Source organism: Lissotriton helveticus, chromosome 2_2, assembly GCF_964261635.1.
Source record: "Lissotriton helveticus chromosome 2_2, aLisHel1.1, whole genome shotgun sequence".
Classification (NCBI taxonomy): domain Eukaryota; kingdom Metazoa; phylum Chordata; class Amphibia; order Caudata; family Salamandridae; genus Lissotriton; species Lissotriton helveticus.
In genome coordinates, this window is record NC_136060.1 from 20,799,361 (window position 1) to 20,871,449 (window position 72,089).

The window sequence follows — 72,089 nt, forward strand, 5'->3', positions numbered from 1 at the left end:
AACTATTGAGCCACAAACAGGGCAAAACCGGTCTAGGATTGGGTGTGTTTTCATTCAGGGAGGACCTGGCCTGGCACTTTGGGCTGGACTGCTCTTATATGAGCAGGGCTGAACCTGATTTGCATATGACTGGGTCCAAACTGAGGTAGTATGGACGGCAAAAGAACTATGGGTTGGAATGCTACCCCAAACGGCTGCAAGTGGTTAGGCAAATTGCAAAATACCTTTAATTCGAATTTGCTGAAGCTCTTTTGTGTATTAGTGCAATAGCAATGCACTCATGTGACATAAGCAAGATGGTTCCAGTGTCAGTTTTGTTTTATCATGTAAAAATGATACTAGTGTGTTAAAGTAGCCTTTTTAAATTTGTCTCAGGCCTGCCACTATAGCCTGAGTGTGCAGGTTTAAACTGCCATTTTGACCTGGCAAAAGATACCTTTTGCTAGGCCCTACTCTTCTTATTTTATGCTTTTATGTCAACCCTAATATAGGCCCTACGGAGCTCTTATGGTAGGGTGCGCTGCATTTAAAAAGTTGGATATGTAATTTTACGTTTTACATCATGATAGTTAAAAAAAACTAAATTTAGTTTTCACTGCTGCAATGCCTACTTCCCTCATAAGATATCATTGGGGTACCTTATTACATTTAATAAGTGATAATATTTGTGTAGGAGTAGGTAGGAATGTCATGTTTAGTGTTTTGGGAATAGTAATTTAAACCCCTCTTTAATGGTAAAGTCAGATTGTAGGTCACAATTCTGAAATTGCCACTTTTAGGAAGTTGGCACTTTCTTGTACTGGCTATTTGGTGCCTGCAGCCTGTTCATGGGTCACATGACTAATTGTAGTTGGCAGTTCACCTCTGTAAGTTCCTCCCAGACAGATTCACACTAGAGAGTTTGAGTGTTGGCAGGATGGGCCATCCCTCCTTAGTGTGAGGAAGACTGGACCTGCACCCTTTATTTCTGACTGAAGTGACTCCAAGGGTCAGCTGACTAACCTCAGTTTTTAGCTACAGGGACATGACAAGCGTCATAGGCCTCCCTGCATCTACCCAGTTGCCCTGTTGCCTGGACCTACAATTGGATTTGCCATAGCCCTGCTGGCATGTGCTGGGATGAGTCATCTCCCAGAGGTTCCCCTCATGTCGTGCTACAGTGATGACCAAGCCTGCTGTTCGTGCTACAACTACAGCCATTCAAGTGGTCTCCATGCTTGAGGTGGCCTCCTCTACCGCAGCTGAACAATCCGTGCTGGACTTGTACATTGTACATTGTAGACTAACATACTCCCTGTATCTGGCCCATACGCCATCGCATTTGGGCTTAATTTGTGACTGTCACACCATTTCACATGACTAAATAACTGTAAGTGGCACCCAGTGCTTTTAGGGCAGGACGGGAACAACATGGGTATGCACATGGGGGGATGCACCACAGAGGGTGCAGGGAGTGAAGCAAACTAACAAATAAGCAGTGGGCACGGAGGTGAAGAGAAAGAAAATGGCTACAGAGGGTGGGAGAATAGGCAAAAAGTAAAGAACAGAGGATGGTAGGCAATGGGAGAGCAGAGCATGGGAGAGAAAACAATGTATCATGCTTGGGATAGGTAGAAAAGCACACCAGGAGACATCTGGAAAACCCATGCACTCTCTTGGAGTGCTGTATGAAAATGAAAAAAAAGAGTTAATGAAAAACAGGCATTGTGGAAGAATAGAAGGAGCGGGATTGACAAAGACAAGATGGACAGGCTAAAACAAATAAAGCCAGTGTATATCCATCAAGGAAATGTGAGTGAAAAAACACAAAGCCAATAGTAAGCAATGGGTGAAATGCATTCCAAGGTAAGTTTTTTGCATGTCCCCAGTATGTCTTTACAACTAGGCACCAGTGTTTTCTGATAGGCTTCGACCTAATAAATGGGAATACATGGCTTATTGATTTAAAATCGATTACACTTCAAATAACGCTTAAAACCATCTGTTCAGGTCAACCAACGACTGCATATTGCTTTAAGCCAAACAAAAGAGGTGCCAAAAGGCAAACTGCTTTAAAATGGCATGACATCTGAAAGGCTAAAACAACACGTGTTTGGCCAAGAATGCTAATGAAATGTGAACCATGACGCTCTGCAATTTTATTCCAAAAGGAAGTGGATGCACTAGAAGAAAGACTCATTTATAAGGAATTAATATTTGAAAGGTAAGCTGCTGTCGCAAATTAGCAAACAAATTCAAGGCACTTTGTGTTCCTTAACAGCCATCCATCATTTCTGTCTGACCTTTCTCGTTTACTCCATACCTCCGAAGTCTTGTAATAAGAGCTGCCACAGAGTAAAAAAGACATTGGGAAAGCCAGCAGAGCTTGCCTTGAATTTCAAACATTGTAGATTGAGATAATAGAAGCGGAAGACCACACATGAGATAACCAGGCAAAAAGCAAGATGCCTTTGATTTATGGAAGTAGCCTGTGAAAGTTGAATGTAATATAGCAAAGAACTTCACATTTAAAGTGGATACAACACAATGTAGTATTTTATTATGAGCTGTCGGATATCAGTGTTCTTGTGTTTGGCACACAAAAGAAGAGGATAATTTTCAACAACTGAGGAAATGAGCATCTAGAGTAGGGTCACAACCGGTTAGAGTGAATGACTGAATGAGTGGGCAAATAAGAATGTAAAAATGAGTGACTACGTAAGTGGAAACTTGTAAGAGCAAAGGAAAAAGTTTAATAGTAAGTGAGAATGTGAGCGAATGAAGCAATGAGTACAATTGTAAGAGTGAGTCAGTAAGAGTGTAAAAATGAAAGAATGAGTGAGCACAAGTGCAATACTAAGTGAACGAGTGAGTGTAAAATGAGTGAGTTAAAGTGTAATTGTGAACTAGCGAATGAGCTAATGAGTCATGAATTGGAAAAAGTGTGCGATTGAGTGAAAGTCTAAGAATGTGGGTAAACTTGTAATAGTTCAGTGATTTGGAGAGTAGAAAAACGTGTAGCAGTGGCTGGGAGAGAGGGCAATCAAGTAAGTGAATAAGTGGAAGACTTGAAAGCCCTGCAGAATATTCCAAATTTATTAAGACGTGTAGGACTTGTTATTATGTTTGATTGCGATGGATTTTTCTTTGTTGCATTAATGGTCTATACTATGTAAAGCAGAATTTGACTAATGGCTCAATTCCGATGTTGTTCGGAAGGGCTCCCAATCGGATTTGTGTTTTCCGAATCCGATCCGGAACCCTTGTTTCCGACTGAATTGGCACACTTCCCAAACATGTGTATGTAAGCCAATGTTGAGTGCCTCTCTCAAACGTACTGCTACAAGCGTAAAATGGCTGGGGGAGACATCCCTTAAGGATAAGAACCCTCACTCACCCGAGGGTGACATGCTTCATCATATGGGTCCTCCTTACCAGTGTGGAAAACCTAGTCACCACTGGGAGCTACTACTTCGGTGTTTAAAGAAGGAGCTCAGAGATGTTTTATTAGGTAAGGGACAGGATGATAATCCCATATGTGAGATGATGGGTGTAGTGAGGTATGCAGCGCTGTGTGAAAGAGTGAATAGGTGAATTTAAAACTGCCTAAGTGGAATCATTTAATAACTTTATTAATGTGTTCAACTTGACAGGGTTAAAAAGAAACAGCACAGTGGTATGGATGTAGAACCACTGTCACTTGATGGTCAACAAGTTTCAGCCTGATGATCTAAACCATAGTATCAGCGGCTTTCTTCAGGACCAAATATACTACGTGCTAATGCTGCTGCAATTATGTGAAGAAAATATATATATAGTAATAAAGAAAAGTTTTATACAAAACCGGTATTCCTGCTTTTCATTTTCTCTGTCAGGTCATACCCAGGTATCTATGTATAAACACAAATAGCAAGAAAAGGAGAGAGAGAGACACAAAAACAATGTGCTAAGTTATCACATGTAACATGTTGTATAATATATGCATTTGTCACTGTATTGAAAATATATTGATGCTAGTACTAGTCATAAGTTGCAAGGACTTACCCTAAACGTGTTTGGGCAATTTGGTCTTTCTGTTTGACAGAGCAAAAGAGTTTTTAGAAGCTAAAATGGTGTACCTATTCAGACACCTGTATTCCTTTCCCGCAGAGCGGGGCCTCCTTCCAGAGCAGCCAGCCAGGTAGAGGTGAGGCAGGACTATCCTACAGTTGAGGGTAAGTCCTTGCAACTTATGACTAGTACTAGCATCAATATATTTTCAATACAGTGACAAATGCATATATTATACAACATGTTACACGTGATAACTTAGCACATTGTTTTTGTGTCTCTCTCTCTCCTTTTCTTGCTACTTGTGTTTATACATAGATACCTGGGTATGACCTGACAGAGAAAATGAAAAGCAGGAATACCTGTTTTGTATAAAACTTTTCTTTATTACTATATATATATTTTCTTCACATAATTGCAGCAGCATTAGCACGTAGTATATCTGGTCCTGAAAAAAGCCGCTGATACTATGGTTTAGATCATCAGGCTGAAACATGTTGACCATCAAGTGACAGTGGTTCACATCCATACTACTGTGCTGTTTCTTTTTAACCCTGTCAAGTTGAACACATTAATAAAGTTATTCAGTGATTCCACTTAGGCAGTTTTAAATTCACCTATTCACTCTTTCACACAGCGCTGCATACCTCACTACACCCATCATCTCACATATGGGATCATCATCCTGTCCCTTACCTAATAAAACATCTCTGAGCTCCTTCTTTAAACACCGAAGTAGTAGCTCCCAGTGGTGACTAGGTTTTCCACACTGGTAAGGAGGACCCATATGATGAAGCATTTCACCCTCGGGTGAGTGAGGGTTCTTATCCTTAAGGGATGTCTCCCCCAGCCATTTTACGCTTGTAGCAGTACGTTTGAGAGAGGCACTCAACATTGGCTTACATACACATGTTCTAGACTTCAGGTGTTCTATGTGTGTAGTTGGTTTGCATGAGGGAACGCACACCTATTAGTCTATAATCAATCATCCCTCTAGACCCCCAATCTACGGTAGTGTTATATACACTTCCCAAACAACCATTTCCGATGCCTGGAATCTGTTAGGGCTGACCGAATTGGTTCCGAAAGGCATTCTGGCAGGTCATGTCTTTTGGAGCTGAATAGTACCACTCTATCTACTCTGTTTTCCGAGGTAGCGAGTACGATGACCGATTTGGACAGCTGTTCCGAATCGGTTTCTCCGGAACCAAATGGCAACCGGAAACAGTCTTTGGGGGGCCATAGCAGGCCCCTCTTCACCCGGGGCCCTCCTAATCAGGTCCATTGGGGTACCCAAGCAACCCCCCTTGCACAGTGTGGCAGGCACCATGGGGTGCCCGCCACAGGTTGCAAGGTTTTCCCACCACCCCTTTCTCCAATGGGGACCTGCGTTCTCGTTCGGAACACATGCTCCCATCGAAGTCAATGAGAGTCCAAACGACTCTTATCCAGAAGCATCCGGATGCATCCAAATCGCTAGGTCGGACTCTCCTAGCCAAGTCGTTTGGAAAGCATTCCGGAATTGATTTGTTCAGAATGCTTTACGAACGACATTGGAATCAGGCCCTAAGTAGTAAAATGAATGCTCTTTTTCCCACGTCAGATAAGCAATAGTATATACCACACCAGATCTTGTTTGTGAGGAGCTGCAATTCATTCTGAAATTGAGATTAGTGTCTGCATTTAACATGAAAAGTAGCTTTCACAGTGTTATCAAATAAAGCTAACTGCCTCAGTCACTTGGCATACGTAGTCACACTTTGATAATGTTGCACACTGTGAATTTCTTTTATGAGATGTGTGAGATATGAAAAGTGGTATGTTGTGTAATGTGTCTTTCAAAAGAGACACAAATATGTTATATAATGGCAGAAAGAAATCAATGTATTAACCATACACATTTCTCATGTGGGTAGCCAATGTACTAAGCGTGTGCCAATGTCACAAAACGCACAAAAAGCCTCTTTCATTGTTGCATGAGAAAATACCAACTATGAAAATATTGTTGTACAAAAATATTGTTGTCAAAATATCTACTTCAAAAATATTGTCTTAACATATTATAGTGTAAAGTGCAAAAATATCAAGTAGCAAAATCTACTAGTCTAAAATATCAATAGAATATCCATAATATATGTGTGCATAATATAATTAAAACGAATGCAATGTAAAATACAAGTTTACAAATATTTCAATGATAACAAATATAAAAAAATTGATTTATCACTGATAAAAATATTATTAAAATACATATAATTAAAAAATAATGTTGCCAAAGCACATAAAAAAACAAGAAATTACAATAAATGTACTGTAAAAAATAACAACCCTTAAATGAAATAAAAATATGAATTCATATTTGAAGCACAATAGAAACGTGTAATTATTCATTCAAAACATAACAAAATACATTCATTAAACCATTGTATACAATTTTTGAAAATATGTTGCACTAATTAATATATATTTTCTTTGAAAAAAACCCATTTTAAATATTTTAAAATGCACTGCATAATAAATATTAGAACGTATCAAATAATGAAAAAATATAGTTGTACATTAAATAAGCTAAAAATATCCTTAAAAAATTCAAGTATGAAGTAACATGTTGTAACCAAATCAACACAAAAGGCAAATAAAATCAGTTTAAATTCACTATACTACATATATCAATAAAAAAACAACCCGCCCAAAATCCCAATATACTCGACATCCCGAAACGAAAAAGAGATATTTTAAAATTATACAACATGTAAAAAAATAAATATCAATGTCAAACATTACAAATTAAATATATTTACCCCTTTAGCTGCTGTGGATTTTACCACCAGACTGCTGAACCACTTTTTTGATGTTTGAGACACTTCACATTTATGCCGTTCTACCTGTTTTTGTATGAAGGGTTTTCCAGGACAAATTTCTGCCCCTTTTTTTGACAAATTATTTATTGTAAAGCAGTGGCAGCCGACACAGGTAAGAGCGATGCGGTGAAGTGGGGGATGAGCGGTATCCCATCGTATGTCGAGTTCCCTGATGCCCCCACGCCACCTGGTCCCCGCTCACCGCTCCTACCTGTGCCGGCTGCCACTGTTGTAAAGATATTCAAAGTTTGTGGATTCTCCTGGAAGGAGCAGACCAAAGTGTATCAACATGTTTGACTACTTTAAAAAACATGGGTTCTGCAAAAAAACATATGTTCTATTTTTCCTAAAAATGATAGCAACAAAAGGTTTGTCTTCTTTTGGAAGCACGCAGAGTTCTAAACAAAAACTAGTTTTACTACAGTATTTGCCTTTTGTATAGTTGGTAGTCTATTTTTCCATTCGTTTGTGATTTCTATCTACTTTTGCTGTATGTGAAGGAAACAGTTATGAAACCTTTGGTGAACACAAACAGCTATACTATGTAGACACAATTCTGAACTTTGCAAAGGGTCATTTGAATAGATTTTGCTTCAGGGTGAGTGGGGTTGGGGAGGGGGGAGTTGGGGGGTTCTCACGTGGGGTTTTCCTTTTCTCTGGTTATCCTTTTTCCCCTTGTGGGGTTGTTTTTGTATCAGTCGTAGCAAGGCATATAGTCAGTCTCTCTCTTAGATGTTTGTATGCCTCAGTGACTCACAACAGCTGCTGTATTGGCTTGGTATGATTGGAAATATCAATAAAAAGATTTAAACTATAAAAACAAATAATTGTTGAAATTAAAAATAATGAAAACAAGTAGGATAAAAGAAAGGTAATTTTCATTTGCATTTGTTTTGCCCCCATAGCTGATTTACAAAACTAGTGTATTGTGACATTCCATTAGATCCTTTTGCTCCTAGGGATATTTAGGGGCTGATTCTGACGCGGCCCGGAAAGGCTCTGACCATTAGTTGGAACCTTTCTGGACCGCATCTCGGTTTAATTTCCAACCACCGCATTACAATGCTGGTGGTCACAAATTAAACCGCCCGGTCATTCCAGCTGGCTTCTGACAGGCTCAAGGAGCCTGTTGGCCAGTCTCAGGCTGGGCCGTAATCAAAAAGGCAGCCTTTCCGCCCTTGGAATTATGATACTCGGTCTCCGGCAGGCTGTCCATGTCCGGCTTTCCGACATGGAAAGCCTGACAGAGAGCGAATATGGGGCCCCTAGCAGGGCCCCCTTGGTTCCGCGGCATCCGGTTGGAGGCCAAGGGGACACCTATGGTGCCCCCTGTTCATCCTTGCACCTCTGGGACCTCATATGTGTGGTCGCATTGTGTAATTGCAAATTCGGACAGCCGGCCTAAGATCAGTCGTTCTCGAGGCCAGCCTCAGGCCGGCCCGTAATCCGAAAGGCGGCCTTTCCGCCCCTTGGGATTATGATCCTCAGTCACCGGTAGGCTTTACATGTCCGGCTTTCCGCCATGGAAAGCCTGACAGAGAGCAAAAATGGGGCCCCTAGCAGGGCCCCCTTGCGTCCACGGCCTCTGGTTGGAGGCCAAGGCGGCCCCCTGTGCATCCCTGCACCTCTGAGACCTCACCATGTGTGGTCGCATTGTAACTGCAGATTCGGACAGCCGGCCCGAGATCAGTCGGTCTCGAGACACAGGGACGTAGGTCAAAGGAAACTCTGACCGACATTCTAAATAGGCCATAAGTCTTTAAACAATTACAACCACATCATTTTATAATTTAAAATAATTAAACATATAAAAACTATTTTAAATGTAATAATCTCCATAATTAATATGGTAGTCATTTAATGTCTACATATATATGTTTATCTTATTAAACCCACAACCCAGTCTGTCCCCCAATAAATACCACAACTCTAAATGTAATTTAGTTACATATTTACAACATTTAATAAATATGTAACAAATGAACAACAATTAAAAAATAAATAAAAAGCATATTTATCAATTTCAATTAAAATGTATGAGTTGGAAAGCACTATCAACCCAGCTATAAAATGCTATATTGTTCATAAAATAATTCAAACACATTTCACAATGACATAAATAATGAAAAAATCAATGAATTTAATACAATAAAACAATGTAATAAAAATGTGATTGTAAAAAGATTAAAACAATAATATACTTTACTTCATATATTTATCCATGATATTTTTATAGTCAAAATATTTTGACCGCAATTTTATGGTCAAGGGACATTTTCAAATCAATATGTATGTGAAATATCATCTGATCTTAAAGAGTGCAGTAACAAAAGCTCACTTGCCATCCAACCTCCTTTACACATAAAAAAAGAATGTAGGACTATAGTAAACACTGCCTTGCAATTCAACCTGCACTTCAATTTGCCAGACAGCAATGAATAGTTCAATATAGTCTTGCTTCTGTTTATGTGTGAACTTGCTATCTTCAAAGCTAGAGCCTTGTTTTGTTGATGGTGTCGGGCAGCATTGGTATATTGAAAGTCAATCACATAGAAAGAACATACTGTTCACAACAGAAACATTCCTCTTCACATAGGTGCTTAGTTCACTAGACAAAACCAAAGGGGATAATGGCAGTAGTGTTGAACATTGCACGCACTCACTCCCAGTCAACTGATCTGGGTTTAATCCATCATCATTCTTTAGCTCACTCCCCCACCCCAGTTCAGACATGGCCATATGCAAATTAGTCTGACCCTGTACCTCCTGGGAACAGTCCAGCCCAAACTGCCAAGCCATGTCTTCCTTGGACCTGAAACAAGCATCCTGGGACAGGTTTCTGGCTAGTAAGCCATCATCAGCCAGGCTAGTTTGAATCCAGTGCCAAAGTGACCAAGGGATCCACGTCTGGACATACCCTGCCATCTTAGGGCGAACAAAGTAGAACCAAAGGGGATGATGGACGGAGTGTTAAACATTGCAAACACTCACCCCAGTCAACTGATCTGGGTTTAATCCATCATCATTCTTTAGCTCACTCCGCCACCCCAGTTCAGACATGGCCATATGCAAATCAGTCTGACCCAGTGCCTCATGAGAACAGTCCAGCCCAAACTGCCAAGCCATGTCTTCCCTGGATCGGAAATAAGCATACTTGGGGTAACCTTGTCCGTGTTCTCTCCAAACATGTTTTATCATCGTTATCTCTCCCTTTCACTTGTCCATTTCTAACCACCGAGGTGTGTAGTGCCCTCTGGTTGCCGGCGCAGTCCGCTGTCACCCGATGCCACAAACAGACCTGTGAAAGCTAGAGATAATGATGATGAAAGAAGTTTGGAGAGAACACGGACAAGGTTGACCCAAGTTTGGGACTGTTTAGTGATAGATTGCGGAGAAAGTTACAAAAAGAGCAGGAAACTTGTTACAGAAGGTACGCTAGAATCACTCAATTGCTAGAAGACATGATTTCAAGATTTTGATAAAGGGTCACGAAGAGCTATTTGAAGTAATATTGAAGAGGCAAACTCCCACAAAAGCAGATAGATGTTGCCCTGAAGAAGTCCCATCAGAAAATAAAAAGGGACGAAACGCGTAGGCTGTTGCACATTTGACTGTTGCACATTTTTGGATTTGTCCATCTATAATGCTATGAAATTGAAAATTAAAAGAACATGAAAAAGAACATGTTTTAGAGATTGAATTGTGTGATGTATGGTGTCTTCTGCTGTCGTTCTAGAAGTTGTAAATTGTAAAAGGAACTCTTAAAATGATGTAAAAATCTTAGTGTTCCTCAAACCTTTGTTTTTCTATGTTTAAAGCTTGGGTTTTTTGGTTGACCCAAAGAGATGAGCACATCCTGTAACAATAGGGATAAACTGTGTGCAGGCAAAGTCTAGGCCAAAAGCGGAGTGTGTGTATTATTACTCCATTTTCAGCAGTGCAGCTGTGTTTTCGTGTTATGTCTAAGTGCGGGGGACTGACCAAAGCAGAGTAACAAGGGGCATTGTTTTTCGACCTTGAACATCATGTGCAGACGAAAACCACAGAGAACTGCAAGGAACGTGAAAAGCAGACAGTTCTCGTGTGAACAGGCACAAGTAGAGGTTTTGCGAAAACAAAGTCATTTGGTAACGTGCGCAACAGCAGCAACATGGCAGCCAAGCTTGTGCTAACCTATTCTAACTTAGCAATGTCCGCAGTGAATACAGCAGCCTCACTACACCCTCCCCTGGTAAGTCTACTGGATGTAGACATAGGATGAACACAGAGTTCAACAAGTCAGAGCAGAGTTCAAGAGCGTCCAGAATTTGAGAAAAAAAAAGAAAGAAATTGTCAATAGGGTCCTGGAAAAAAAATATTTTGAAAACAAATACAAAAAAATCTGGCACAGAAGTGTATGGTGAGCCAACCATCCTAATCCATCAGAGTGTATGCGCAATAAACCGCAACTGCCTCCAAAAGGAAATCATTGTCATCTGTAGCAAAAAGGGATGCCATCCAATTCAGCAAGCTGAATGAAAATTCATGTTCCTCACAATAGGGTGTGTCCAAGAGGATCGCAGGACAACTTGCGTGATATTCAATTAAGCTATGTTGGGGGAGATTCTGCCAGCCACACAGATATCCCATTGTGCCAACACTCCAAGTGCAGCCGCACACGCCATTTGGGCAACTACGGAACATTCTTGCTCATGGGCCATTAAGGGACCCGTTAACAAGTCGTAATCCGGGTCCGAACATGATGTATTGGAGAGGCAGACATCCAACGCCCATGAGAAGGGGCATCGTAGACATTAGAAGATGGGTTGCACACAAGTGTAGTACGCAAAGTGGAAAGACAATCCATAAGCCATGCTGAGTGTAGCCTGGAGCAGTGTGCTAAAGCATTCAAACACACGGTTATGGAGCATTTGCAGCCGGTCTGGGCTGAGTAGGGCCACAAGAGGTGCAGCCGACTGGTAGGAGCTCTGTGGAAGAGCTCCGGGCGCTTGGGATACTTTAATCGTAAAATCCCTATTAGTGCTGGCAGCGATCTGTACGGAACGGAACTAGGAAACGGGATGAAGTGACAAGGGTAACAGGAGCATTTTGAAACTATTCTGGAGACACTCACCGGCATCCATGGAAGCTCCAGATCTCCGCTCCCCACGCCGGGCAGTCTGACCGGAGGGATCAAAGCGCTGCAGTGAAGGTAGGTGACCATCGGGAGTTACACGCACAGATGCTTGCCTGACCCCCATGGTGGATGGATTGTGACCACCCTCGATCCTAGCGCGTGAGGGAAGACGGAGCGGTGGAGGCTGGACCAGCCGTCCCGTAATCTCCCTACAGCCGCAAGCCTAAGAGCTACAGAGACCGGCAGCTACAAAGACGCTGGTAGCTGCCTCCGCCTCGAGGGCTTCGCATTTCTCGCGTCTACCCTGATCCTCGCATGTGCTCACGCTGGCGGAAGGGTGTTGATGCACAGTGAGGGACAGCGACCATAGGAGCATTTTGAAACAGATCAGGTGATGTCCGGAGGACACTACCGGGTAGTCCCGCCCCCCGCCCGATGTGGATCAGCGCCGAGAGCGCACACCGTAACTAGACAACAATGAGCAGGGGCACCACATGCTGCTCAGGTCGGTCTAGGAAGGGAAGACACCCCATGCAGCGCACCATCAAAGGTCATCTAGCTCAGAATGGCTGTAATGGCATTTTACTGATCACAACTCACACACCAGCATCGCGCCCATTGTTCATTTGGAGTTTACCGATCTCCGGTACTTTTACCCTACTGCAATGGCACAATCAAAATGGCTGACAGGGATGGTGGGTGAAAAAAGAGCAAAACAACGAGGCTGAGAGGCACACCCCCGCTCCTTGGGTAAACAAAGTCGCAGTCCATCACCATCCCAAACCAAACATCTACCACTGCAAGGGAAATAGGACAAGTGCTTCATTGCAACTGAAATAGGACAAGTGAGGAGAAATAAAAACAAAAACAAGACTACAACCAGCAGCCCTCAAGCAATGGAAAAAGAAACAGGACTTTACTGCTGAATAGGAGGCTTGGTACAAATGTGGCGGCCATATTGGAAAAGCACCACCACAATTACATAATTCGCAGCCTGCATCAGCCGTTCATACTATTCAGTCAGAACAGGTCAGAATGTCCATATAACGCCGCTAACACCTAACCAACAGGCCTTAACACCTATGATTTTATCTCACTATCTGTCGGCCTGTGGATCCTTTTTGCCTACACTAACTTACGCCCGGCAGCGCTTTTAACTATCATTTTGCTAACAAACCCCTTACTTCATTACTTGATATCCCATTATTTTACCTTTATACCCACTACCACTATACCTCACGCCCTACCTCATAACCACTCACTCGCGTAAGCAGGATCGCCCACACCCCTCTCACACTTCCAGATTATTACCCCCCCTCACCCAGATTAGCACCCCCCTCATAGCCACCCCCACTATCTGTCGCCCTGCTGATCCCTCTTGCCTACATTATTTTCTCGCCCTTTAGATCGGTTATCACTCTTTTTGCCAATAGACCTTATGCTCCTTCACTCCACATTCCATTATTTTACCTTTATACCCACCACCGCTACACCTCACGCCCTACCTCATATCCACTCACCTCTTTAGGCCTGACCCCCCTCATCCCTCCCACACTCCCAGATTAATACCTCCCCCGCACCCAGATTAACACCTTCCCCAGAGCCACCCCCCACACAATATAATACAGACTGCTTACAGAAACCTGCACTATCTAATCGGTACTCATGATGGAGCTCACAGGTACACACACTTACACTATCACCTACTCCCCCAAACTCTCTAAAAGCGCAGCCAAACGCTTTAAACACAATCTTATAAAACATCATCCTGAAACACCCATAGCGGACCCTTATTTCTCAATACACAACGGACACACAACTAATGATATAATTTTCCATACGTAGCGAAGAGCGCAATGGAGAAATGAATTCCTAACCCTATTTACACTCTCCGCCACCAGGAAAATACCCCATGGTCTGGTTATATACATCGCCCCCTCCCAACAGTTCCAAGCGACTGCAACCATTCCCATCTATACTAATGGAACCATCCTCATGAAATCTACAGATCGTAATCTAAGCCTCTTAGACAACATCTTCCCAATCATCAAAGAGCAAGTATCTAAACCCCATACGGGCACTCAGGACACCCCTGCTGCTAACACTCATCATACCGCAAATACAATCCTTACCGACAACAACGCCACTCCACTCCGACCATTACCTGCCAACACACATCTTTACACCACCCCGAACACCCAACCCAACACTTCCGAACCCACCTACGCTCCCTCTGCAAACACCGATCACCACTTAACCACTACTACAACAGATGTCCCTCTGGATAACCCCCTGTTATCCCTCACTAACACTCATGCCTCTGCAACCTTCCCAAACACTGTCACCCATAGTAACCACCACCCTCATGCGAGACCACCACCCTTACTTCAGCGGTCAGACCACGGTAAAACATCCCACCTAGATGACACTGAGGACGCATGGCCCGATGCTGTCACCAGAACCCCAAGCATTCTTCCTAAACCCACATCCCAACCATCCACTCCCAGAACTTACTCACCATCAGTCGCAACTCCTCCCTCTCCAGCAGCCCACCTATCACCCCATACACTCCAGATAGCCACTCCCACAGTCCACCCACCATCACCCACAACGCTACCCGCACCATCAGTCCTGCCATCCTCCCCCACAGCCCACCTAACACACACTCTCATACCTGCAACACCCCTACCTGCCCCACACGCAGTGGGCTCAGACCACACACCAAGCCAGGCTACAGGCCCTACATCCAGACCCTCAACACAGACACATTCCCCATCCATAACCACCCCTACAGCCCACCCAACACGCACATCCTCACCAGCAGCACCTATCTCATCCACACTCACACATACTACAAACTCCACACACACACACACACTACAAATATTACGCCAGACCAGACCCCATGCCATGCATCCAAATCCACACCCACAATACAGCCACATATCACATGCCCACCTGCACAAAACCCCACACTTGATGAGAATGTATTAACTTTGAACCAAATCAAAGAAGAACTCCAAGCACTCAACGATCGCTTAGTGAAACAACCATGGGGTATTAGAGCAACTAGACACTCCAAAATGAGCTGGCCCAGAAATCAAACCACCACTAACTTGAATCCTTATTGTCCCAACTGGTCCTCAGTCCCCTCCTACAACAATTCATCTCGACCAATTGGAAGCACCAATCTGCTCTCAGAGAGCGATTTACTCTCCCTGGTGAGCTCATACGACCCCGCTTCCATGGAGCCTACCACTCCCACATCATCGTGATACCTACTATGCCCCCCAACCCCCATAGGACCACTAAACCAAACACTAGAGGCGTTACAAACAACAACCTTAGAAGAATCACTATCACTCGGGAACCCTCTACAACCATCAGTACGCCCAAACTCAAATGTATGCTCCTAAACTGCAGATCGGACGCTAGACATGCTGCGGACATAGCTGACCTCATCCTCACATATGAGCCAGACCTGATAATGCTAACGGAAACTTGGCTAAAGGAATCCTCTACGCCAATAATTGATATTTTAGTTCCACCTAATTACAACATCATCTGGCTAGATAGAGCTCGAGCTGATAAGTCGGGGGGAGGCATAGCGTGCATACATTGTACTAACATCTCTGTAAACAGAGCCATCGCCCAATTATTCCAGTCATGCGAATACATGTGCCTTAACATCACTAGCAAGGGCAAACCTGTCTACTCTCTGCACATCATCTATCACCCCCCAGGTGAGAACCTCGCCTTCACCGAACACTTCATGGACCCAGTTTCATCATACGCAGGGCGACAAAATACCCAAATATTACTCGGAGACTTCAATCTCTATTGGGCTGATTCTAAGGATACAACAGTGAACAGTTGTTACATTGAAGACAGTTCTTTGGAAGGTAAGCAAATCCAGTAGCCGTTGGTGTAATTAAGTAAATTTATTAGTCATAGGTTAGATAGTAAAGTAGGCCCCACCGGGAGCAGCACCCAGCTGCTCAGCCCCACTCACTCAAACTGACCACACATTCAAACCATGCATACACGAACATTCTGATGACATCACACACACACACAGGCTGAGCAGCAGGTAAGGAGAAGACCAGAATATAACACATCTCCCTCCTTTAAAACAATGAAAACAAAATAAAGCAAGAGAAAATAAATAATGGAATAATTAATAGCATTACACACGAAACCAATACAAAACATCACAATGACAATACAATCCAACAATGCAATGACAAAACATCACAATGATAATACAATCCAACAATGCAATGCAAAAACATCACATGTCAACTCAATCTGACAATGCCCAATGCAAAAACAACAAATGACCATTCAATCAGAAACTCAACCTCACATAACCACCATCCCTCATCACAAACCAAAAACCCTAAATATAACAAATCATGCCAGTTGGCCAGACTGTCACGAAAAGCAATAAAGAGGGAACCAACACTAAATAAAATGGCGCCCCAAAGAATAACAAAGACAGAACGCAGCAATTCTAAACTAAGCAACACACCGCACAACACAGTCAACAATAGAACACCACCAGGGTAGAACACACTACAAAGAGTACATGACACCCAACTTAATGTACTCAAATTACAACACTCTGCACGGGGTACATGACTCCCCAGCAGCTCTCTGTATAACTGAACACCTCTAACCGAATAGAACACTGACGTGGTTCAACAATATAAATCATGTACAAAACTGAGCATGAACAGAACTGAGAACTCTGCAGCCCCATATCATCAAACCTGAAACAGATGGAGCACCTCAAAAATGAGCACATATGTGGCTCCGCAAAGGTACACTCTAACAAGTCCAAACTGGAAAAACTAATCTTCAGAAAATTCCAAATGGAAATAAACACCTCAAATCATTTTGAGCACAAAAGTGGTTCAATACAATAAAAGAAAATTTAGTATCTGTACGACTCCTCACAGTAAAAAAATGTGAACCCCTCTATTGGAATAGAGCACTAAGAAAACGTGGTTCATCAAAAACGTGGAGCATCAACACATCTCATCACCTTAAGTATAAAAAAATATGGAGCATTACCAAAAGTTGTTCGAAAACATATGGCAGTATCAAAGGCTCCTACAAGAAATCACTAGAAATAAATTAAATCGAACACCCCAACACAAATTGCGCACTTATATGGCTTAAGCAATTAAAGCAAATACAAATAGGAATGAACACCTCAAATAAATTGAGCACATATGTGGTTCACTACAATAAAAGAAAAATCTAGCACTTCCACGACTCTGCACAGGTTACATGACTTCCATGACTACCCGAATCACACACCAAAATAAAACATGGTACAGATTATGTGACATCCATATCAACAAAATATAGGGGAATAAAAATTTGCAGCAAATAACTATAAATTTAGCAAAACATAGTAGGCACTACTATATGCATAAGATACGAGTCTGAAGGCAACAGAATAAATTAAAAAAAATAAAAGTAGACACCGTTGTTACGATAATGCTGTAAGACCTGAGCTTGGCAAAATAATAAATTGAAATAATAAATGTAGTCACCGTTGACTCAATGCGCAGCTCCACATCTCCAAATCTGTGTAATTACTTCTCCACAAAGCGTCGCTGCCATGCTGATACAGAGAGTGAGTTACGATGCTTACTCAGGACACTTCACAGTTCCGGGTAGGTGTCAGACAAACATAATCACGCAGTGCGTCTCTTCTGGTTTACGACTCTCCTGTCATCACTGCGTGATGACTCATCACTCACAACCTGCTCAAGCTACGTTCTGGAATGCGGGGACTATGACTCTGACGCAACAAAGCTGAAAGATTCCTTCAAAAAAGATGTCGGCTGGCACTCAGAAGATTAACTGTAGCAACGTCACAGGCAATCACTTTTAAATCAAAACAAAATGGAAATGTGCCGTTGCCTTTGCCGAGGATCACACATGGGCTGCACCAACAGTTTCAAATAAACAGGCTATTCTATAACTCACTAGACTCCTTTCCAGTGTAAGATAAGGCACCGCCTGAAACCGTTTGAAACACAGGCACTTGAGGCACAGTAAAAGTGAAATGAAAATGCGGTCCCAGAGAGTCCTACACATTCCGATTAAAATGTCCAGGTCTCTTCTTGCTTGACACCATCGATGCAGTACAAGTAGGCAGGTTTAAGCCATTCGTGCCACACACATGTCTTCTAGGCACGAACTTTACTGTTTTAAAAATCCAGAAACCGGAAACATGCACAGATGGTCACAGATAACGCTGAACATTTGCTACCACAGTGAAGAGGTTCAAAGCTACGTGAAAAACGAGTACGTAATATCATCAATCCATGTCCCTAAATTTGACACAGCATATTTATGCTGGTAAAAGCGTCAAAAGCAAGTTGCTCATCCACAATGAAAGCATATTTAACTGATGACAGAAGCAATGTTCAAAACATCCCAAAAATCGGTCGTAGTAGCAGGTTTCAGGTCTCAAACTCCATCTCACAAAATACTCAAAATAACCATTTGTAGACAGGTTGATTTAACGCAAAACGAGTCATACACTGTCCAACGGCCAAAACATACCTTTGTTGGCTGTCTGATGAAAAAGACACCGGTGGGGCATCGAGGTCGTTATCAAGCTTATTTTAAGGCTTCTCCGTCAAACTTCTTTGTAGTTTCTTGTCAAATTTCTTGTTTCTGCATGCGTAGTTCTTTCAGGATCGTCGCCACTGTTACATTGAAGAAAGTTCTTTGGAAGGTAAGCAAATCCAGTAGCCGTTGGTGTAATTAAGTAAATTTATTAGTCATAGGTTAGATAGTAAAGTAGCCCCCACTGGGAGCAGCACCCAGCTGCTCAGCCCCACTCACTCAAACTGACCACACATTCAAAGCATGCATACACAAACATTCTGATGACATCACACACACACAGGCTGAGCAGTAGGTAAGGAGAAGACCAGAATATAACAACAGTCTTAAGAATTTCCTTGCTGACCTAGACCTAACTCAATTCTGCACACCCCAACACACGACAAAGGATCGATTCTGGATCTATTAATATCTAAAACAGGCTCCATTCAGCTAGAGTCAATCCTACCCTAAGATTGGTCTGACCATCACATCATCACCTTCATCATTAAGGAAATAGTGAAATTGACCTCAGCTCAATCCACAAGACCTAAAGTATGGAAAAGAGACTTAAAAAATCTCAAGCCCAACACCTTGCCTTCTTCCTGTTCCAACCTTCTATTACCTCCCGCAGGATCTTCCACAGTTCACGATCTCACCAACCACTACCTCTCGACCATGACATCAATAATAGATGAGGTTGCACCTCTGCAACTAAAAAGAGTTTCTTTAAAAGATTCTAAACCTTGGTACAACGGTATACTCAACGAGGATAGGCGCTCACTCAGAACTTCAGAATGGGCCTGAAGAGTATTACCTTCCATCAACCACCTCAAGACCCTCAGGACAAAGAGAAACGCATATTTCCGGAAGATTAAGCGCGCCAAAGCTGACTTTTTCAGCCTTCAACTTGACCAGGCAAGAAATCGTCCCAAAAAACTCTTTGATCTGATCAAAACCCAATCTAAGGAGGCACCACATCACCTACTAGATAGAGAAGGCTCGCAGCCAAACTGTGAAGAATTCTCCACCTACTTCACCTTGAAGACCGACACCATCAAGAACGACCTCCTAAAGGATCTTACCTTATACGCGAGACCGAATACACTAACCTTGCCTGCTCCCAGAACAACTCCAGACCAACCCTCAGCAAAGTCCAAACCAAAAAATAATGCAGACTGGTCATCATTTACCTTCTACTCCGAAGATGGCGTAGGCAAAATTCTCAGTGCATTGAACCCAGCCAACCACTTCTCTGACCCACTCCCGGCGAACGCAGTCAAAGACCTTACTCCACTGCTTCTCCCTCTCTGGTCCAAGATCATAAACTGCTCACTTCAACAAGAATGCATCCCAGATTCTCTCAAAGTAGGCCAGGTTGCGCCCGTTCTAAAGAAGCCAACGGCAGATCCCAAGGACCTTAACAACTATCGACCTATCTCCAATATCCCCACCTTAGCCAAGTTGCTAATAAAATGTGTACATCTACAGCTATCGAAACATATTGATCACTTTGACCTTCTCAACAAACACCAATCAGGTTTCCGTGCTGGCCATAGCACAGAATCAGCCATAACACACATCATTGACGATGCGCTGCAAATACTTGACCAAAATAGATCCTGCCTACTCATCCTACTTGACCTCTCCTCTGCCTTTGATACGGTCAAGCATGAGAACTTGCTGGACCTACTGAAACACAGAATGGGCCTATCTGGGGCAGTGCTAAGCTGGTTCACTTCATTTCTCCAAAATCGGACACAACAATACAAAGTCAATAACACCTTGTCCAAGCCCGTTCCAGTATCCCTGGGTGTACCGCAAGGATCCACACTATCTCCAACACTGTTTAATCTCTTCCTGGAACACCTCACGGAAATTTTACAACCCTCTAACGTGCAATATCACATGTACGCAGATGACACGCAACTATACCTCAAGATACATACCCTAGAGGACATCAAACTACTTAATACAGCGCTTAGGAATACCCAAACTTGGCTGGCAGAAAATCATCTTAAACTGAATGCCCTAAAGACTTCATTCCTACTAATTGCTCCACCGGCTCAAATCCCGAAAATGCAAGACTGGATCAAACATATTACGGCGTTCAACGTTCAACCTATCATTGTGGACTCAGCAAAGTCACTAGGAATAACGTTAGACAGTAATCTTAACATGCAAAAACATATCAGTAGTGCTACAAAGTGAGCCAACTTCCAGATAAACACACTGAGGAAACTGAAACCCTTCCTACCACACAATGACTTCAAGCAGGCAGTCCATGCTCTACTTATACCCTGAGTGGAATACGGATGTGTCTCTCTCTGTGGTCTACCCAAGGCATCAACTGCACCTCTGAGAGCTTCAATCAATGCCGCAGCAAGACTCATGACTGAATCTAAACGCAGCTCTCACATCTCCCTGGACCTTCAATCCCTGAACTGGCTACCCCTAGAGGCGAGACTTCAGCTGAAAATTGCGTGCATGTCGCACAGAGCCATGCATCAAAAGACACACAGTTACCTGGCACAGAAATTGACGATATCGGGTGGGTCCAGACGCTCAAGAAATGCGGATAAACTACTACTGAAACCACAAAAATTCCATAAGAAAAAAACTTATAACAGATCCTTTTCGGGGATGGCACCTAGAATTTGGAACGCCCTGCCCCCAGAAACCAGACTCAACCCGTCCGCTACCTCTTTTAAAAAGGAAGTTAAAGCCATCCTCATGGCCAAATACGCATGAATAGGGTTTGCTGAAACCCTGTTACGAGATGCGTACACGCTCCCAACCACAAGACAATTCTTGATGGTAGATCTAGCTATGTTGTTTTTACTACATGCGTTATTCACTTGTGTGGTTTGGCTCTTATTTGATGTATAAAGTAACAATTATTGTTTGTATAGCGCTCTGATATCCGCCAGGATCTTGTTCGCGCTCTCTAAATCTTTCAAAATAAAATAAAATAAAAATAGGAGGCAAATCAATAGAAGTATTCCAGCAGATATGATGAGTATTAGAGGCAATCCACCAAACATGCTGGAAAAACGAGAATGAATAAAGGCCGGTATTACACCGAATGAAGCCTGAAAGGAGGTCACAAGGCCAGAGCCAGAAACCTTAAAAAATGTGCCAGGCCATGTGTATTAGACGCATTGAAAATGCGATGAATCATTTCACCGAAATGTAGTGGGAGGTTGGTATTTAGAAGGGCTTGAATCTCAGAATTGTTGCTGGCCACCTGCAGCACAAATGTCTCGCACGCAGAAGTAAGGGGGACTTCCTGTTGGAATAATAGTGCTCTTATTCTGCTCAACTTATTGAAGTCTGCTTTCAAAGTTGGTATAGAAGGCCAAATCAAGTTATGGAGTTTCCGATGCGGGGGAGGAAAAAGCACATTTTAACAACAAACTACACGCTGTGAAACTGTCACAATATACAGTACTTTTACATGGGCCCCCACTTAGTTTAGAAGTGCATCCATGTCGTCAGGTGTATGCCCGCCCTCTATCAAACCAAGTTTTTAGAGGGCGAGGACTAGTCAATGATGAAGCATGACACCAGGTGGGGTGTGAGACCAGTCCTTCACTTTCTTTGAGATGCCTGCACTCACGAACGGAGAAACATTTGCACTTAGATCCTTCACACTGGGAGCAGCTCTGTCGTGTTTTAACATTATTGTTGGAGGCCGCTAGCTCCTGGCACCCCGTGCCTCTAGTTCCCTCGTCCCAGATATATTCTGGCCTTTTGTGGTTACACAATGTACGGTATGCCAGCCAGCAAATGCAACATTCTTCGTTATTTAAAAGAAGTTAGCTACCGTTAGCAAGCAGGGTGTAAGTGGGTTTTATAGCTGGGACTGGAATACCTTTTAAAGCACATGCAAGGTTTAGGGCGGTAACACTGCACGCCCTGTGTAACTGTATGTTTTTGCAAACAAGGGAACGACCCATTGTAGAATCACAGAAATCCCCAGTAAGGTATACCTCATTGTCATGTCACAGGCATCTGTATGTGAAAGGCAAGGGCCACACTTCATGCCGGAAAGCGCTACCTAAGGGTTCATAGTGACCTAGCGGGTAATGCTTCATGCAGGAGCTAAATTTAAACAAAGAGAACGGTAAAGAGATAACCCCGTGTAAGAGCCAGACAGCAGAGTCAGTTTCAACCAAGGAGAAGGGTCTATCTTTTCAATATGTAAAAGAGTGTAAGTTCCATCTTTCATGGATATAAACTGCTGTTTGTCTGTCAAACTAAAAGGTAAAAACAAAGCAGATGTGCTTAAATAATCCCATGGTACTTTACCCAATTTTAGAGTCTGCAAAGTCCATGCAAACTGGATTACTGAATGCAATTGATTTTGATCAAGATATAACACAGACACATCATCTTGAACAATATCAACAACAGATTAAACAATATTATCTAAGGTGTAAATGCGGGAAGACAGCGTGTTAATACTATTGTCAACAAGAGCATGGACCTCTTCTAGATTTGTCTGATCTATTTCCCTTAAACGTGACGCAGCTTCAATTTGAGAGAGCTTCTATATTTCATTGTAAGCTGCATAAATAAATCTTTTTGTTCTAGGACCATGAGGTCCCTTGATAAAGTCGGCCAAATCAATGTTATTGGATAACAGCGATAAATGTTGTTTCATGGACGATAGGGATGAGTACTGTAACCAATTTTGGCATAATTTACGCACAGAATACGTGCTAACTGAATGTGTATTTGCAAAACGTGGATCAGGTCCATCCTGTTTGTAACCAGGGACTACGTTATGAAAACGTAATTGGCAGGCATCAGAAGTCGTCTGCCAAACCAACCATCCAACTGGATCTAAACCAGAGACATTAAATGTTATTTTTTTAAGCAAAACTTGCAGTTCCTCAATGGAATAATTGGTATGCAAGCTCCAGTTATGATATGGAGCCAGAGTAGGAATGGTAGGATCATTCATCTGTTTTGCAGTCGCCAAACCAAAACAAGTAGTTTGGTAAATCTAATCATTTAAAAGTAGAATTTGTGTTGGTATGAGGCACACGCAATGTAAAGCTCCAGTGCAGCGAACCTGCCAGGATCTAGAATCCCAAACAGATTTTAAATCAATGGTGGCGTTCCAAAGTTCATAGTCACCAACTGACAATTTATTAATAAACGAATTGGAATATAATAGTTTTGTGTGAGTTAACATTACCTTGGGAGTAGATAAAATGTTTAATTTAGAATAATAGGACTCCGAGTTGGGCATATCAAAAGCTGTAAAATATGTAAACTTCCTTATCAGAGTTGTTGAGCTGCCTTCTAATGGAGTTGGGCAATGTTCCCACTGTGTGTAATTAAAACATTTCTAAACGCATTAGCTTTATATAGGTAATGGTGTCCATAATGTTGGTAACAATATAAATCAGCATAATTAGCAGTTTTTAAATACAAATCTTCAGCATCAAAGGCAGCATAATACTTCAAATCAGAAAACAATGATTGTATTGCCTGCACATCCCAATCATCTGAACATATGTTCTGTTTCACTACATCTCCCATTGAAACACAAAGGACATTTGGTACATTGATTATCTCTGTTGGGCCATGAATTTGGAAATCCACTGCATCCCAGACTATGCCATCAGCGACTGGAAAGGCGGAAATGTTAACAAGAGCCTGGTCTCGTTTCATGATGTGAGAAGACGAGTGCGGAGCCAACGTTCCAGTAACCAACTGAACAGCAGAGCGTTCTGGCAAGTAGTGACCATTGATGAGTAAGAAAACAACTGTCACAAAACCAATGGACATGAACTTAAAAATCAGGATCAGCACCAACCAGATGTATGTTCACTGAGGGACCAAATAAATCTGTTTAAACCAGGAGACAAAAATACTGAATTTTGTAGGGCCAAATGATGAGGTGGAGTTTGAGTCAAAAGAAAAACGTGACTGGTTGAGGGTATTTGTTTGCAAACCAGGCAATGGCTCGCTTGTGGGATCAGCATATTCAGTTTTCTTGTTACAGGGGGAAGCTGGCAGGAGTCCATCTCGATGGTAGTGTCGTTTTGCATGGTGTCAGATGCACCAATCACAGGATTCCTTGAACTTGCTGGACATGACGCAGCAGGTGTTATACTATTCAGAATCTGCCTGATGTTGTAGCTTGACATTGTCCACTGAGATGTATCTATTGTCTTTGTGACCAGGAAGTGGTGGTAAAATGACTGTACGAGTACCCTTCACGCCAAGCACTGGAACCTGTGTACAAGATCTCCAACTTTGGGTAGCCAGCCAGCCACCGGAATCTGCAGTGCAGCGTCAGTGGCAGAGGGTAAATGTTCATTTGCAAGACTGTCACAGATCTCTTGTAAGTCCTGTAATATAGTAGAATGATTATCTACATCAAAGGTTGCGACTTCCGCCGCCATGTCTAGACCATCAAGGTCTGGCACAAACATTTGTATGCCAAAGAGCATCTCATATGGGGTCCGCCCACCCAGAGATCTTCTTGGGAGGTTATTAAGTGCACTTTACATGCTATACAAGTGGGCCAACCAGTTCCTTCCAGTACCTAAGACTCTAGCTGTCAAGGATTGCTTTAAGTCACGGTTCATTCTGTCCACAATTGAGTTGCCCTCAGGCCTGTATGGAGACGAATACTGCACCAGCAGCCCCAAAGACTTCATCACATCCTTGTACGCCTTAGAGGCGAACGCTAGACCTTGGTCAAATTGGAAGGTACTACAGGCAAAAATTCTCTCAAAGACACGCAAATCCCTGATGACACTTTGAGCGTCAGCACTGCGTTGTGGCCAAACCCAAATGAAACGTGTGCACGTCTCAACTGCAACTAAGATGTATTTATAAGCAGTATCTGAAGAAAATTGACTGCAGTGATCAAGATATACATAGCCAAAAGGCTTATTAGAAATGCACAGCTGTGTTTGTGGGGGACGTGTAACTGTAGAAGGTTTAATCTTCTGACAAACTTCACAAGATAGTACATAATTAGGAGCCTGTTTATATATAAGCCACACCACCAGTAAGGTTGCTGCAAGATAGAAACTGTTGCAGACACGCCAGCATGGGCCGAAGCCAAGCCTTCGTGTGCAGCTGTTATCAAGGAAAGTCTGCGGTCCGCGTTGGGAATCAGCCTATCTCCAACTTCATTAGTTCTTACATACAGAACTTTGTCGGGACTTAAATTATAAGAGCACTTTGAAGGGAACCCTTGTGGGTAATTACCACCCTTCTCAGTAGCAACAATAGCTGCCAAAATGTCATTATCAATCTGAGTCATGGTTCTTGTAACAGCTGCAACTAAACATGTGGCTACTGCTGAATTGGCTACTTCATCAACAAAACAGTCACCAAAAGCGTGTGCTCCCACACGCAGGTGGCCAAAAGTGTGAGTCACATGTGTGAGAGGCAGACATTCTTTAAGATCTGCCACTCAGACCCAAAGCATTTTATGCTTAATTGCGCTGCCTTTGGAATCACAGTAGTCATTCTGAGACCAAAGGAACAAGTTGTCATTGAAAGACTGAACACAGTAATAAGAATCACTTACAATGGGAGTAGTCACAGTAGGATCTGCAAACTCGTGAGCAAGCACCAAAGCGCGCAGCTCGGCCAATTGGGAGGTACAGTCACTTTGCGCCTGCGTATGAACACCACTGGACTTGAACTCACCGTTCACTATAGTACCTGCCACAATAGCATAAGCCGCCGAATAAGCATGCTTAGACCTGGTGGCCGGTTGCGCCGAACCATCGGTGTAAATGATACAATTGTACACCTCAAGCGGGCGCATTGACAGAGGAGGAGGATGAACAAATTCATACAGCAAGAACTCCTGAGTCACCAAAATGCGTTTGCCCTGTGCCAGTGCGCGTTCCTTCAGGATCGCCATCTGTACAGCTGTCAAGACTTTTTCAACTGTGGAAAACCTCAACTCTATCAAACTTGAAAGTGACCCCGGCGCAAGATGGCGGCCGTGCTCACGGTCGAGTAGGCTGGTGCTGCAACCTCCCATGCTCCATCTCCCCCTTGCGGGCCTCTATCCCGGCGTTTCTTAACATAATAGAGCTATCCTGCATGAGGTTTTTCTCCCGAATCAAAATTGCTCGGTCGGGTCTTACCGCCAAGCTGCTCTCCGTTTGGCATGCTCCTGTCAGCTCCCGCTATCGCCACCACGCTGCCCCGGCTCCAGATCCAGCTCCGCTCTGTTGCTCTCGCCGGAGCAATTCCTGGCCGGGTCACAGCTGTTTTACTACGCCCCCGATAATGCCTCCGAAGAAGCCACTGAAGGGAGCTGCGGTCGTTTCAAAAACCCGCGGCTCCTCAAGAAATGCTCCTGAACCCGAGTCGAGAGAACAAACAACCCCCTTCGGTGGAGGAGGTGAAAAGCTGAATGAAAAGCTTACTACGGTGAAGTCAGTCTCCACCGGCTCTTTAACATCAAGGAAAGGGCAGATTTTACCGCAGACTGTTCCGGATTTATTTAATTGGTGAAATCTAAAGGAACAGACTTCTGAGGCCAGTGGAAATCTTGGAATTCCTGGAAATCCTGAGAAGCCGCGGGACTCCCCGAAAAATGTAAAAGCAGCTGCCGGTAATGAGGCGCCATTGGCCCCTATTCTTTTACTATCACAATCGCTATCAGTATCACAGCCTTTACAACCATCAGCTGATGGCTCCAGCATAGTGGCTGCTTCTCCCTCCCAATGCAAGCTGGGCGATGTAGTCCCAGTTACTTCACAGTCAACTGCTGCTATCTCTCTCCATACTCCCGATCCTGGGGTCCCTTCTATAGATCCCGTGGTCTCCTCTATAGACTCTATAGACTCTGTTTTAGCTACAAGGGAGTTGGAGAGTACTGAAGCCACTGACAAATTCTATTCTATGTCAGACCATTCATCGGCTGAGGATGATGAAGTAGAGCTGGAATGGTCTGACTATGACAGCGAATCTGGGGATTGGCACCTTAATGATGCCTCTAAAGACGAGAGGACAGCTGGTGTCTCTAGTACTGTTCGTAAAGTCCCTAGGGCTACCGCTTTGTCTGCAGTTTTAACGGTGGTAGACCTACAGCCTACATTTTCAGATCAACCTACTGTTAATACTGAACATATACCATGTAACTCTCTGTCTACGGCAATCGAAAACCCGGCTGAAATGTCCCTTTCGACAATCTATCAAACTATGGTGATGCATAGGGAGCAAACACGGCAGGAAAATATACACACCCAAGGGGCTTGTCGCAGAATGCAGAATTCCCTACGAAGGGTGGTAAAAACTTGTACGGATATTGCTTCTAGGGTTGGGGAAGCTGAGGAGCGTATCTCTGCCCTTGAAGACGCAGCTGCTGTCCAGAAGGGGCTTACAATTGAGATCAAGGAGCAACGGGAGGATATCTTGTGGAAGCCTACGGATTTAGAAAATCGCGCAAGAGAGCCAACTTAAGAATTCTCGGTATTGACGAGGATAAAGAAGGTGATGATGTCCGACAGTTTATAGTTGAACTATTTTCTGAGGCCTTCCCGGAAGTAACACAGTGGGATTGGAGCTTGGAAATACAGCGCGCACACCGATTCCCGTTTAAGAAGCGCCAGTCCCCAACTCCGTCAAGTTCAAAAAACTACTTCCCACGTGCAATCTTGATATCCTTTAACAATTTCCTGGCTAGGGAGAAAATCTATGACTTGGCAAGACCTGACAAGAAATGGATGGGGAAAGGCTGTCAGTTCTTCGCACGACCCGATTTCTGTCCAGCGACTGTAGAACGCAGGTGGCATCTTCGCCAGCGGATCACGATGTTTCAGTCTAAGGGTGTTCAGGCATATTTGCTTTTCCCATCCAAGCTAAAAGTGATCTTTTGGGTGCTATCTAGTTAGAACTGTTAGATTTCTATTTATCAATCCGGGACTCGGTCCGCTATAATGATGTACTGAAGCAGAAGTCAACCCGAACACTGCCTTTTTCCTAGAAGTGTCTTGACTGTTATTTTTGCGTAAACAGGGTTGCCTTGAAGTTTGTACCTGGGGGAGTCTCTGGTTCCGGGAGGGTGGGGGGATCACCAACCTAAACCATCATAAGGACCACAGTCCTGCTGCGCCACAAGGGGGGAAAGGGGGGAGGGGTGCCGGTGGGTGGGCTCATGGGTAGGTGGGGGCTGGGGGAGGGTGTTTTGGTGGTGGGGGGTTTTCAGGAACTGTAGGAGGCACCATCTGCTTCAAGTATTATGTTTGAGTGGCGGATACTTACTCTTTGTTTCAATGCGAATATTTTCTGATCTTAGTGTTATTAAGCTGAATAATGTTTACATTATCAATATGTTTGAGTCCTGGTTTGTGTCATCTTTAAATGATGGGAGATAGACTTTGAATTTCCACTTGGAATATCTGTGGGTTAAATGATGGGAAGAAGTGTAGGATTTTTTCTAAAATCCTCCAAATTATGCAGGTCGATATAATGTGTTTACAGGAGACCCATATGGAACAGCCGTAGTCTTCTGAGATTTCCTAGATTTGAGTTAGTGGCCTGCTCTCGACAAACTTCTACGATAAGGGGTGTCGCTATCCTGCTTAAGAATGGGCTCGGCTTGTGCAAAAGAGTCAAAGAGGACAGTGCAGGCAGGTGGGTGATTGCTGAATTATTGGTTAACTCTCGCCCACTTTCAATCTGCTCAGTATACGGTCCTAATTTGGACGACCCTGAGGTGCTTCGGGATCTGAACTTAGAGTTAGCAGTCTGGCCACAGCCATTAGTACTCTGCGGGGATCTCAACATCAATTTATCTAGTCAAATAGATTTGCTAACCCACCATAGGTATATTGGTCGGAAGCCCCGAGTGTTTAAAGCCTTGGAGGCGCTAGCTATAGAACAAGGCTTAATCGATGTTTGGCATCATCATCACCATGACCAGGCGGGTTATACATATTGCTCTATTCCACATAGTAAAATGGTCCGTCTCGATTATATTTTATTGTCCGATCATTGTGTTGGAATGGTCAAAATCGAGGTGGTTCCAAGGACGTTATCGGATCATAACCCTATAATTACCGATATGCTTTGGGATCGCCCTAGTAAATTTGTTAGATCCTGGACATTTGATAGGAAGCTGCTATTAGACCAACAGTATCAGCAGCATATGGGTTCTTGGATGTCTGAATTTATGGATATTAATCGGGGGACCGCCCGATACTGTGTGGTTTGGACGCGTTCAAAGCCGCGGTGCGTGGAGAAACAAAAGGTTTTGGATCATACCGATGGAAATGAGCTCCGCAGCAGATTAAAAACAGGCTGGATGAATTAAGGACAGCGGAGCTCGAATTAACCACCAATATTTGATCGGGGCATCCGTCAATACAAAGTCAGGAGTCGGTCGCTATATGTAAATCTAATCAGCTTGATCCACTATATCAGGACTTAGAAGCTAAATATATCCAGTTCCGTACGTCAATGTACGAATTCAGGGAAAACTCTGGGAGGGTCCCAGCGAAAAGGTTACAACAAAGAGCTATCGCAAATCGGATTGTCCGGGTGAGGGACCGCGAGGGTTCTCTTTGTGAGACTGCAAGTAGCGTTCTGGATGCTTTCGTGAGCTTTTACTCCAATCTGTGCACAGAGGAGCCTATTATTATCCAAAATCAGGCTAGGCTAGATGAATTCTTATTGCCTATTGACACTACTAAGGTAACAACAGAACAAAATCAGGCGTTATCAGCCCCCATTAGCTATGAGGAAATTGAACGTGCTATCAAATCCCTGGCTAATGGCAAGGCTGCTGGCCCTGATCTTATTCATCTAGAGTTTTACAAGACCTTTATCCCAACATTGCGACAACATTTATTCACTCTTTTCAGGGCGGCGCAAGCGGGTGATATTCCAGATTCTTGGCGTCATGCTACTATTGTTTTATTTAAGAAGAAAGGAAAGGATGAGTTAGATCCTGCATCATATAGGCCAATAACGCTTATCAATACCGATAGCAAAATATACTCGAGGATTCTAGCGTCTAGGTTGGTGCAAATTATAGCCCTTTTGGTATCTAACCGTCAGCATGGGTTCATCCCCGGTCGGGACACGACCGATCATATTCCTCTGAGTTGTTATCCATCCGTTTACGATATAGTACTTGGGGATGCTGCAAAGGGGGGGTCTTGACTCTTGTTTTGGAACCAAGCTATTTTAAGAAAATCAAATTTAAGACTTGCTGGACCCTGTTTTCTATCTGGCATAAAATCCGCTCCCGCTTTGCCATTCCAAAGCTCAATTATTATACCCCATTTACCGCCTCCGGTTTGTTACCATCAATCTTTCAAGATGGGATAATGCTCAAATGGAGGTCCTTAGTCCTGAAGGTAATAGGTGATTTAGGCCAGGATGGCCAAATGGCTTCCTTCTCCTTTCTTAAGGAGAAGTTTCAGCTCCATTCCAATCACTTTTTTAAATATCTGCAAGTCAGAAGCTTTTTGGACAAATATCTCTCTCGAAACACTAATATGTATGTCAAGATCTCCTTGTTGAATTGATAAAGAAAAAATCTAGAATAGGTGTCCTTTATCAACATATGTTATCCAAACTTCCGGATGATCTAGAACCCCAGAATACAAAGCTAGCCGCTAAATTCGGTGTCCCTATAATTTATCTGACTCTTTCACTTCAACTAGCTAGATCTGTTTTAGTCTCTGGTACTTTAAGAACCCAAAGTTATATGGCCTTGTTTAACCTTTATTATACTCCTGCTAAGATTGCAAACTGGGGTGATGCTAGAGGATCTAGGGGGGATTCTTGCTCTAGATGTAAATTATTCTCCGCGGATGCAGTTCACATGTTTTTTTCATGTCCGGATCTGAATATATTTTTGAATGAAATCGAGATTTTTTGAATCAAGTACTTAAGATTCAGGTCCAGTTTACACCAGAGCTAATTATAACTGGGTATGAATACTCTACTGTTTTCGAAAGAACAAGATATACTCGCTCATTTCTGTTTATTGTAATGGCCATGATTAGACTATGCATAACATCACAGTGGTTAAGCCCTGAGGCCCCTACTTTTAGTCAATGGAAAGCCAGGATGCTTGCATGGCATAAATTAGAATCATCGGTCTATTTGTTGAGGGGGACGACACGGCGTATACTTGCATCTAAGAACTGGGCCCCTTTTGAGGACTGGCTCTCGCACTGAAATGTATTTCTCTTTATTTCTTTATTGTTGCATTTGACGGTTTTTCTTCTTACTTTGTTTAGCTTATTTAGAATTGATAATGAACTGTCAAAACTTCTTTTTTTTATTTATGTTTCTGCATTTACTCGATGTAGCTACTTGTTTCCTTAATCTCTATGTTCTGTCTGTTTGCCTCCTATTAACTGCAAAATAAAAATAAAGTTAAAAAAAAAGGATAACCGCAACTCGGCAGAAGTGTATAAATGTGATTTGTAAGCAATAGGTACTGTATCGCCTTCATTAAACGTCAAGTAAGTGAAACCCACTGCACCTGGCATGATTCGTATCACCAGGTTTGTGTGGTTATCATGTGTTAACAAGTATTTCGATTCAAGAAGATCAGACTGCAAAGATTTCAGGATAGTTGAATGTTCCGGAAGCCAGCAGGCTTTTGAAAATGTAGGTTGTATCAAAGCATAACGCGGCTTGATACGCTGGGCGTATTCGGGAATTTAAAAACGCCCAAAGATCAAAAATCCCAGCAATGATTGAAGTTTTTTCAGCGTTGTTGGAGGTCGCAAACATGCGCATTGCTTCAGGAAGTGAGGCACCAAGCCTCTACCTGCATTATTGAGCTCATAGCCCAAAAACAACACTGTATACTCTGCAATGTGTGATTTAGCAAAGCTAAATTTGTAACTGTAGTCCGCAAACAAAATAATGATACAGCCGACTGCAAAGATGCAGCCATAATTCGTCGTCCGTGAGATAAATATCATGAGAACGCATCTGGGTCTATGCTGTCTAGTAAATAGACAACACGGGCGGCGAATAGCTTGGGGCTGTTTTTGTAGCCCATTGCTAATCGCCTAAATTGTTTTTGTTTTCCGCCGGCTGTGAATGCTGTCCATTGACTGCATGCAGGGGACAGATTGTGACTGAAGAATCCGTTGAAAATATCTAGTGTTGTTTTACATTTTTTACAAACAAGACTGTCTACAAGGGCAGAACTATGCGTATTCTGTACTGCAAAAGTGCGAAAATGAGAGTTCAAATGTCGGTAATCCAAAACTATGCTGTATGACCCATCTGGTTTGGTAACTGTTTGGTAACTGTAAAAAGAAGGTTATTCATCGGTGACACACATGTCTCAATCACTCCTTGATACTCTAACAGCGTTATAATCTCAGAAACTGGACCTTTCACTTCCCGCCTGAGGGGATATTGGGGTTGAGGCTGTGGAATAGACCGCAATGCTATCTCGTGGGGCAGAAAATCCTTATCCCAGCCCACATGAGTACGGTACAGAGCCGGTGCAGGCACCAAAGCCCATTCTACTGCAAAAGCCTCTGCATGCTCCTTGGAGACGTTCTGTGAAAAACTCGGAAGTATCACCTCCTCCCCTTTCTGAGCGTGCAAAACAAAAGGTGGTGGTCAATCTGCCTCCGCCAACAAAATGTCATAAGGAGATAATAGATTCTCTCAAAAAATCCCTTTAAGAACAAGTTGCATGTTACCTTCAATTAGAAGAACTATATTATATAGCCTGTCAGGGGGAGCCACTCGAATGTCAGTGTTTCAACTGTAACAAACGATTCAGTTGCTATTGCCTCCAGAAATGGATGTAGTGCCTGCCACACTATGTTAACTTCCGCTGCGCTGTCAAGTAAAGTCACAGCCCATGTTAAATTCAGGAGCTGGGTTCTCACCATCGGTGACATATCTGGCAGTTAAAGCGGCAACTTTCTTTTTCTGAAACTGAGGGCGCTGACGAGGAAATTTGTCTTGTTTTCCCTTTCCTTCAGTCTGCCAAGGCTGCTCACGCCCTTGTGGTGCACCCCGATCTCTGCCATGATCCTGGCGTTCCCCTCCAACGGCTTATGAGCCTGATGTTTCCTGCAAAGAACGAGGAGAACGCTGATTAGGAACCCGAAACCTGTCGGGAGACCTAATTCTCGCACTGTCGCGCAAATTATAAGTGCGCTCAGAAGACACAGGTATCGGTGACGCAACATGTGACCCCTGTTTGTGTTGTTGCTTTCCCTGTTTTTTAGTTCTCCAATTTTTCTTAGAAAAGATTGAACGCTCGTCTTTATCAGACTGAGACTTCTGTTGTGTTTGAGGTGGTATTTTAGCAAAAGGCTTAACACCCAAACTATTGCGGCTAATGGTCTTATAAGCCTGGGAAATAATTTTTGGCAATTCGCGTGGCTTCTCACCCTCTGGGACGAGGCAAAGCATTAGCTATTTGAAAGTTCACTGCATCTCCCTTCACGTTTGCAAGAATGAGATCAGCAACTACATCAAACACCCCCATCAACCTAATTCCCAGTTCAACTGCCACTTCAGGGCCGTGCTTATCTTCAGAAGGGAGTATGGTCATTGAAGGAGTGACGAAACACTTTGCATATAATTCAGCAAACACTTTGCCCCCATTGTTACAACCTATTAACTCAGAAATTAAGTCTTTCTGCAAACTAACAGTCAAAATCCTGTGTTTCTGTTTCCTTTCTGCCTTCTGTGGGGGACTGGCCACATCGGACATTTTATCCTATTACCAGGCCTCCCATTTATTAGTGTTAAATGAATGGTGGTATGGGGATCGTGCAGATCCGGCCTATGCTATGGAGCGCTTCTTGATGGGCTCCAACTCGCTCCATACTATTCTTTATTCGGCACCCCTGCGCAATGCACTGCTCACGGTTACTCGGACAGTGTTTCTGATCTGGAGACTGGCCCTGCGTCGCATAGGGTGGTGGAATGTTCTGACGGCTGATACACCCCTATGGCACAATGGCCGTTTGCCGGCCCTGGCCGCCTTACATGGCTTTGTGGGATGGGAAAGAGTGGGTATATCGACTCTGGGGGATGTAATGCAGGACACTGTTCTTAAATCCTTTCAAGACCTTCGGGCTGAATTCGACATGCCCAGTTCCCAGTTTTTCCGCTACCTTCAATTTCGACATGCCCTGTCCCCTAGCCTGGTGGGTTTAGAGACGTTGCCGGACTTCCGCCCATTGGAGGAGAAGATATTTATGGGTGATCTAGTAACCAAGAAAATTTTGCGCATCTACCAAACACTGGTCATTCATAGCTCCCCTGCCCGTCAGACCCTCAGAGATCGTTGGAAGAGGGATGTTGGTGAGCTGGAGGAGGAGGATTGGAGGGAGGCTTTGGCCTCGCCTAAGGGTGCGGCTATAGCAGTGCGTCTCCGTTTGATCCAGTTCAATTACCTCCATAGAGTGTATTTCACTAGAGCTCGTTTATTTCGTGCGGGTCTCATAGCCTCACCACATTGCCTCCGCTGTCTGCGAGAGAAAGGGACTTTCCTGCATACCATGTGGAGTTGCGAGGCGGTGGCACGTTTCTGGGGAGGGGTCCTGGCCTGTCTAGCTGAGGTACTAGGATGGGAGCTCCCACACACACCGCAATTTGCTCTTCTACATGTTATGGAAAATGTGGGGGGTAATATATACCAAAGGCACCTGCTACTGCTGGGCTTGGTTACTGCCAAGAGAGACATAGCCAAAAGTTGGAAAGACCCCCGTCTGCCTAAATTGACGGTCTGGAAACGGGGATTGGATTTTTGTATGGGGCTGGAACGTCTGATCTTTATTGCTAGGGGCTGCCCGCGGAAACATTTTAAAATTTGGAAACGCTGGGCAGAGTACAGGGGAGTGTGGCTGGAGCCGCCTATGGAGCAGGATGACTTGCCTCAGGATGTGTGAGGGGGGCTATGCTAGGGTGTCTGGCGGGGGGAGTGAACGTTTCCAGTGGCTGGGTAGCGCCCGCCTGAAAATGTGGCAGACTACATCTTCATGGTGGTCATATATTATTTGTAAGGTTCTGGGCCTTGTGAGAGCTGTGCGACGGGTGGGGGGTGGGCTGGGGGGGAGGGGAAGTTGGGCTGGGGATTTTTCGGAGTTGGGAAGGGGGAGAGTGTGGGGGGTAGTTGAGTTGGGGGGTGGCAGAGAATCTTGATTGCCCCGCTACTTTGTATGTTTATATTGCATAAAAATGTCATTCACTGATAATGATGTACTGCTTACTGTGACAGCCCCCTGGATGGCAGGGCCCTGTGCTGTGTTCCGTATATGACAATAAAAAAGTGTTTTCAAAAAAAAAAATCCTGTCTTTCTCCACAGGAGAAGTATTCAGAAATACCGCCTCCAGCTGGTCAAATTTCTCAGCAAGCCAATAAGGTAAATCATTCTTATTCTGAGGAGGCTTCCCATTACTGAATTAACCATGACAGGACTGATAGTCACACCACCAGGTCCAGCTGGTTGCTCAGCACCTCCAGGTGGTCCCACCTGAACGTTGCGCAGGGCATATCGTGCAACAGCTCTACGCACCCGTATCAAAGAGGTGTGCATCACACGAAGCTCATCCACTGGAACTGCTAGATAACGTCGGTGTGGGGTGGACACAGCCAAAACGGCCAAGTGGCCCCATCAATTGATAAAGGGCCTAAACGGAACTACCCACCTTAGTGCCCAGAACCCCAATCCGACTAGCTAAAGTGTCACATTTGACACTATAGCTAGTCGGGCCGTACCACGAACTCCCATAGAGAAATGGGAGTTTCTGTTAATCCTAGACCATTTGACAGGCACCGCACGGTGCCTGCCATACGGTGCAGCGATTAACAGGAGGGCACCATAGATGCCCCCTCGGCCCACCAACTGGAGGCAGGAGGCCCTGCTAGGAGCCCCCAAAGTTTTTTTCGGACAAGCTTTCCATGTCGGAAAGCCTGTCATGGAAAGTGTTAGACCTGGCACCATTAGCGTGGGTCTCCCTTCCTTTTTTGCTGTTGCCTCATGTATTTTTGCTGGTGTTAGATGCTTTGGGCACTGTGCCACTGCTGTCCAGTGCCACAGTGCAGGTGCTCCCTATTGTAAATTGATGTATGAATCAGTGGTTCCATGTTTGGCTATTTGGTTTACTTGTCAGACCCTTGTCTAGTGCACTGAGTGTGCCAGGGTGTGTAATCCAAATGCTGCTGGTGGGCCTGCAGCACTGGGTGTGCCACTCACAGAAGCAGCCTTATAAAATGTGTCTAAGATTTGCCATTGCAGAGCCTGTGTGCAGTCTGGTACTGTCATGCTAAATGGGCAAGTGCACCCACTTCCCAGTCCCTAAACTTTCCCTTTTCTTCATATCAGTCACCCCTATGGTAGGCCCAAGGGCAGGGTGCATTGTAAGTATAAGGTAGGACAAGCCCTGATGGGTGTGGCATGTCCTAATAGTGAATTACAGCCATTTTCGTTTTTCACTATTGCAAGGCTACCTGTTCTCCATAGGCCAGAATAGGCTGTTAGAGTTATTACATTTTATATTCCAAACTGTCACAGAGAACATGGTAGAAATTTGAGTTTAGTATGCCTGAACTCAGAATAATAAAATACATCTTTTAGTAAAGTTTATTTTAATATTCTGTGTTTGCAAACACCACTTTTAGAAAGTAGGTATTTGCTTGTCTAACCATTCAAACCTGCCTCTGCTAGGTTGTGTATTCCTATGTCTGGTTTTGTGAGTGAAAGGACTGGGGAATTCCAGGAGACAGGCTGAGTCACCCAGTGGTGAATAGAGAGATCTGCATCTAGATGGGAGGGAGGAGTTGCACCTGAACCTTGAATAGGGCTGTGCCTGCCTTCCACAATGCCGGCTCCACCCCCTGGGGAGCGGCTGATGTCTCTACCCTGCACACTGAAAGAAGAGAAGGAGTCCTGTAAACAAAGTGCTCCAGGACTGTACTTGCCTTCCACAATGCTGGCTCCACCTCCTGTGGGGCATCTGATGTGCCTGCCCTGCACTTTGAAAGGAAAGGAGAAGTCTGGTAAACAGAGTGCTTTAGAACTGGTTTGGACTGGGCAAAGGCCACTCTCCCCTCAGAGAACAAAGGATTTTGGGGTAAAAATATTGGGACCCTGATCCCATGAAATTAGATCACTTTGGACTATAAGAAGAAACCTTTACTGAGGAGAGGAACCTGAAGAAACTGAGGAGAGACTATTCCCAAGCTGAAGTGCTGCTTGGGGGATTGGCCTGCAGTGGTTGCCTTACTGCCAAAGGAAGGAGTAAGGAACTTTGGGCTAGATCTAGCGCCTTGAGACCCTCCGGGTGAGTAGTGCGCTATATAAATGCTGTGATTGATTGATTGATTGATGTAGGAACCCTAATACCGGTCTGTAACGGCCGAAATTACCGAATTTTGGCTGTTACCGATCGGTATTAGGCATTTGGGATATAGGTGGCTACATTTCAGATTCTGTAATTTACCGAATCGGTATTTAAGAATTCAGTAAATTACCGAATTCTTAAATACCGACCGAATCTGAAATGTAGGAAGCACTCAAGTGAGTGCTTTTCACCTGTAAGGATTCGTTATTTACCACCAACTACAAGCTGGTGGTAAATAACGAAAATCGTTAAAAAAGCAATTTTGTGCATTTTTAACAGTGCCATGTGGCAGACATACATGCCCTTAGGGCATGCATGTGTGCCACATGTGCACCCATGCACTATTCAGGGGTGCAACAGGGTGTCAATGTGACACCCTGCCACCCTTGTAGGTCTTCCCCCTTACCGATTCGGTATTTACCGAATCGGTATTCCCCATTCATTCCTATGGGCCTGGAGGCCCATAGGAATGAATGGAGAATATCGATTTGGTAAATACCGAATCGGTATTTACAGAATTTTACAGATTCTGTAAAAATTACCGAATTAATACCTACATAAAATGTACCCATTCTAAAATACCGAATCGGTAAAATTCGGTATTTTAGAATTGGTAAATGGTATTTACCTACATCTGGCCCCTAGTGTACTTTGCTTTCAACTTGTGAAGGATCTCCAAGGGATTGGAAAAGAGCTTGCCTCCTGCTAAAGTCTCAGAGACAACAGACTTCGCCCCCCAGCTCCCCAGAGTTCTTTTGGAAGTGCCTGCTGCTGTTTTGAGTCTTCTGAGGAACTGCGTGTTGCATGGAGCTGGAAGCGCGACTCAACGAGAAGAAGGGTGACACCGTCACTGTGCCTGCCATCGCAACTCCGAAGGAGGGTGTCGGCGCTGGAGCTTTCACCGGCACCACATCGGAGAGAAGCGTGCCGCAACGAAGAGGAAGCGTGTCGCCGTCGCTGCTGCCGTTGCAACTCCGAAGGAGGGTGTCGCTGCTGGAACTGTCGCACTGCACCGCATCGATCAAGAGCACCTTGCATGCCCGAGAAGCACGTCGCCATCGGAGCTGCTGCCTTCGCATCTTGGATGTCGCCGCTGTAGTTGTCACATCGAGCGGAAGCTTCACGCATAGTGGGAGAAGAGCATCGCCAGTGGAGCTGTTGCCGTCGCATCGTATGGATGTCGCCACTGCAGTCCACGCATCGAACCGAGGACTTCTCGCATCCCCGAGAAGCGTGCTGCATCTGGAAGATCTTCACGTCTTTATTTCTTTGTATCTGAACTTTGTCGCATTTCCCATCGCTGCGACATTGCTTGTCGTGGACGCGCAACGCAATCTAAGGTTCATTGACGCAGAGTGTCGCATCTAAGAACTAAACTGAACTAAGCTTACATATACCGTCTTAAAGTAATCATAGTGTGTATTTTTGTCGTTTATGGTCTTGTGGTAACTCTATATAAAGCCTACTTATTTTTTATATAAAACCTGTGTGGTCTCAATTTGTAGTGTTGTCACTGGGTTACTGTATGTGGTCACAACTGCTTAATTTACAACGCCTCTGAAATAAGCCTTGACTGCTCGCGCCAGACAACCTAGAGGGTGAGCAGGGGTTATTTTAGGAGTGTAATCCCCCTTATCCTGACTAGAGGAGAGGGTCCCTATTTGTCACAAGTACCTACCTGTGCCAACTAGAGACCCCCAAATCTAACAGAAAGCCTGTTGGAAACCAGCATCGTACTACCGACGGAGGAAAAGACATACATAGGGATTATGGTGGGCTCCTTGAACCCTTTGGAATCCAGCCAGATTGACTGCCCAGTTTCACTTTCGACTGCCTACATTGTAATGCAATGGTCGGAAATGAAACCTATGATCTGACTCAGAAAGCCTCTGACGTGCGGAGGCTTTCTGAGTCACATCGTATTGAGGCCCACAGTGTGTTTAGTGTTTGTTTACTCTTGAAAATATTTCCTTTTCACCTGGTTTTTGGTTTAGAACAAGCTTGGTCCTTTATAAACTCACACGCATGGGGCATATTCTTTTTTAATGATAAACATGGATTTTGGCATATCACTCAGCACAAGTCATTTAGGTTTCTCAATTATAGGGATAGTTTTAATGTTTTACTTTGATGGTGGTCTCACATCAGTATTTAGTGAACTTGAGGTCATCATGCCTACTGAATGCTTTCTGGAGAGTCCACATGTTGATATCTTGTAATGGACGTTACATATATGACTCTGGAATGTGTATTATCAAGTAACCTATTATCTATAGATAGTTGAAGATAAGTAGTTTATTAACGGTTCTGATGAATCCTTTTTGCAATCATTTCATATTACAGTTACCCCTGACGAAGGGCACAGTCCTTAAGTGCATTGAGTTTATATAATCATTGTCACTTGTAACAAATTATGAGACTCTATATGCTGCAAAAAAGCCTGGAGTGATATCTTACATGAACTTGAATGTTGGAATCATCATGTCTCCAGAAAATTATTGATGAAACTATGAAAAACAAATGGAGTAAATGGACAAAAATTAAAAAAAAACGGGATTAATATTGTTGACTTTACTGGCTTACACCAGCCGATAGTGCACATTGGGTCTGGTGCACCATTTTGGCACCAGCTAGTGACAAAAAGATTTGTTTTGCCAGGTCAAAATGGCAGTGTAAAACTACACTACAAGTGGCAGTAAGAAGCCTGAGAGATGAATACAAAGCTAGTTTAGTGGGGGCACAATGAGTGCTGCTTCCCACTACACTAGTAACATTTATTTTACAGGCCTTGGGTACATGTAGTACCATTTACTAGGGATTTTCTAAGTGAATTAAATGCACCAGGTGGGTATTTACCAATTTTACCATGTTTAAGGGAGAGAGCACCAGCATTTTACACTTGCTAGCAGGAGCAGTGCTGTCTTTAACACATGGGCATGCTGGAGATTTGCCAGATGCCCCACGAGCATAGGGGCCTCACGCAGTCCAGAATTTAACTCAAATTTTCTATTAAACATTTTTATTCCTGTGAGTGGTTGTTAGGGAGGGCCTAGTTCACTGCTTTGCCCGGGGTCCTATAATGTTGTTAAGATGACCCTAAGCAGGAGTACAGTGCCCAGATTCTCACCCCTCATTTACATCAGCTATCTGTGGGCACTGAGGTCTGTCTGAACCCATGAGTAAGTCCCATATAAGTATGGTCTCAACTTCTTCAGTGCCCAGACCACTGCAAATGCCTCCCTTTCTATTGCACTCCATATCTATTCCCTGGGAAGAAGCCTTCTGATGATGAAGGGTACAAGTTGGTCCATGCCCTCATAATTTCGATGTGAGAGAACAGCTCCAGTCCCTTGCTCTGATGTATCAATTTGCACTATAAGGTTTTAGGAGAAGTCAGATGCTTTGAGCACTGATGCTGTTCACATGACCTTCTTCAAGGTGTTGAACGCTTACTGTCCCATCTCTGTCCAGATCACTTTTTTGGGCTGCTTCTTAGACGTCAGTTCTGTTAAGGGGAAAATAGTGCCATATCCCTCACCAAATCTCCTCTAATATCCAGTGAGGCCTATAACAGCTCTCACCTGAGTCTGGGTCTTAGCAGGCTTCCAAGCCAGGAAGGTTTGTATCTTGGGCTAGAAAGGCTGCACATGGCGCCCACTGACTTGTGGCCCAAGTATATAACTGATCCCTTCCCTATCTAGCATGTAATGGGCTTGACAGTCGGCCTGCCTTCTGCAGGACCTGAGGCACTGTTCTTAGTTGATGAAAGTGTTCATCCCATTTGGGCTGAAGACTGCAATATTGGCTGGGTAGGTGGCACTGAAGTCCTCCAACTCATCCAGAAACAGGTTGACCAATCTCTGGAAGGTGGGAGGGGAATTCTTTAACCCAAAGGGCATCACTCTAAATTGGAAATGGTCCTCTGGGGTAGAGAATGCTGACCTGTCCTTGACACTCTCTGTTAAGGCAATATGCCAATACCCTGATGTCAGGTCAAAAGTGCTCAGGAACATGGCAGCTCTCACCTGATCCAAGAGCTCATTAGCTTGGGGGATGGGGTGTACATCAGACTTGGAGACCAAGTTGAGTCCCTTGTAATCCACACGGAACAGGAGTACTGGGGTGGCACCCGGTGGGCTAGCCTTGGTACCAGAACCACTAGATTGGACCATGGGCTGTATGAGTGTTCAATCACCCCAACTTCAGCATCTTGGACACCTCCTCCTTGATGCTGACTCTCACTTTATTAGATAGCATGTAGATTTTATTCTTGACAGGCATGCTCTCTCCTGTGTTGAGGTCATGGAAAACTGGGGAAAGTGGACAGGGATGAGAATAGCTCCAGAAAATGACGGCATTGTTTCTCATGATGGGGAGACAGAGAGGGGGAAAGGCTCATGCCATCTTATGAACTCTCTTGCTCTTTAGAGGACAGAAAATCCATGAGATGTTTGCTTTCTTCCACCTCATTGCGATTGGTTACCAAGAGCATGGTGACTTTAGACCTCTCAAAGTGGTGCTTGAGACAATTGACATTCAGGACCCTTAAAGGCTTCCTGAGGGTCTAGAGGTCCATAGGGCCTATGAGGTCTAGAGGACCTAATAGGGCCCAGTCCCCCGGTCCTGCAAGGCCCAGGGCTCCATTGACTCCATCACCCACACTTTTTGATAAGGTTCAAACTCTACCAGGTTAGCATTCTTTTTGCACCAGAGCTTCCTGGCTGGCCTCCATATTCTAAGTGGCCTTAATCCAAAAGTGCTTCATCCGATTCTGGAGAGCAACCATGTTGCTTCCTACATCGTTGGGAGGTTTCTTGTGAACTTGCTCCAACCCCTACTTCACAAGGTGGAGAAGTGTGGCTCAATGGTTAGAGCAGGCAGACCTTGATGCAGAGCTCTGGCCAGGGACCAGGGTTCGATTCCTGCCTCGGCGGGTCTCCGGCTCATTAATTCCCCTGACTGGATATTCTCACCTCAGTGCCTGTTCTGATCATGGATCCCACGCTGCAACTCTGGGCAATAGCTTGCTTAGTCTCCACAACGGCCACAAAAGCGCTGGGATGCCTGGATGCACCTGGGGGGTGCCCAGGAGTGGACATTTCCCAGGAAAGCCAGGAAGGGTTCCTAAGCGGTATACGGACAGCGCCAAGACACCTCCGGTGGAGGTAGCTGTGCGCTTTACAAATTCCGACATTTACATTTACATTTACAAGGTTGAGAGTTGCTGTTAGAGGGTGACCTTACAGAAGTTCAAAGGAACTGAACCGTACCCTCTTCTGAGGCACATCCATGTAGACAAACAACAGGCATGACAAGAGGACCTCTCACTTAATGATGAGGGATACCCTGCTGGTCATATAGAAAGCTGACCAAGTTACCTATGCCCCCATTAACATGGCCCTTGTCACCACGTTTGCTCTCACTCCAGAGAAGTACCACTTGAGGTTCAGTTTTGGGTGGATTTTGTGAATTACTCCAGCAAGGAACTGAATGGGTGAGTGAAGGGCAGTGAAGTGAGTGATTTTGATGGACTATGTAATCAGCTTCTGAGAGACCACATGCTCAGTGTTAGACCTGGTCCTTTTGACAGGGTTATCCCAAAACCTTTTGGCTTTATTCTCCTATTTTTCTGACCTTGTTTTTGTTGGCTTTAGGAATCTGGGTGCTTTACCACTGCTGATCAGTGCTAATGTGCATATGCTCTCTGTATAAATTGTGACAGGATTGGTTATCCGTGATTGGCATATTTGATTTCCTAGTAAGTTCCTAGTGAAGTGCACGATGTGACAAGGGTCTGTCAATCAAATGCTACTAGTGGGCTTGCAGCACTCATTGTGCCACCCACATGAGTAGCCCTGTAAATGTGTCTCAGACCTACCACTGTTGTGTCTGCGAGAGCAGTTGTAAATTACATGCTGACCTGACAAGTTCACCCACTTGCCAGGCCCAAACCTTCCCTTTCCTAACATGTAAGGTACCTCTAAGGTAAGCCCAAGGTACCCCCATGGTGAGTGTGCTGTGTATGTTTAAGGTAGGACAGGTACTGGTGTGTGTGACATGTCCTGATAGTGAAATAATGTGTATTTCGTTTTTGACAATTGAACTGCTATCTGTCCCATAGGCTAACATGGGAGTTGCTTTGTAACATCTTACAAGTATGACTCTCCATATGGATAAGATGAACAAATGGAGTTTAGGCTCTCTGAATTCAGAATTTATGAACGTACCTTTTGGTGAAGGTGGTTTTTACATTCTGTGTTTGAAAATGGCACTTTTAGAAAGTGGACATTTTTTATGTCGTGTAGTTACTACCAATCCATAGGATCTGTGCATTGTTTGGACAACATAAACTAATGTCTTGGTGTCTAGAGTGATTCCGGACACCACCTCAGGATACATTGGCCTAGATACCAGCTAGCTCACAATGCCACCGTAAACCCCCCTGACCTATCAGGAGCTAATGGTATTCTGGCAACCACTGTACATGACAACTCTGACCCCTTAGGGATTGTGGAAAGAATGCAGAACCTTTTGCTCAGTCACTTATGCTCACTTATTCTCAGAGAAATATACAAGGAATATACAGGGATGTTTTAATAATATTTATTGAACCACCGTTATTCTTGCCTAAAATACTTGTGCTGCAATGAATAATAGACAGAAGCAGATAAACATGATTACAAGCACCAAGAGCGTTAATATTAGATATTGTTCTACCATGGTGCTAAACAGTGTATATATGCAGGCATATAAACAAGACAGTAATCTAGCCTTACTCCTACTATGTGAACCCTACTAGTGTACCTATATTGTGTGTACAATAGTAGGGTTACAATAGTAAATAGCACTCACCCAGGGGGTGACCAAACCTTATACTAAGAGAGCGGTATAAGAACCACGACTCGAGCCAAGACAGTGTCTAGAGGTTGTAGAATTGCTGGGACCAAAAGAAACCCAAGGTGAGTAAGTAGGGACCCCACGGAGGACGGGTGCAATATGGGAACACAACAGCATGCTCCGTACAATTCTATGGAGGAGTTGCGGATGAAGTTTTAAAGTTTAAGCACCCTTCCCAGTGGACTTCAAAGAAACCATGTGGAAGATAGGAGGTTGAGTCACACCACTCGTGGATACCATAGTACCATATTTAGCTATCCCAGGGGAGCCGGGTGCATAGGTCTGAAGTGGTGTTAGAAACCGCTGTCGATCTTAATGGAGGACTTCAAAGAAGAGCCAATGCTGGAAGGAAGAAAAGTGTCCATTAGAATCCATAGGTGGATTCTGGTCGAAGAGTACCTGAAAGCAGAGGGGACGAATTCTGGGTCACTTAGGAGTGACCAGGGGCTTGGTAGATGAATGCCCACCAATTTTGGGTGCTTCCGGTGCGTTTAGGGGGTTCTTGACTCTGCAGCCTCGCAGATCAGAAGACATCGAGGACAACCAGGAGCCGAATACGTGATGTTCCACAAATGTTGTCGAGTGCTCTGGGGTCAGTGTCCGGCGGGAGCATCAACAAGCCTTGGCAACGGCAACCCATGCAGAAGGTCAAAGAAGATTACGATTCAGACCAGTAAGGTCCAGGAGACTCACCAAAGAACGGTGAGTCGGGGCAAGCCTGACGCAGCCAAGAGAGCCCAAGAAAAGCAAAGTTGACCCCCAAGTGGACTCACAGGCTGGAGGCACAGGAGTCGCAAGAGGACCTCGAGCGATTTTAGGAATGGCAGGAAATGGTGCCAGAGGTTGGGGCTACTCAGAGCCCAATGCACTTGCTTGGGAAATGCCAACAAGCATATGCACTTGCAAATGAAAGCAGTGCACAGGGGTATGGGTATTGCAGCCTCCACAAGGGATTCTGGCCCCATACTTGGTAAAACGGCTACTTTCCTACACAACCTCTCCTCCCCCAAAACAAAGGAGATGAGACTAACCTTGCCCAGTTGAGTCTTCATTTTCTAAGTGGAAATAACTGGAGAGTCCGTCTGCATTGGCATGGTTACTCCCAGATCTATGTTCCACTGTATAGTCCATCCTCTGTAGGAAAATTGACCACCTCCAAAGTTTGGGGCATGGTCTGTCTGAACAATGAAGTGAGTGCAAAACAGGCATGGCCTCCACTTCTTCAGGGCGCAGGCCACAGCAAAGGCTTCCCTCTCTATAGCTGACAAACGTTTCTCTCTGGCTGGCAACCTTCTGCTGATAAAAGGTACTTATTGATCCTGACCCTCTGCATTAAGTTGTGATGATACAGCCCCTACCCCCAACTCAGATGCATTTATTTGGACAGTAAATTGCTTGGAGTAGTCAGGACTATGCAGAATGGGAGCAGTACACATGGCCTGCTTGAGATCATCAAATGCCTTCTGACTGCTAACTGTCCACTGAAGGGAGTCACTATAGACCCATATCTTTTCCCAAATCCTCCGTAGTACCCAGTCAGGCCCAAGAAAGCTCTGACCTCAGTCTGGGTAGTTGGAGCAACCCAGTCCATGATGGCCTGGATTTTGCTCCGTAATGATTGAACCTGTCCTCCACCCACAAGGTGGCCCAGATACACAACCTTGCTCTGCCCTATCTGGCACTTAGTAACCTTGATAGTGAGGCCTGATTTCTGCAGATCCTCCAAAACATTCTTCAGATGGACCAGGTAATCCTCCCAGACAGCTATATCATCAAGATATGCTGCACTATAGGCTTCCAGGCCGGTACAGACTTTATTCACCAGCCTTTGGAATGTGGCAGGTGGATTTTTTCAAACCAAAGGGCATTATAATAAATTGATAATGCCCACCAGGGGTTGAAAATGCTGTTTTTGGTTTGGCAACCTCAGCTATTCTGATTTGCCAATAGACAGCAGTAAGGTCAAATATATTCAAGAACTTGGCTGAGACCAGAGTGTCAATGAGCTCATCTCTTTTCTGGAATTGGATGCACATCAGTCCTAGTGACTGCATTGAGTCCCCTGTATTCAACACAAAACCTCATCTCTCTGTTACCACCCTGGGTGTGAGGTTTTGGTACCAAGACCACAGGACTAGCCCAAGGGCAATCTGAGGCTCAATGACTCCCAATTCTAGCATCTTTTGGACCTCAGTCCTGAAGTCTCTGACATGGTCAGGCTGCCTGTAAATCTTATTTTTAACAGGTAGACTCTCACCTGTGTCCACTTCATGGGTACACCAGGTGGTCTGACTAGGAGTTAGAGAGAACATGTATCTATATTGATTGAGGACTTTCCTGCAATCAATCTGCTGTTGGTCAGTGAGGCTGCCTGCCAAAGCCTGTCTCGGAGAGCTATTGGGGCCACAGACTCCAACACCCACACCTTCTCCCCTGGCTGATAAACAGTCAGAACAGCCTTTTTGCCATTGCAATCTTTTTGTAATTTATGACTGGACTCAAGGTTTTTGCTGGTCTTCTTCATGTACTCAGCCATCTTGGAGCAGAGACCAAGTACATAGTCCGCTATGTCTTCCTTTGGAGGTTTGAGAGGTAACTCTCTGTGGGCAAAGAGAAGGCACCAGGACATCCCATTGTTGCCTAGGCTTTTCTGGGAGGCCCATGATCATGACCTTGAGGGTTGTGTTGAACCTTTCAACAAACCCATTGCATTGTGGGTGATAGGGTGTGGTGAACCTATAGTTCACCCCACACTCCTTCCACATTACAGTGATATAACTTGCTATGACGTTTGTACCTCTGTCAGTTAAGAACTCCTTACGGAAACCCTCCCTGGAAAAGATTCCCAATAGGGCCCTTACCAACACAGGGGCTGTGGTGGTTCTAAGGGGAATTGCTTCTCGATAACTAGTGGCATGGTCCACCACAACTAGAATATAACGGTGCCCAGATGCTGTAGGAGAGTTAATGGGACCAATGATATCAATCCCAACCCTCTCAAAGGGACCCCCACCAAATGTAGTGGTATGAGGGGGGCCTTTGTGGTACCACCTGACTTACCACTGGCTTGACAGGCGGTACAGGAGCGACAAAACTCCTTTGCGTCCTCTGACATGTCAGGCCAGTGAAAGTGAGGGACAAGCCTGTCCCAAGTCTTACTTTGGTCTAGGTGTCCTGCTAATGGAATGTCATGTGCCAAGGTGAGTAGGAAGACCCTAAACTTCAGAGGTGTGACCAACCTCATGGCTGTACCAGGCTTAGGGTCTCTACCATCTGAGTACAGGAGTTCCTCATCCAAATAGATCATGTGGGATCCACTGGCACTTCCAGCAGCCTCAGCAGCAGCTTGCTGTCTGAGGGGTTCAAGAGAGGGGCATGTTTGCTGCTCCAAACTCAAGTTTGCCTTCAAAGGGCCTCCTGTCCCCAATAACTTAACCTGATCATGTTCAAGTTCTTCTGAAACCGTTCCTTTACAGGTACTAGGATCATGTTCCTCAAGAGACTGATCCTCCCTCTGAGTCTGGGGGAAGACACAGCCTTACCTCTCTTGTTCCTTCTCTTGGTAGGCCCTTGGTCCATTGTTCCAGGATCCATAACCTGTTCAGTGTTATTCAGTTTGGCCTGTGACCTGGTCACTGCAAAAACATCTGCAGTGATTCCCAGCATTGCTTCTTCAGTCCTTAGTTCCACTCAGCCCAAACTGAAGTTTCCAAATCATAGCCCAGCAAACACTCCACTGGAAGGTCTGAACCAACCACAACTTTCTTAGGGCTAGTTACCCCTCCCCAGCTGAAATTATGGGCTAGTTACCCCTCCCCAGCTGAAATTATGAACTGCCAAGGAATGATCAGTCCTACCATTGTTAGCATTGGTCACTTGGTACATTTCTCCAAGTATGATTTGGTCAGGGATCACAAGATTGTCTGTCACCATAGTGACACTTGCACATGTGTCCTTGTATGCCATGGCTTCTTTACCATTGATTAAAGGCTGTTGTCTATATTTGTCCAGGTTACTGGAATTGACAAATAAGGTGGCAAGATCCATGCCACCATCACAGACAAGCACAGCCTGAGCTGGAGGTCTGACTAGGCCAGAACCCATCTCAGAGCCCAAGGTTAACCATCCTAATCCCGTGTTCCCTGTACCACCACCTATACTTGTGCTAGGGGGTGCAGTTGCCTTAGGGGCAGTGGTGGTAGGAGGACTTTCCCTGGCTTTTGGACACTCAGTATCTCGTGTCCCCAATATCACTATGTTCCCCACACCCCTGTCCCTCCACATCCCTTTGTACAGTTTCTGTATACTTCTGCACATTGACTTTGTACACTGTGATATTTCCTGTAAAGCGCTCTGATACCCCCACAGGTCAAGTTCGCGCTCTATAAAACTTAAAAAAAATAATTAAAAAACATAATGTGTTTTCTGTTTACAGAGATAACACCAATGTTTCTTTTCACCTTTACCTTTGTTAGATCGTGACTCCCCCCAGATGAAGGTTTTTGGGGCCCTGATGAAGATGTTTTTGATCTTTACCCTTGTCCCCACCCTTATCTGGAGTTTTAGAAACGTATTTCTTTTGGTTACAACCATTGTTCAGTTTTTTCTACTTCACCCTGGTTCTGACCCACTTATCAGCCTTCTTTCCCAATTCTTGCGGTGAAGTCAGATAAGAGTCAACCAGGTATTGAAGCAGTAACTGATTTTGGCAATTATTAAGGATCTGCTCCCTCATAATCAAATTGTACACTCCCTTTAAATCATTCACATTGCTGCCAAGCAAGCAGCTTTCCAGAGCCTTAATGACACTATGCACAAAGTCTACCCAATCCTGATTCTGTGCCTTCTGGGTGTCTCTGAACTTTATCCTATACTGTTCAGTGGTTAAGCCAAACCCATCAATTAGAGCACTCTTTAAGATTGAGCAGTTGTCAGCATCCTCTTCTCTAACAGTTAGGAGCTTATCTCTTCCTCTGTCAGCAAGACAGTGGCCCACTGCTCTTTAGGAACCCTCTGAACTTAATAGGCCCTCTCTAAAGCAGTTATCCATTTATAGATGTCACTCCCAACATGGTACGGAGGGACAATCTTGCTCAGGTTCCTGTATCAAAGGAATGTTCCTTAACTCTAGGGACGCTGTTGCTGCCACCATGGGACTCTAGTCCCAACTTTTATCTAGGTCTCTGGACTTTTAGGGGCTCTTTAGCAAGGACCAATTGCTCTTGCCTGAGCCTAAGCCTAGCTTTCTCAAGTTCAAGAAATGTGTATTCCCTGTCAAAAGAGTGGTCTGTCTTGCAAGATACAGAGGCCCCTACAGACTGTCCTGAGTGATTACTTTCTGCAGAGGGAGATCTAGATCTCCTTGGTAAACTCTACACTCTTCTAGGAGGAGTAAAGAGAGGGCCTTCATGGCCTCCTCCATCCTCCTCTTGAAGATCTGAGTTATCCATGTGAGAACAATCTGGTTCTACCTGGTCAGGGTTTTAATTCCTGGTCATCAAAGTTGTCATCTCCTGACCTGCCCTCATTCCCTGTCCCACCCACTCTGTCCTGCTCATCTGACCCAGGACTCTTTCTTAAGTCCTCTAACAGTAACAGTACTTCTCCCTGTGTTCAACTTTCTAGAGGCACACAGGGCTTTCAATTCTTGGAATGAAAGCTCACTGTATCTAGAAGGCAGAGAGCCACTGGCACCTCCTTTAGTATACATACTACGTGTAGTGAGGTGTTGCACCTACCTAACCTAGTGGGAACTAATCTCTCTGAGATTGGAGTAAGGGTGTGCTAAACCCTTGACTTACCCAACCCTAAGTTCAGTGGAACTTACTTATTCTAAGCTAGTATTATATGTACCTAGTACTAGTGGTTTTCAGTTAATCAATACAAAGATGTATCTGGTAAACACTGCATGCTTCAATCTCAACTGCTGCAAACCAATGTGAGAAGTTGGTCTGGTATATGTTGTCCACTAATTAAAGTGGGCACCGTGCACCTGTCTAAACAACCCTTATAGTGATTTAAGAGGTCAAAGATAACCTTAGAAAGCTATCCAAGTGGTAGCTGTGGAGAGCAGCCTTCAGTCTTAGTCTTGAAGGAATGTTAAGCAGCTTGTATTTTTACCAGAGTTCAACCTTTTAGTATTGGTTAAATGAAAAGAGAACCACGCAGTAGTTATAATTTTTTGTATGTATTAATATAAAACTCTCTAGTACGGCACAGTATCTTCTTCATGAAGATACTCACAAAGCACACAATACTGTAGCACAGAAACAATAGTAAATAGAACTAATACACAGTAGGCCCCAGGGGGGCCACACCATATACTAAAATAGTTGTATAAGAACCACAACTCTAGTCAAGACAGTGTCTAGAGGTGGCAGAATTGCTTGAATCCCAAGGAACCACCAAACGTGAGTAAGTAGGGACCCCACGGAGGGCAGGTGCAGTGTGGGAACACAAACATGTGCTCTGTACAATTCTATGGGAAAGTCGCGGTTGAAAATTTAAAGTTTAAGGACTCTTCCCAGTGGACTTCGAGGAAACCCCGTGGAAGTTTGGAGGTTGGAGAGGCACCCTACCCCCTGGATACCGTAGTACCAGAGTTACCTATCCCAGGGGAGCCGGGGCATAGGTCTGAAGTGGCATCGGAAACTGGAGTCAATCTCAATGGAGGACTTCAAAGAAGTGCCGCTGCTGGCAGGAAGAAAAGTGTCAGTTGGAATCCAAAGGTGGATTCTGGTTGAAGAGCACCTGAAAGCAGAGGGGACAGAGTCTGGGTCACTCAAGAATGACCAGGGGTTCGGCAGACGAATGCCCACCGATGTCGGGTACTTCAGGTGCGTTAAGGGGGCTCCTGACTCTGCAGCCATGTGGACCAGGAAACATTGAGGATGACCAGGAGCTGGATATGAGCTTTCCCACAAAGGATGTCGAGTGCTGAGGGGTCAGTGTCCGTTGGGAACACCAACAAGCTTTGGCAACAGCAACCCATGAAGAAGGTCAAAGGAGGCTGAGGTTCAGACCAGCAAGGTTCAGGAGACTCACTAAAGCAAGGGGAGTCAGGTCAGGCCTGAAACAAGCAGGGGATACCAAGAAAAGCAAAGTTGACCCTCAAGTGGACTCACAGGCCGGAGGCACAGGAGTCGCAAGAGGACCGCAAGTGAATTCACCAAACAGCAGCACACGGAGCACTCGGTGGAAGGAGGCCAGAGTTCTTGGTAGAAAATGGTGCCATAGGTTGGGGCTACTCGGAGCCCAATGCACTTGCTCGGGAAATGCCAACAAGCATATGCACTTCCAAATGAACGCTGTGCACAGGGGTACAGGTATTGCAACCCGTACAAGGGATTCTGGCTTCCAACTTGGTAAGTGGGCAGCTTGAACATCAAGGGACATAGGAACCCACCTTTTGTGTTGCTGGAGCCTTTGTAGTCCATAGGAGCTCAGGAGCAGCAGACAAGTCAGTCGTTATGTGGTGTCTGCGAATGCAGGGGAATGACTCCTTCACTCCAAGGGAAATATATCTTTGGTTGTCCTTGATGCTCCACAGGTCCTGCATGGAGCCTATATGGTGCCCGGGCACAGACAATGCTTCAGACTGAGAGGGAGATGAAGTCGGGCCCAAACGAAGTCCAGCGAAGTCCAGAGTGTCCAGACGGGTGAAGGTCAGTGCTTTCTATATCAGAATCTTGTAAACATCGAATCTAGGGTCTTACAGCCAGGTAAGCCCTTTTATACCTACAGGAGAGGGTTGCACAGATTCAGGGGACCCTCCCAGGGAAGGTTCTGGACAGTGGGGAGGTTACTCCCATGTCCTTTGTCAAGTTTCAGGACAGAGCAGGAGCCAACGGCTCACAAGACTGGTTTGAACTGGACTATGCACAGGGACACCAAATGTGCCCTTCATGCAGACTTTCGGTCGCTGGCAAGAGCACCCACCCAGCCCTAATACACTAAGGGGCACATGCACGATTGTAGGCAATGGCGATTCCATAATTGCGATTATTAAGGAATAACAATTATGGAATGGCAATTGCCTATGCAAGTAGGTTTTGCTAAAATAATAGCAATTCCTACATATTCCTTAATTGCAAATTGCAAATTGTGATTCACAATTAAGGAATAGCTTACAATTCATTCCTATGGGCCTGGAGGCCCATAGAAATGAATGGGGATTGCATGCGCAATTTGTGAGTACTAAATAGGTACTCACAAATTGTGCATGCAATTTCAAGGGTGCATGGGGCCAAAAAGCAACACTGATGCACCCCTGAAATTTGCATGTCATCACATGTTGCGCACACACATGCCCCAAGGGCAGGTGTGTATAACATGGCACCTTGAAAAATGCACTTTTGTGCAATTTTCAGTTTTAGCAAATTATCATCAACTTTAAATTGATGGTAATTTGCGATCCCAAATTGCGAAATTGCAATTTTAATTGCATTGCATTTAGGGAATCACAATTTGCGATTCCATAAATTAATTCGCAATTCAGGTAATCGCAAAATTTGCGATGATCTAAATTGCGAGATTGCATTTGGGTTGATGCATCCAAAATGCAAAAATACCCGTCGCAAAAGGGGAGATTCACAGAATCTGCCCCTTTGTGACCGGTATTTACAATGAGGCATGTGACCCTAAATCCTGTCTGGGAGGTGGTCACACCTCCCTGTGACAGGATGCCTATTGTTCTGCCTTTCCCTGCTCGAGCTTGGCTCAGCAGCAGGAGGGCAGATATGTGTCTCTGGTCAGCAGCAACCATTTTGTGCTGCCCGTGACTAGACGGCAGGTACCGGGAACACCAGGGATCCAACAAAGCTTGCTTCTGACGGGTGGAATCATACCTCCCACACTGGTGTGGGGGTATGATTCCACAATGTTTGACACCAAACACGATAGGGTTTGTTTCAGGCGTTTTAGAGTTGGTCATCATGCGGTCATGTGATTTGTGGTCTAATGTGTTTTGGTGTATAATACAAAAGATATTTTTATATAACCTTGTCCGGAGTCTCTTTTGTTATGTACCTAGTGTGTCACTGGTGTGTGTGTGTGTTGAACACATGCTTTACATATTGCTTCTGGGATAAGCCTGACTCCTCTACCTAGCTACCAAGGAGGTGAGCAGGAGTTATGTTGTCTGTGTAACTCTCCTACCGTGACTAGAGTGGTTGGTTCTGCCTGGCTTAGGTGCGTACCCTAGTCAACCAGAAACCCCATTTCTAATACTCAGTAATTGCTTTACAGAGTTGCGCCTGATAGAAATCAAGCTCACTGTACCAAGGGAACTTGCAAAGGCGGCTGACATCTGGATTAGTACCAGAGTGTCAAAGAAGGTACCTGGAGGGGTCACCAGAAGGATGTACAGGGTGCCAACCAGAAGAAATAGGGGGAGAAAGGGAAACACCAAGGGAGTTCTCACAAAGCCCCCAAACGATTTTTCAGGGGAGAGATTTCCAGTCCCATCTTAAACAAAAGAACCGTTTTTTCCAATAGGAAGAAGCCCTCAGGCAACTTTACGCCCACGTGCCATGGGTGCTACCTGTATGGGCACTTTGAGGGGGATCCCATCTGTGAGCCCGAGAAGTAGCACCCCACTAGGTAGCCCCCTACCCCTAGGAATTGTGAGTGTAGTGCTTGGGGAGAAGGTTGACCCAGTTAGTGTTGGGGGAGAGTGCAGAGGTTAACCCAGTTTCTAGGTGACAGAGAGATGTTGCTAAAGGTTCACATGCCTGACAATACGAAGAAATACAGGCAGTGGCTCACAATCAATGGGCAGAGTAGAGGCTCTGAGAGACACATGAGCCAGTATGACTCCTGTTAGGAGTCATCTGGTACCCTAAGAGGAGGTAATATTTCATGTAGTCCACCAAGGTATGACAGCAGACAACCTGGTGAGTCACTATATAGTGGCTCTGGTTCCCTTTAAATTGGGTGGGAGGTTCCAGGTTCCTTGAAGCTAGCTGTGCGTATGGCCATGCCAGTGGGTTGTCTGTCAGGAAAGGACGTGGAGCACACTATCTGACAAGAGGTGGAACTTGTGAGCCAGCAAGAGTTTATTCTTCCCCAGAGCACGTTTTCTTTCCTCCAAGGCTCTTTAAGCCTCAGCTTTTTCTTTGCCAAGGCTCTCTCTTTTCTCCTCTATAGTCAGTCTCAACTTGGCCATCTGCAGTGTCAGCTATATGTATGCTCCCCTGTCCTCCAACTCCCCAGGGAACATGTTTCCGGAGGACTTCATTCCTGTGGGTCCTCCTCTCTCCTCTGGGGACATGATAAGGAAGATTTCTCCCTCATCCTCCAATTCATCCTCTCCTTCCACATTGTCCTAATGCTCCTGTTCTGTAATTTTTAGCAGTTAGTCCCGCTCAGAGGCTGTGAGGGCTATTATGTACTCCCTTTCCTTTGAACATTTTGCCATCTGCAGCTTCCTCTCCCTGCACAACTGTTTCAACTCTGCCACAGAGTAGCCTTCAGTGTTGCCAAGGACTCCTTACATTTTTGCAAACAAATATCACAGGGCAAATATATGAGTCAGGAATTAAATTTGGAAATAGGGAAAAGTAGGCAATCAATTATCAAGGAGAATGTTTAAAAAATGGATTCTTATGTCAGATTTTTACAAGGAAATTTTGGTTTTATATAAATTACTGAGAGGCACTGCACAGACACAAGTACTGGTTCTCAAGGCTGTAACCAGTGTAAGAAATCGGGTTATTAATTAAGAGGAGTGAGAACCCCACTCAAGTAATAGTGTCCTGGTGTGAAGATGCCTGTCCTGGTATGCTGCGGACCTCGGGACTAGCTAGTCTAATCTGCGAGCGGCCCAGTGACACATGTTAACCTTTAAGGTTTATCCTATGTATGACACTCACAGTCCTTAATAGCCTGGGGTACATTGTGCCTCCGGCGGCAAAGCGAGTTGAGGGTGTCCCCAGCTTTGCTTGGGGCCTCCATGAAATTCCTTGCCTTGAAGAACTGTCCATGTGGGGGGAGGGTCTATCTACTCCTTCATAGATAATCGGAAGGCAATATAGCGGCTTGAATCATACGCATAGCTAGGGTGATAAGGCTTAATTGAATGCCCTTTCCACGACACATATACATCATGTGTTGTTGCTTGTGTGTATTTTTGCGTCTATAGATTTCGTCGATCACTGACAGAACCTGGACATTGCCCGCAGGCTGATCAGTTGTCGCATTCCGTAATTGAAGCTGGTTCTACTGTCAATAATACAGTTGGCCTAACCCCGGTGAGTACCGCCCTTATATGCAAGCTCATTGACCATGTTTGACGTGGGATTTAACATGATGAACACCGCAGGCTTTATGCATACCAGGGTGGGACTAAGAACTTTTCCACCTGGAGTGATAGGTGATAGAATTCTATATCCTATTTGTTTCATCCATAGGGAAGGAGCTAGTTGGCCCAGAGAAAAAGCTCTCCGTTTTGGATTTGGTGTTTTAAGTAGGTATTCTGATGTTTCATGTGTGTACGTTTTTCTTTATTTCATCATTTCCGTTTTTTATTCTCGTTACTGATACTCAAGGAAGAGGGTCTTGTATGTTGGTTCAGTCTTTTTCTGGATACTCCCGGTGGACCTTCTGACCTGTCTTTGTCTATTATGATATGTATTGTGATATCATCTCTAACCATTAAGTGCACTAATTACGGCTTTGCATGTGTAAAGATTTGTGAATTGCTGATTCCAGACCTACTAGTTTTCCTTTGTTTAATGATCTATACTGTGAATGCATTTCTATGACTCGGAGCACCCATTTGAGTCATGGTCTAATATGAACTATGTAAAACAATATGTATGAATCTGTATTGTGATGATGTATACAGATGTACATATAGACATATATATATTTTTTACCCACAGATGCATTGTCCCCTACCCCGTGGTAAATCTTCGCCCTGAAGAAGGTGTGGCCCAAGTGGGGCCTTTTCACCGAAACGCGCGTCGGCGTTGTTTTTATAGGCAGCAGGATTGTGTTTTCCATTCCCAGTCCCTAATGTTTCCCTGCCCCCCTCTCCTTTGGTTGAAGATTTTATTTTCATCTGGTCACTAATTCATTCTGTGACGTCTATGTACCACTGAGATTATTTTCTCTAGTATTAGTGTGAGACTGATGGTGTGGTTTCGAGTTGAATGCGGGTTCATATGTGTGTTGAGTGTGAGATTTGAACGGTGTGTGGGGGACTCTATTTGTCTAAAATCATGAATGTATTTTTATTAATGATTTTATAATGTATAAATATCAATTTTGTTATTTTAATGCACTAAATTGAAAAAATAGAAAAAATAAATAAAAAACAAAAAGAATCAATATACCGCAGGTTTTGATGCCTTGAGTCGCCGGTTGGTTGCTCCAATGTCTTGTGTGTACCCTTGGATCCTTGTATATAACCACTTAAAAAAGTATTGGCAGGGTTCTCCCTTGTTCTCACTTATTGCCCACTCAAGTAATAAACACAAACCTTTTCAGGGTGGACCACAAACATTACTAAATAAACCTGTGCTTGACCCTCTGATAGCTTTGCACAAAGCAGTCAGGTATAATTTAGAGGCAATGTGTAAAGTATGTATGCAGCACTCAAACATTAATAAAGTGAAAGCACAACAGATTAAATATCCCAAACAGATTTATAAAAAACAAATAAAATCTAATAAATTAAATTACGCTGAAATAAAAAAAAATGAATAAGTAGAACCGCAGTTATGAATTTTTACGTTTGTGGGTGAAAAAAGTACCAAAAAGCACAAAGGGCCACTCACGGATATCTTGTCGCGCTGCACCAGGTCAGTGTCACACGTTCAGGCTGACTGTGTTGGAATGCATGTTGGATACAGAGACCAGGCTCCTCCTGGTCAAAAGATTTACCTTTCAGAGTCCAACTCCACGTGAGGAGCATCACCTGGAGATTCCGGTTGCAGGGGCTATGAGCAGGTCGGGTTTGGAGCAAGGAACAGGTCATCGCTGGAGCTTCATGTTGACAGGAGACATGGGCAGTCACTGTTTGACATGAAGAGCAGGTCGCCAATGGCAGTTTGCGTTGGTGGGAGACAAAGCAAACGCTGCTGACCCAAGGAGCTCACTTGAGGTCATGAAGTGCCCCAAACTTCTAGATTTGCACCTGAAGTTTGATTTTGAAGTTGGAGGAGTACACTCTTATGCCACTCAAGGGTTCAGAACCTTAGGAGCATCCTGGGGTCAGGTCTGACTCCAGCAGAGGCAAGCAGCAAGGCTCAGGCAGGTCTAGGTGGTGCTTGTCAGATTGGCAGTTGCAGGGATGGCCTCTGGAAGCTTGTTGTGTCCCTGTAACACAAACAGGAGGTCAGTCAACTGACCTTTAGATTCACTTTTTGGGATCTTGGGTACACAGTAAGCAGGTCCAGTCTTGCTTCTTTAGACAGCAGGGTGTTCCTTCTTTTGCATCTTCCAGATGTCCTAGAGTGTTCTGATGAGAGGTTCTGAGAGTGCCATTCTTATACCGAATGCCAACCTTTCTGTGGTATGAACTACTCCGAAACTAGTGCCGATCAGTTCACTCCTTTTCCTTGGCTTTGGCTCCAACCTGGTTAAGGGGACTAATGCAAGGGCAGACCTGGTGTCAAGGACCCCTTGTATGTGCTGCAGGCAAGGTCTTTTAAAGTGTAATCAGGGCAGGGTACAAGCTCCTCCCAGCCACCCAGTGCAGGTGACCCACTCCCTCTAAACCCCAGGCCACTTTTGTCTGAGTCGTTGGACAGAATGCGAAACACACTCACAGTCATGTGACTCTAGATACTGTCAGAAAAGCACATTTGGTTTAGGAGAAAAATGCCAACTTCTAAAAAAAAGTGGCATTTTCAAAATAGCAACTTAAAATCTGAGTCGGAGAAGTATTTCTCTATCTGTTAGCCAACTTAAGTTATCAGTTAAAATTAATAAGGCAACCCAATGTAAGTTTATGGGAGAGATAGCCTTACCAGAGTGAAAAAAGCCTTTAGGAGTTTTTCACTGTCAGGCCATGTAAATCTTAAGTACACATCCCCTACTTTTTCAACACTATCCACTGTGTCCTATGAGCCTCTAAGGGCTACCTTAGGGGTGACTTATAAGTATTAAAAAGGAAGGTTTAGGCCTTGCAAAAATGCTTCTTTTGCTAGGTTGAATTGGCAGTTTTAATCTGCGCTACAGGCTGCAGCGGCAGGCCTCAGACATGTTCTGCAGGGCTACATTAGTGGGAGGCACAATGAGTGCTGATGCCCACTTGTAGCTGTTAATTTAGAGGCTCTCTCTGGATGTAGTCCTATTTACTAGGAACATATAAGTACATTAAACGTCCCTGGTAGGTATACACCAGTTTTACCAGAACACAAGCATGCTCCCACTGGTTAACAGTCCTAATGCCAACAAAAAAAAGAGTTCGGAAAAATAGGGGAGTAAATGCTAAATGTCTGGGGGAATATCATGCCAAGGATGTGAAGTCTAACAGTCTCTTTTTGTTCATTAAAATATACTCTAGAATTATAAATTGGAGAGAGATGTTTATTGTGTTGTGCTTTTGACTTATTAACTGTTTTGGTACTTGTAAATGTGTTGCACAGGTTACGCCTGTCTGCTCTGTGCCATAGCTACCAGTGGTTGAGCTCAGGTTTAAATTAATGAAACCTTTACTGGACCTAACAAGAATCGTGACAGTATTAATTGTAATGGACTACCATCCACCCCAACTAACAATCTACTTTCTCACACCTGTATATGATACAAAGTGGATCCAAGGGGCTGTACATTAAATGTCACTAATGGACTGCAGCATACTACTAAAGTGACAATGCAAAACATGACTGTTGCCCTGCCCCAGTAACCTGGCTGTGCATGTTTAAACTTCAAATTCATCCTTTCAAAATATCCCCTTTTGACAGGCCTAAACCCCTCTTTGAAATATCATAAAGCTACCACTAAGTAAGCTTTAATGCCCAATAAGTCAGAGTGCATGGTATTTAAAAGTAAGATATTTAAATGTTTAATGTAAAACATGTCATTACAATGACTAGGCCCTAAAAGCAACTTTCACTGTAATAAGGTTAGCTGTTCCATAGAAAAGCATTGAAATATTCAAATTAAATAATGTTATCTCTGACTAGAAACCAGATAGAAAGTTAATTCTTGGATTTTTCAAAATATTTATTACAAACCCAATGCATTGGTAATTTCTGATGTATACTAAATATTTAACAGAAGGTACTTTTAGAATGTCACAATTTGCTTACCTACAGCCTCTAGAAGCCCATTTGCTTGCGATTCCAACTGTCACACAGGAGCTCAATAGCTCCTTGATGAGGTGTGAATTTCCTCTCAGAGCTTACACAAAGGTGTTGGGTGTGGGGAGGTGTTCCCTTCCTCTGACAGGATGATCATCTGGGTAGTGGCCAGGAACTTAATTATCTTCAAACCCTGTCACAAGCAGATGTAACAAACACTTGGGCCTGTCCCCTCTTTTGTCCCTCCAGCAGCCACGTTCCAACCAATTTTAGTGGGAGAGTAGCTGCTCCCAGAACTGGGTTTGAGAGGTTGCTCATTTTCCTGATCACACCTCTGGGTGGGCATAGGAGCTACGCACAGGGAAAGAAAGGTTCTGTCATTTTGGTTTTAGGTGGAGGGGGCACTGTGGGATTGTGTGCACTACAGCACATAGGAACTGTTGCAAATGTCGGTAAGGTTACCCCTGGGAACCTTTTCCCTATGGGTCAGGGAGGGGCTAGGAAGCACCCAGAGTCTAGTTCCAGGCATATAATGATTTGGCACTCCTGGGTTCCCTCTTCAAAATCCTACTGGACCTGTGGAAAACGAAAGAAGGACTGCACCTGCTGTTGAGTCCTGTGTGGAGAACCCTAATGGCTGGACCGCCTGCCTGACTAAGGAATAGATTCCAAAGGCCCGTTTTCTCACCATCTGTTAGGCTACAGAGACACAAAGGCTGCAAGAACCCACTTCCTAGAAGAGCTAAGCTGACCAGTTCCCACTGGGCTTGTCCTGGACCCTACTAATGGCTTCCATTTTAGTAAGTCTTGACCCCCAGTTCTGCACCTGAGGTTGTAGAGCCCTTGATTGGTGTCAGAGTGTACTCCTCCTGCCTAAAGCTATACATTGATACTTAGAAACTTTCTGCAAATGTGCCCGTAGAACCATTGAGGCACTGGGACCAACCTGCCAGTTGATCCACTGAGGGTGCATCGCTGGTAGGCCTGACTTCAACATAGCTCATGCTATATGCCGTGGTCGACACCTGAATTTGTTGGTGCCCATTCAACAGTTCTCTTGATGTTGATCAGGACCCGATTGATGCTGATGACCCGCCGGGCTTGAAAACTTAAAGCAATGATTTTGCTGAGGCTCCATCCTAATGCCCAAGTCCATTTACATCTATTCCCTTCTCTCTGTGCTAGCCCAGAGCTTTCACTGAAGGTAGTCAACGTTGGAAGGTAACTTTTCCACCGGGACAAACCTAGTCCTTGCATCCGACCTATGCTCCTTTTCAGTTCGACTTAAAACTTACCATTGTTCAGGTCAAGCACAACCTGATGACCCCAGTTGGCGTTTAAATCTTTAAAAATTCTGGTTTTATAAGTGAGAATATGTTTTTTACTGTGCTGTGTTTTTGACTTCTTCAACTGTTTGGTACTTCTAAATGCTTGTCTAAAGCCTGTCTGCTCTGTGTCATAGGTACCAGGCGATTAGATCAGGTTTAAACTGCTAAGATGTTTCCCGGATCTGACAAGAATAGTGACATTAGTACTTGTGGTTGACTAACATCCACTCCAACTAGTAATCAACTTTTTCACACTTGGTAGATATCAATTCATGTAGTGTCCTTTCTTTACTTTTTAACAATTAGAAAGAAATCTAGTAACACTAATTAAGGATACATAATACTATGACACTGCTTCTCTAACACAATTGCAGCAACATTGGGTAATGTTAAATTGCTCTGTACCTTTTCCAAGCTAACTTAAAGTACTCCAGGTACATTTAGTAATGGTTAGTGATACATCCGCCTTGATTTTATAAACAAAGCTACTGCAGAAGCAAATAGTAAAAGAAAGTGGTACCGCTAACTATTGTGTCTATATAATCTTTTTCCAGCCATCTACTGGTAGTAATTTTATCACCATCTCTTGTCAATATGACATAACTAATTCAATAACAAACCCCCTTTTGGAGAATAATACATCATATTTGATATAGATTTACTGGGGTATTTAGGTCATGTAATGGCATTTCGCTATCAATGCACATCTGTGGAAACATCTGGTAAATAGAAATTGGTAATTCGTGTCTTCTGTTCAATCTTTTTTTAAATACATTGTATTACTTTTTCAAAGACAGCAAGCAAAAGTCGTCGATATCACATTAAAAACATAATAGTGAAATACACATTTCATAAATTACTGTATATTCAAAAATACACTTCTGCAACTGTATCAAGAAATGTATTCATTAAGCTCATAAACAGTCAAGGTACTTTCAACATCTGGAATTGTTTGTCTTTTCAATTAAATTTAAACAGATACTGTCCATGTGTGACTACTTATAAAGATAATGCGCATGCCTCCTCTTCCCTAATTAAATCAGTCAATATTTCACTTCAACTTCTCAATTCTTTCTCCAGTTTACCATCACTTCTCATCCTATTCAGATGAGTCTTTTCTTCTACCTCTCATTCTATAACATATTTCTTCCACACATGGAAAAAGAGACAATGTGACTGCAGCATGTGTTGTTTTGCAATAAAGGGTTCCAATTCTGAGATAAATGGTTCTCCCCTTTGACGTAGACACAATATACACTGATGTACAATGTTTTATTGTGGATGTAACTGTACGGCCCTCCTCTATTTTCAATGCATCTATGATATGTTTCAATATACTTCTACAACAGGGCATGGCCATATCATAAGAGGGAGATCAGCGTTATTATGACGCATCTCAGATATTTTTTAGATTTCATAGTGTTAATTTTTCCCATCAGTGATGGAGCAGGATATGCCCTCAGCAGTAATTTGTGTTGTGTTTACCAAAATCTCAAATTGCTTGGTGATTGTATATTGTATCCCAGTATTTTAGCCCATTCATTGTAATTTAGTTCACTTCTAATGACCCTTTGCAACTTCTCATTTTGTGCTGTAGTCAACTGAGTCAATACCTTTGGTTCAGGTTGAGTCAATACCTTTGGGTCAGGATGTCTGCCCTGGAAAACCTTCCGAGTAATTCCTGTAGTTTGCTTTACTATCTTAAACAACTGATGCAGTATAACACCAGAAGGACTGTCACACAAGCATATATCACCAGAAGGCTGGACTACAGCAACACTCTCTATGCTGGAATCTCCAAACAACTCATACACAGACTCCAGACCATCCAGAACACTGCTGCAAGACTAATATTTGACCGCCCACGCCGCACCCACATTACCTCAGAGAACTTCACTGCCTCCCCATTCACAAGCGCAGATAATTCAAACTGCTCATGCACACACAAAGCCCTACACAACACAAGGCCAGAATGCCTGATCAGCTGCATACACTTTCACCAACCCACAAGACAGCTGCACTCTGCCTCACTCTCAACTGCACACATTCGTCGCATCTGCAAAAGCAAAACAGGGGGACGCTCATTCTCCTACATCACATCCAAGTCATGGAACATCCTCCCTCAACACATCGGAACCTCTTCCTCACTTCTTGAGTTCCGCAAGAATCTGAATACCTGGCTCTTTGTATAGCACGTTGGCGACCACAAGCCTACACACCTCCCCAAGTGCCTGGATACCCTGTTGGGTGATTAGTTTGCTAAACAAATCAATATAACATAACATAATATAACATATAAAGGTCAACGATGCTTATGTTGGTTTGTGTGTATTGTTTATGTGATGAGTGGGAGAGAGGCAGCTCTTACCTTCAGGCTTTGAGAAGTGAGGCTCGGTGTGCAAGTGAAACGTCTGAGAATTCTGTTTGCTATATTCTGAGGAGAGGAGATTACTGCAACAATGTAGTTTGTTTGCCATTAAATGGGATATGGCTGAGCTATTGCTCCTGGGCATATTCATTGTGTATTCTGAATTATGCAGTCTCAGAATGTGCAGTGTTGTATCTATGTATGTATGTGGCATTTGAATAGCATACACCTAGCGAAAAGGCAGCATAGTGCTGTATATGGGCAAAGATAAGCATACAGTCAATGAGTGATAGGTGAGGTAGCTAGTTTGTAGACTAGTAATGCATTGGAATTCTGTGTTCTTGAATGAGGTGTGTCTTCAACCCGTTCGTAAATTGAAACAGTGTTGGTTTACCCCGAAGGATATGAAGATGTTGTTCCAGGCACAGATTGATAAGTTTAACCGGAAAGGGGCGTGAGAAGCTATATAAGGTGAAACCCTCAACCTCTAGACTACTACAAATAACTACACTGGAGAGGGTTGACCTATGTTTTCAGTGATCTCCTAGCGTAAGTGGGTGGGCTCAATGCAGTTTGTAAGCAGAGCTCTTATACTAAGAACAAGGGATTGTGAGTGAATTTAAAATGCCTTCCGGATCCTAACTTTTTTTATACTATAAAGGGGCTTAGGCAGGATTACAAAAGTGAGTTGTCTAGTGGTTATAATGACCAGTACATCAATTGGTCGACATGTGTCAGCCTGTAAAATGCCCGCATCCGGCAGTAGGCTTTCTTCAGGACCAAGAGATATATTACATACCTATGTTTCGTGGTTGGTACTTCCAACTGTTAGACTTGTGCAATCAAACTAACATAATAAAGCAGTCACGCGAACATCCAGACGATAAAGGACCTTTTCCTCTTTATGGTCCATGACCTAAATATTAGTTAGCCATCATAATGTAGTTGGGGTGGGCGATCACTGTAGTCACGCATTTATCAAGGGATATCATCCATAATTTTATCTATTTGGTTTCCCGCAAACCAAAGCAAAAATATCCAAGTGATGCCAGGGTCACACTACTTTACCTGGGTGCAGATCCCTCATTCTCTAGGGATATACTAAGGACCACACAACAGATCACTTGATGAAGAGATCACAGTAAAAATAGGTTAACCCTCTTGAGTGTAGTTATCCATAGATTGATATGGTCTTCTGCTTTATTTTGACTTTTTTACAGTTATTTGTTTCCATTTTGATTAAATCCTGACTGCAGGTGTGCTGAGAGCCATAAATGATGGTGAGCTTATCTGCAAGATAAGCAGGGGTGCTGGTCATTGCTTCTGTGTAAGTAATGGAGCTGGTTTTGAATAGAAAGGCAAAGAGAGCCAATAAAGTCCATCAGAATGGGGTGATGTTATCATATTTGTTTAGGCCAAGGGTGATGTGCTGCGGCATGTAGGATGCCTAAAAGAGATACCAGGGCCATGCAGCTTGTCATTATAACCATCCAGATGCAAGAGCTTGAATCGTATTTCTGAAGTCCCTTTCTGGAAATAACAGTTTCACTTTCTTTAGAAGCAAGAGCGAGCTGGTACCATCCCATTATTTTATTTTTACAATGTGTTCATTGAAGGTGAGGTTGGTGTCCAGGTGAATGGAAGTGGCTTAGCATTTGTTGAAAATGGGGGCTCAAAGCTATCAGAGTTCATTTCATTGAGTCATTTCATTGAGTCACATTTGTGCTATTTCTTACTTTGTTCTTGGCAAATAATCGGAATTCTGTCTTGATTGTGTTGAATTTCAAGTATGAACAGGGCATTCAGGTCTAGATGAGATGCACACTGTGTTTGAGGGATTGGATATCTGAAGCAGATGAGACTTTCAAGTAGAGCTGGGTATCATTGGCAAATTGGTGAATTTTGATTCTCTTATCTGTGAGTAGAGCCCCTAAGGCCTCCATTTAAAAGTTAAAGGTAACAGGGAACAGTATAGTACTTGGGGGACTCCAGATGTGAAAGGAATATTTTGGGATCTGGAGGTACCCATGTGAAAAAACTGATATAGATTGGAAAGGTACAAGAAGAACCAGTGGGCAGTACTGCCAATGAATCCCATTCGAAATTCTAAGGTGTGGATGATGGTGGAATGGCTGAGTGTTTTGAAAGCAGCTGAGAGGTCCCGTAATATTTGAAGGCAGGAGGTCAACTTAATGTGTGGTCTGGGGTCCATTGTCTATGATGCATAAGGCAGTGGTCTCTGTGCTGGAGCATGATCTGAAGCCAAGCTGGTAGTTGTTCAGGAGATGGTTAGCATTAATGTGATCTTAAAGTTGAGAGTAGATTGCTTTTCTGATTATCTTGCAGATGAATGGTAGGTGAATGACAGACCAGTAGTTGACGAAATCATCAGGGTCTCATATATACTTCTTTAGAGTTTAAGGATCTGGCCTGTCTTGAGAGTTTCCGGGAAAATGCCTTGAGTGAGGGAGTTGTTAACAGTGCTTAATAGGGCTGAGAGAGCATCCCCAAGAAAGCTTCGATGAAGGACAGGGGTAAGACATCAGAAGGGCCTTTGAGGGAGTTTAATATGTTGTTGAGAAATGCAGGAGTTAGGACTTTGAAAGATTATCATTCCAGGATTCTATGAAAAGAGCGTGGCATAGGAGGAAAAGTAGGCTTGGTGTTGTTGATGTGCTGTTAGGTCTATGGGCACATGGAAGACCATTTTGCGAGTCACAAAATGACTGCAAAACGATTTATGCATACAAAATGAATCATAAACGATGTACGACAGGAATTCAAAAAATTAGATTTTGTGATGCAACAGATTACCGACTCGTACAAATCTGGGGGCGGAATTTGCGCATCTCAAATAGTGAGTTGCTATTTGTGAGTTGCTAACTGTCATGTACAGTCGAGCTACAATTTGGGAGTAAGCGAAAAATTGCCCATTTGCACATCCTATGTACCACAAACTGAAAACAAGTGGTAACAGGGCCCAACCTATAAAAACGGGCTCAGAATGCATAAGAGACCTTTCAACAATGGCTGCCATGTACTTGCTAGCAAGGAAGAGGCAAATTCTGGCTGCTCAGCAGAGGAGGCAGAGACAGGAGAGAATCTTCACAGTCAGGCTGACTATATTTGAAAAGACAGAGGAAGAAGTATACGACCAATACAGGCTGAGTAGCAGTGTGATTCTGGAGCTAATAGACACCTTACAGACACTCCTTGAGAGCAGTACGATATGCCGCAATGCGATCCTCACCCACGTCCAGGTGTTGTACTCCCTCTGCCTATGAGCAAGTGGTAGCTGCCAAAATGTAATTGCAGCTGGAGGGATTCACAAAGAGCACTATTGCAATTCTTTTGCAAGTGCCTTGACGCCATGATCCACTACATACAAAAACACATGTACCTGCCCTGGGATGATGAAGAAATTCAGAATACAATAACCCAATTTTACAGGATCGCCACATTTACACAGGAAATATGGCTTCATAGACAGGACCCATGGGCCCATATGTCCCCCATCCCACCTGAAAACATATTCTGGAACCGCAAACACACACATTAACTAAACATTCAGGTTGTCTGTAATGCACAACACATCATCACGCATATTGTAGCAAAATTTGCAGGTAGCATCCATGACTCCTGGTATTCACCAGCGAGTAGAAAGGGGGGACTTTGACGAAGAATACGTACTAGGTAATGCAATGTGGTGTACAAAGTGAAATGTATCAGTGCAAACATTACTCTCTGTATGTTGTCTCACCCTCATATATATCCCACCAGGTGATAGTGCATTTGTCCTGTGCCCATGAATCCTTATACCCTACCTGAATTCCAACAACACACACGAGAGATGGTATAGCACTACACACCACGAGTGTGAAAAAACACACTTTTGGGATTGTGAAATCGCACATTCCTTTATAAAAGTGGAGGGGCATTTCAGTATGAGTCTATAACTGCGTGCAAAATTGTTCCTACGTGTGCAAATCTTCACAGCATTGACTGCAGGAGGTGCCTACCCATTGAGGTGTCAGAGTCAGACTCAGAGGACAATGACCTAGGCTCACCTGTCCGACACCCACCTGGGCAAAGTAAAGAAGCAGAGGGGAGACAGCGCAGGGACCACATAGACATTTTCATTTACATAACACCATCTGCAAATGACAAGACAGGTAGTAGATTTCACAAACTGGGAAGCCCTTTAAAATCAGGGTATTCAGAAATGAACTGCAGGACAACATGTCCTTCATGGGCAACATAAACAAAATGTGTTCGATAAAGGGTGGTTACTACACTGCCAACAATGGTCCATGGGAACAATAGCGTGGTAAACATGCAATGTGTAGTCACGTCCTGCCTCTTTGGGTTGCTTGGTGGGTTTTATCCTGTGGGATGTGGGCTGCCTGCTGCTGCTTCTACGCGGCATGTGTGTCTCCGCAGTAGAGACTTTGCTGCTGCTGGTCACTTCACTGTCAGGAGCATCTCTCATTACCACAGTAACAAGACTGGAGGTCTGTATGGCCTCAACAGGACCGGTTATATGCTGCAGAGCTCTGGCCACATCTCCGTTGTAGTGGCCCATTTCCACCTGCAGGGCCCGTGTGTGTCTTGAGTGGTTACCTGGGCCAGGCTGCCAATCGGCCGGGACAATACCCCATCCTGCTTGCTCCGCTCCTTTCATTGTGCCTCTGCTGGCTTCTCTTCTCCACCAGCTTGGTGCAGAGTTGGCCAATCACCACAGTGAGTGCATCAAACTTGACATCCAGTTGGGCCTGGTTATCTGCCAATTGGAGAGATAGGTTTGTGAATCCCTGGGCCATCTTACTGTTAATCACCCTCAACTGTCTCTGTGGCAGCTGCTAAATTTGTAGCTTTGCCTGCTTGATGCAGTTTATCTCCACCTGGACGCCCATGCCTGCCTGGAAGTGGGCATGAGGCCTTGCCTGCTGCCACTTCTGCAAGTGCTGTGATGGACGCAGCTGCCGTACCCTGGAGACAGGAGTTGTTGCTGTTGCATTTTCCTACTGGGATGTGTTAGCTTGGACGTCAGATGTACCTGGCTGCAACTCTGCTTGGACATCCAGTTCTTCCTCCATCAGGTCAAGGTCCTGCTGTTTTCCTGCTTCCTCTTGTGTGTCCTGGACTCCCACATGTGTATCATTTTGGCACATGTAAAACAAAATAAAAGCATGTGTGAGACACTATCTCAGTCATCAAACCACATTATTCACCTCATGTCAGAGTTTCTCCGCTGTTTATGTACCTGTCTACTTATCCCATGATGCAACAGCTGTGACTTTTGATGCATGAAATGGAGTCTAGGGAGTATCTGTGTTGCATGCCTGTGGACTGCAAGGTTCTAGCAGGTATGTTGGAATAATAAGTATATTGCACTGCCAGAGGGTGGGGGTAGAGGTGTGAATGGTCCCTGAGGCACCCGTGCCCTCTGTATCCTGTCCAGGATCCTGTTGTGGCTCCAGAGGTGGGGGGGGGCATTAGATGGTCCTGCTCTGGACCCTTGTGACTGTCCAAGCCATGCTGCAATCTTTTCCTTTGCTCGAGAGTACAGGTCATACCATCTTTTTTTAAGATCATCAATGGACCTATTTGCAACTCCCAGGATATTTATCTATTGCTGCATTTCCCTCCATATCTTTCGCTTTTCAGACTCAGGAAATGTCTGGGAGGCCCGCCTGAACAGTTGTTCATGGTTGTTGCAGAAACAATCAGTAAGAATTTCCAATTCTCTTTCTGTAAATGTAATTTATCTCTGCACTACTTTGCTTCCTTCTTGATTTGCTGGCTGGCCATTGCAGGACTTGCTTAGTGCCTGGATGCAGAATTGCTGTGTGCTTCTGGCTCTACAGTGTGCTACTACTGCTATGCGGGAATCACAATGGATACCACTTCCTGGTTTGGTGTTCTTCTGCTGTTCCAGGAAGTGATTGGCTACTTTTAAAGCCGCGGATGCTAATTGCAACCTCAATCGCAAATTAGGACCATGTTGAAATTTGTGGAGCACGTACCGACTCGCTAAATGCGAGGTCGGTAATTGCAAAGCAACTCGATCACGAGTCGCAAATTGAGGGCCAGATTTGTACGTACATTGGATGTAGTGACTCGTAATTTGCGCTTACTAATTCTCACAAATTGTGAGTGGCTATTTCTCACGGTCGTACATCAGGCCCTATATTTTTTAAATGAAGAGCAGGTTAATGACATTGCTCTTCACAATAGAGTGTGGGATAGATCGGTCATGTAGGGTGTTATTGCAGTGCTTGATTCCCTTTAAAAGGGCTCTGCTTTCGTAGGTAAGTTCATTGATGGTTTTGGTATACTACTTTGCTTCAGTTGACTTAGTGATGAAGGAATGCACGGAGGAGCATCATGAAGTCATTGGGAATTATTTTTTTCTTCCTGCCTGTGGATAGAACAGTTATTGTCAGCAAGGTCTTTGCTAAGGGTTTGGCTTACACTGATTGTTTTAGTTGAAGCGTGGATGTTCCCATAGTTTTCCCAAAAAGTGTTGAAGTTGTTCAGAAGGGTTTTATTCTTCGATATGAAATTGGCAGGGCGAGAGATGTGTTTAAGCTTTAGCGTGTCAATGGAGCAAATACGTTGGTAGGGTAAGAAATGAGTTTGAGCATTATGTTCTTGATAGAGAGTGAATGTTCACATAATTTTCCACAAAGAGTAGATGGTGTTTAGAAGGGGTGTAATTTCAAACATGAAGTCAGCAGTTTGGGAGATGAGTTTAAGCATTAGGGTGTTGACAGAGTGTGGATGTTCACATAGTTTTCCAAAATAGAGTTGAACTTGTTTAGAAGGGTGGTAATGTCAGATGTGAAGTTTGCAGGCTGAGAGATGGCTTGAAGAAATAGGTTGTTGATATACCCACTATTTGAAGGCTGCCTGTGCATACATCTGGTCTTTCCTTTGCAATGGTGAAAATGGTTGAACACTAAAAAACAATTGAACCTAAATAATGTGAAAGATGTACAGTTATCTGTATTGTATTAGACTGGATGAAGAAGTCTTTGAAGGATCTGAAGGCTTGGTCTTCTCTTTTGGATTGACTTTGCATTCTTGGTAGGATGGATTCTTGGTAGGATTCTGAGCAGGAGATAGGTATGGTCAAGTGGTCACTCCAGTCCAGAGGTATGAGTGGTTTGCATTGGATTGCTAATGAAGTTTAGAAGACGAGGTCAAAGATGTGGCTTTGAACTGTGTTGTTTGACACTATACTACTTTTAGACCTGTCAGCCTCAGAGTAGTCTTCCCTCCAAATATTTTGCCTTCCTCCTCCATCTTTTGCTGATCTCATTATTGCTGAACTTAGGACTCTGCACGCTTTAACACGGCTAACCTGTGCTAAAGTGCAATGTTCTCCCTCCTTAAAACATGGTAACATTGGCTTATATCCAATTGGCTTATTTAATTTACTTATAAGTACCTAGTAAAGTGGAACTACATGTGCCCAGGGCCTGTATATTCAATTCTACTAGTGGGCACTGATTGTGCCATGCACTTAGGTAGCCCTTTCAACCATGTTTCAGGCCTGCCATTCCAAGCTGTATGTGGAGTATTAAACTGCCATCTCAACCTGGCAAAATAAACCTTTATCTAGGGCCAATCCGCCCTTTTTAATACATATGTCAATCCTAGGTTAGGCCCTGGACAACCAGGAGGGCAGGGTGAAGTTTATTTAAAAAGTAGGTGTTGCAAAGTCATCCTGTGCCCTGGGCAGCCCCAACTTTTTGCTGACTGGTACTGGTGGTAACTGACTCTGACTGACCATGGGCTCTGCCTAACCAGGCCCAGGGATGGTGCTATGCTGAAAGAGACACTTTGAAAACAGTGAAAACACCTACAAACACTAGGGTACACTATGGGTTGGGGTACTCCTATGATTGGCATGACCTACCTATAAGGCCCTAGTACATAATGGGGCAGGTGGATTGAAACTTCCTCTAAGTCCCTAGTATATAATAGGGCATTGCAGTTTAAAAGCCAGCAGCCCTTTCTGCACGTGCATTTATAAGGAGGTCCCTTATAAAATGAGTTTTATATGCCCTTGGTTAATTGAATGTGCACATATCGCTCCACACATTGTGATAAAGCGCTGCACAAACTTGACTTTGGTGCTAGGAGCACTGTTGAGGGAAAATCTGCAATATTTCTACATATTCAGAACACCTAAAGTCTCCCCTAGGTGTTCCAGGGGTGGGGGTCCTGTAGATATAGGCAGAGTACTTATAA